This window comes from Bombus vosnesenskii, unplaced genomic scaffold (assembly GCF_011952255.1).
Source record: "Bombus vosnesenskii isolate JDL3184/JDL3185 unplaced genomic scaffold, Bvos_JDL3184-5_v1.1 scf7180000013305, whole genome shotgun sequence".
In the NCBI taxonomy this organism is placed as follows: domain Eukaryota; kingdom Metazoa; phylum Arthropoda; class Insecta; order Hymenoptera; family Apidae; genus Bombus; species Bombus vosnesenskii.
In genome coordinates, this window is record NW_022882954.1 from 35 (window position 1) to 51,469 (window position 51,435).

At 34.6% G+C, this 51,435-nt stretch overlaps 4 protein-coding genes and 1 long non-coding RNA gene across 14 annotated transcripts; 3 read left to right on the forward strand and 2 right to left on the reverse strand.

Moving 5' to 3' along the window:
- Positions 1–15,433: 15,433 nt before the first annotated feature.
- LOC117234507 lies at positions 15,434–16,196 on the reverse strand. Its single transcript, XR_004493533.1, has 2 exons — positions 15,870–16,196; positions 15,434–15,751 (listed from the first exon to the last, which is right to left on the reverse strand). It is a non-coding gene; the product is annotated as an uncharacterized LOC117234507 (long non-coding RNA).
- A 3,414-nt stretch (positions 16,197–19,610) lies between these two features.
- On the forward strand, positions 19,611–23,330 carry LOC117234655 (methionine-R-sulfoxide reductase B1). 2 transcript variants are annotated; one of them, XM_033496076.1, is made up of 3 exons: positions 19,611–19,860; positions 20,480–20,652; positions 22,361–23,330. In XM_033496076.1, exons 1-3 carry the CDS (start codon positions 19,739–19,741, stop codon positions 22,549–22,551), a joined length of 486 nt encoding a protein of 161 aa, XP_033351967.1. In that variant the 5' UTR covers positions 19,611–19,738; the 3' UTR covers positions 22,552–23,330. The 2 variants fall into 2 exon arrangements, with proteins under 2 accessions (XP_033351967.1, XP_033351968.1); XM_033496077.1 differs by having other exon boundaries at positions 19,615–19,860; positions 22,397–23,330.
- Positions 23,331–26,568: 3,238 nt separating this feature from the next.
- Positions 26,569–31,662, reverse strand: LOC117234652 (serine/threonine-protein kinase PAK 3). Of its 2 annotated transcripts, XM_033496065.1 has the most exons (11): positions 31,339–31,662; positions 30,978–31,166; positions 30,038–30,233; positions 29,238–29,249; positions 28,618–28,786; positions 28,375–28,513; positions 28,187–28,304; positions 27,804–28,087; positions 27,217–27,712; positions 26,891–27,109; positions 26,569–26,773 (listed from the first exon to the last, which is right to left on the reverse strand). In XM_033496065.1, exons 2-11 carry the CDS (start codon positions 31,031–31,033, stop codon positions 26,690–26,692), a joined length of 1,773 nt encoding a protein of 590 aa, XP_033351956.1. In that variant the 5' UTR covers positions 31,034–31,166; positions 31,339–31,662; the 3' UTR covers positions 26,569–26,689. The 2 variants fall into 2 exon arrangements, with proteins under 2 accessions (XP_033351956.1, XP_033351957.1); XM_033496066.1 differs by lacking the exon at positions 29,238–29,249 and having other exon boundaries at positions 30,978–31,662.
- A 44-nt stretch (positions 31,663–31,706) lies between these two features.
- LOC117234653 (ras-related GTP-binding protein A) lies at positions 31,707–36,781 on the forward strand. Of its 7 annotated transcripts, none has more exons than XM_033496069.1 (8): positions 32,461–32,636; positions 33,238–33,433; positions 34,477–34,558; positions 34,689–34,788; positions 34,872–35,256; positions 35,326–35,541; positions 35,611–35,726; positions 35,792–36,116. In XM_033496069.1, the coding sequence occupies exons 3-8, from the start codon at positions 34,547–34,549 to the stop codon at positions 35,881–35,883; spliced, it is 921 nt and encodes a 306-aa protein (XP_033351960.1). In that variant the 5' UTR covers positions 32,461–32,636; positions 33,238–33,433; positions 34,477–34,546; the 3' UTR covers positions 35,884–36,116. The 7 variants fall into 7 exon arrangements, 6 of the variants coding, with proteins under 6 accessions (XP_033351962.1, XP_033351960.1, XP_033351961.1 ...); XM_033496068.1 differs by lacking the exons at positions 32,461–32,636; positions 33,238–33,433 and adding exons at positions 34,125–34,143; positions 34,313–34,389; XR_004493557.1 differs by lacking the exons at positions 32,461–32,636; positions 33,238–33,433 and adding exons at positions 34,150–34,389; positions 36,672–36,781 and having other exon boundaries at positions 35,792–35,979.
- A 93-nt stretch (positions 36,782–36,874) lies between these two features.
- On the forward strand, positions 36,875–40,005 carry LOC117234654 (beta carbonic anhydrase 1). Of its 2 annotated transcripts, none has more exons than XM_033496074.1 (5): positions 36,875–37,066; positions 37,754–37,838; positions 38,120–38,307; positions 38,377–38,568; positions 39,346–40,002. In XM_033496074.1, exons 1-5 carry the CDS (start codon positions 36,974–36,976, stop codon positions 39,553–39,555), a joined length of 768 nt encoding a protein of 255 aa, XP_033351965.1. In that variant the 5' UTR covers positions 36,875–36,973; the 3' UTR covers positions 39,556–40,002. The 2 variants fall into 2 exon arrangements, with proteins under 2 accessions (XP_033351965.1, XP_033351966.1); XM_033496075.1 differs by lacking the exon at positions 36,875–37,066 and adding an exon at positions 37,334–37,373 and having other exon boundaries at positions 37,753–37,838; positions 39,346–40,005.
- Positions 40,006–51,435: the final 11,430 nt, after the last annotated feature.

The window sequence follows — 51,435 nt, forward strand, 5'->3', positions numbered from 1 at the left end:
AAATTCTGTTGGAGGCTTTTGGAGACCCAAACTGGACCGACGATATCCCACGGTGTCCCACGTTGCAGTCCAGTCTAGATCATCCAAAATTCTGTGGGAGGCTTTTGGAGACCCAAACTGGGCCGACGGTATCCCACGGTGTCCCACGTTGCAGTCCAGTCTAGATCATCCAAAATTCTGTTGGAGGCTTTTGGAGACCCAAACTGGACCGACGGTATCCCACGGTGTCCCACGTTGCAGTCCAGTCTAGATCATCCAAAATTCTGTTGGAGGCTTTTGGAGACCCAAACTGGACCGACGGTATCCCACGATGTCCCACGGTGCAGTCCAGTCTAGATCATCCAAAATTCTTTTGGCGGCATTTGGAGATCCAAACTGGACTGACGGTATCCCACGGTGTCCCACGTTTGCGTCCCGTCTAGGTCGTCAAAATTCATTGGAGAGCTTTTGAGTCAAACTGGATGGAAACGGTATACACGGTATCCACGTTGCAGTCCAGTCTAGATCATAGAAATTCTGTTGGGAAGGGCTTTGGAGACTAAACTGGACCGACAGTATCCCACGGTGTCCCACGGTGCAATCCAGTCACAGTCATCCAAAAATTCTTTTGGCGGCATTTGGAGATCCAAACTGGACTGACGGTATCCCGGTGTCCCCACGTTGCAGTCAGTCTAGATCATCAGAAAAATTCTGTTGGAGGAGGCTTTTGGAGACCCAAACTGGACCGACGGTACATCAAATTGTCCACGTTGCAGTCCAGTCTAGATCATCCAAAATTCTGTTGGAGGCTTTTGGAGACCCAAACTGGACCGACGGTATCCCACGGTGTCCCACGTTGCAGTCCAGTCTAGATCATCCAAAATTCTGTTGGAGGCTTTTGGAGACCCAAACTGGACCGACGGTATCCCACGGTGTCCCACGTTGCAGTCCAGTCTAGATCATCCAAAATTCTGTTGGAGGCTTTTGGAGACCCAAACTGGACCGACGGTATCCCACGGTGTCCCACGTTGCAGTCCAGTCTAGATCATCCAAAATTCTGTTGGAGGCTTTTGGAGACCCAAACTGGACCGACGGTATCCCACGGTGTCCCACGTTGCAGTCCAGTCTAGATCATCCAAAATTCTGTTGGAGGCTTTTGGAGACCCAAACTGGACCGACGGTATCCCACGATGTCCCACGGTGCAGTCCAGTCTAGATCATCCAAAATTCTTTTGGCGGCATTTGGAGATCCAAACTGGACTGACGGTATCCCACGGTGTCCCACGATGTCCCACGGCGTCCAACGGTGTCCCACGGTGTTCAACGGTGTCCAGCGATGTCCAACGACGTCCAACGGTGTCCAACGCTGTCCAACGCTGTCCAACGATGTCCCACGTTGCAGTCCAGTCTAGATCATCCAAAATTCTGTTGGTGGCTTTTGGAGACCCAGACTGGACCGACGGTATCCCACGGTGTCCCACGTTGCAGTCCAGTCTAGATCATCCAAAATTCTGTTGGAGGCTTTTGGAGACCCAAACTGGACCGACGGTATCCCACGGTGTCCCACGTTGCAGTCCAGTCTAGATCATCCAAAATTCTGTTGGAGGCTTTTGGAGACCCAAACTGGACCGACGTTATCCCACGGTGTCCCACGTTGCAGTCCAGTCTAGATCATCCAAAATTCTGTTGGAGGCTTTTGGAGACCCAAACTGGACCGATGGTATCCCACGGCGTCCAACGGTGTCCAACGGCGTCCAACGGCGTCCCACGTTGCAGTCCAGTTTAAATTATCCAAAATTCTCTTCGTGGCTTTTCGTAATCCAAACTGGACTGTATTAGCGTGGTTCTTAGCTTGGTATTGAATTATTGTGCAATGCTTGTATTTATGGATGTTGTGGTTTTCCAAACGTTAATCAACTGATTAATCTGCGAAAACGATTACATCTATCAGCACAAACATTGTACAATAATTCGGTACCATACTGGCAACATTCTGTATCAAAGATACATTTGTCTAACTTGGAACGAAAGAATGAAAATGAAAATATTGACACTGCATATACAATTTAGAGTCTTGCAGAAGAGACATACGACTCGTTGTACTAAACTTATGAAAATATCGAAAAGTTATATACTCCAACGTTACTGCAATATGCTTTTTTTAAAAATGGGGAAACGGGAAGAAGCCTTAACAATCAGACAATGGAAGAAAAATCATTTCGGTATCTAGCATACATATTTAATATGCTATGAAATGTTCATGTATGTAATTGAAATCTACTTTCTGCTAGTTGATAAATTTGAAACAAACTCATTTACTTGATGTGGTATATGAAAGAAACAGGTATCTTTAAAACGAGAATATTTTATACATGAAAAATAAAATACTAATAATGGTTAATTATAGATCAAATTACTATTGATTAAAGTTTAGCAGATATAGAGAATCATTTGTATCTTTTTAATCGAAACTAGGGTTACGTTGAAAACAAGTATTTTAAGTAATTGAATTTAATCTGAATTAAAAATGGAAAAGTTCATTTGGAATAACTAAGATGAGGGAAACCCCGATTATTTTAAAATCACCTGCCTTATCTTTTAACTTTTAACTTTTAAGAATATGTCTTATAGCAGTATTTTCAGTAATAAACGTAGTAATAAGGGGCGCATTAATAAGGGGCGCTGAAAAAGAAACATAGCAGTAGCCGGAAGGGCTACTAAAATTCGATCGTGTTCCACTCTATATAAACCCGATCAACAAGCCGAGAGTGGAACTGAATATTCTTGTTTCGCAACGCTAATTTACTACTAATATTTATGAAGCAGAAAATTCTCAAAATCAAACACGACGAGTGCTTTGTTATATCTGCAATATCAATTAATCTACCATTAAAAAAAAAAGAAAGAAATTCTGAAAATACCCGAAATTTGATACGCAACGCTAATAAGTATAAATCTATGCACTCGTATTTAAGCAATACGCAACACTAATAGCGAGAGATCGAAGTGCAACCATTTAGGAGGTTGCCGATGAACGATCACACTTGTACAGCTCTTGTAACTGTACGTGTGATCCAGGAACAGTGTCCGACAAATACAGTCGGAGGGTTTGGGCATTTTGTAAACGCAACTCTACTTAAGAAGACGCGATCATTCATTATCGCAACGCTACCTCTTAAAGTGAATTTAATGAAAATTATTATTTACTATATGAAAAAGGTACTTTAAGTATTCTGCTATTGCTGCTTGCAATACTATAAAACTAATTGAAAACTAACATTTTTATAATCCAATTTTAAACAATAGAAAACAGGAAAAATTCTAAAAATTGCAAAAGACAATCGCGATATCGTAATTCGCAACTCTAAAGCAAACGCGATTATCATTTTATCGCAACTCTAATTCAAACCGTAATCATTCTCTCGCCACACTAATGAAAAACCGCGATGTTATTTCGCAACTCTAATACAACCCGTAATTAATTCATCGCAACACTAATAAGAAAAATCGCGAGTGGAGGGCTGACATATCGAAGTGCAACCATTTAGGAGGTTGCCGATGAACGATCACACTTGTACAGCTCTTGTAACTGTACGTGTGATCCAGGAACAGTGTCCGACAAATACAGTCGGAGGGTTTGGGCATTTTGTAAACGCAACTCTACTTAAGAAGACGCGATCATTCATTATCGCAACGCTAACTCTTAAAGTGAATTTAATGAAAATTACTATTTGCTATATGAAAAAGTTACTTTAAATATTCTGGTATTGCTACTTACAATACTATAAAATTAATTGAAAACTAACTCTTTTACGATCTAATTTTAAACAATAGAAAATAGGATAAATTCTAATATGTATAGTTCTATAAGAAATTCAAAAAATTCATAATAAAATTTGCAAAAGACAATCGCGATATCGTAATTCGCAACTCTGAAACAAACGCGATTATCATTTTATCGCAACTCTAATTCAAACCGTAATCATTCTCTCGCGACACTAATGAAAAGCCGCGATATTATGTCGCAACGCTAATTCAACCCGTAATTAATTTATCGCAACACTAATAAGAAAAATCGCGATTTGCCCAATGGGACGATGGACCGATATATACATCGGTCAAAAAAGCAAACTACTACTACTGCTACTACTACTACTACAAGTACTAAAATCGAACATAGTGACAAAGTAGTAACAATAATGACTTCCCATGCTCTGGATGACCCAGAGGATGGGGAGCCATTAGTAGTTGCCCTCTTGAGTGGCAGTTTGCCGGGCCTCTTCGGCTTATAGCCTCTTCTTTCTTCGGGCGCAATGCCCGCTGAAACTTAAATCTAAGCTCGAGACTTCTAAATCGCAAACAAAAAAAAAACTTACCAAGGTAAAATAAAAATATAAACCGCGGAAGCTGATTGAAGTGCACATGGACTGACCAACGATCACAGCAGTAATCGTTGCTCACTCGCATGTGCGTGCTCGAGAAATAAACGTTCGTTTCGACCCATTCGCGACCGCGACCGCGAAATTCGAAAAATCGAAAGGCAAAACCAGAGACGAGTGCATGCTCTACTCGTGCCAGTTTCACCGTCGATTTTCCAAATATGTCCAGAAACAGGTTGGCTACACGAAAACGCGCCTACCCGACCAGAGACTGTGCCAACCTGCCCGGTCCTACCTACTTATAATTAACAGACATACCAGAAAGTATACTACCTATCCTACCTAGCGCTATATTTAAAAATGGCAAAACAGGCACACCAACACACTCGCTCCACGGTTCTCACACAAACGCTCGGGCGCAAAGGTCCTACACTAGAGAGGACGTCCCGGGACGCCTCCGACACCCGAGCTTAACACACACCATGCACACTCTAAGGTACCTACCGTTTTCCTGAAATCGACTGACGAAGGCTAGTGACCATTGCGTAAAACGTAATAAAACACGTGTGAGGAAATGATATCGTTAAAATAAATGTAAGTAAACTTGTTATTATAAATGCAATTGATAGCAATATCTAAAGCGTGATTGCACTTAATCGTGTGCATGACATTATCAGAAATTGTGATTCTATCGAGACGTAAATTGAATCGATATATGTCTCGACATTTTTAATATTTGAAGTTTTAACGAATGAGAAAAAGCGACGCAGTTCCACGGCCTAACAACACACACACATAACGTGGAAAATACGTCGTGCACGATACACTAACACATCGTCAGTCGCTGACAAATTATTACATTACTTAATTCTAGATCATCGTGCCCAATGTCTTTCTCCCATTCAAGTAGCACCTGGGCACGTGAATGAGATCCTGACAATGGGCACGGAAAGGGTTAAATCTGAAAATCCTGATCTAAAAAGATGATTAGTTTGTGTAATTTTTATTTAACGGACTAACGTTCTTTGATTTTATATTTTACTACTTCGTATCTGATTAAATCTACTTTATTAATTTAATAGCAACTAAGTAACTCTACTTTATTAATATAATAAATCAGAACAAAATTTTAATATTGCAAAAAAGGTAGCGTTAATTGAAAAAGACTGAGACTCGATCAAATGGAATAATTGACTGTAAATATATTAGTAAGAAAGAAATAATCTCAGGCGATCTCTTCATCAAAGCACATACTCGAAAATGCAGAAACAGTGTTCAATATTATTGCTTTGATTCAAAAATCTGCCTGCCACGAAGTGTCTTCTTGCACGTAAAATTTCACACATTCTTGTACGGGAAAAAATGAATTTTGACTCATATTTTAAATTCTAACCGAAATGAAATAAACGAACGTGACTTGATATTGTCACGATTAATTCATTGCTTAAAATCAAGTATGTTTATGTTAAACAGGTATATTCGTGTACATATTTGCCATTTGCAAATATTTATACGGAATATTAACATGCATATTTATAAATAACACGAATATATTCTCAAGTGTATGTCTTTAAACTAATTATTATAATCGCGCTGTGCAAGAAGACCTATCCTAAACTAATAAATTTAAAAAAAGAATGTTACTACTCACGGGTATAAGAAATACCCGCGGTCACTATGCTCGCAACAAAATTCTACGTAATACAACCGGTCACCCGTGCCGATTCGGACCTTTCATCCTACGACATGATTGAGTGACCGGAGGAACAAAAATGCATGCGACTCACCGTTCGATGCGGAGAAACAGAGGACGTACCATGGATGCTGCGCCACCCCAGCGAATATCATCAGGGAGACTAACATCAGGCAGGAACCGTGTAAAGTCCAGTGGTGTAAATGGTGGTTGTTTAAGGGCGGAGGGGGGGGGGTTGAGAGGAAAAAGCGAAACGTCGTTTCGACAATTTTCTTCTTTTTCCTATCGATCGTTTATTTAGAAAATACTGCTATTTTTGTACGCTTAAAAATTATTATTAAGAAATTGGAACAAGTTTGAAAAATATTATTTAGTTGAAAATTGTGAGATACTTTTCGATAGCAAACAAATGCTCATGAATAACGTGAATGCAATGCAATCGTTTGCAAGAATTATATTGTTCGCAATTAGAATATATACTGTGAATTTTCATTATTAGAATACGAAATATACATTCCAATAATACACTACAGTCGCGTGTTTTAAATAATGGAAAATATTTGCAAGAATTCAAAAGTCCGCCACTAAATATATTTAAAGAATACTGTGCAAACGCGCGCGAAACCTTGTCTCGAGGTATTTGAATCTACCTGTTACTAATTTGCAAGTTTATGACGTTATAACTCAATTTGAAACAATAAGATAATTCGTTAAAAATTGGTTTGAAATAAGAGAATGATTTCATACATCGGGATCTTTCAGAAGAATCAATGGACTCACGCGACGCACCCCTGTGCACAAAATAACCGCAAGATTCAGTGGGAAAAAAGAATAGATTTTTATATCTCGTTCCAAGTCAGATAAGTATCATTGTACAGAATGAGCTCAGAATGGATTCGACATAGCCAAGACATATCCCACCATGTCCCACGGTGTCCCACGGTGTCCCACGGTGTCCCACGGTGTCCCACGGTGTCCCACGGTGTCCCACGGTGTCCCACGGTGTCCCACGGTGTCCCACGGTGTCCCACGGCGTCCAACGTTGCAGTCCAGTGTAGATCATCCAAAATTCTTTTCGCGGCATTTGGTGACTCACACTGGATCGACGATGTCCCATGTGGCAGTCCAGTGTAGATCATCCAAAATTCTTTTCGCGGCATTTGGTGACCCACACTAGACCGACGATGTCCCACGTTGCAGTCCAGTGTAGATCATCCAAAATTCTTTTCGCGGCATTTGGTGACCCACACTGGACCGACGACGTCCCACGGTGTCCAACGATGTCCCACGGTGCAGTCCAGTGTAGATCATCCAAAATTCTTTTGGAGGCTTTTGGTGATCCAAACTGGACTGGTGCGTAGTTCTTAGCTTGGCATCGTTTTCCAAAGATTAATCAACTGATTAATTTCTGGAAAAGGATGCCAATTACCAGGTCTCACCACGAGGAGGTGACTACGCACGAGACCCGCCCATGAGTTATTTAACATTATGCATCGGTCTCGACATTCAACCTATTGGCAAGAATGTCGAGTTCTGACTCTACTTGATCATGGGCCTGCGTAAAGAGATAGTTATTTCGTAGCCTAACCGCGAAACACCTATCTCCTACGCAGCAGTTACACGAATCTTTACAAACGTAAAACAACATACATAACACACCATCTATCTCCCACACATCGATTACATCGATCAGTACAATAATTCGCAACCCTATTGGCCGCATTCGGTATCAAAGACACATTTGTCTAACTTGGAACGAAAGAAACAATATGAGGCTACTACGAAAACGGAGCCCCAACAATCAGACGATGGAAGAAAAACCGCGGCGCGCCCGGAACGAACGAAATCACGATCTCTCGAAAGAACTAACAAACCTACATAACGTACCCCCGTGCACCGGATAACCCTAAGGTTCAGCGGAAAGCCCAAACATTGACCTTCGCCCGATTCCTGTCACGTCGTCTGGATCTTATCACGGTCGATGGCACCGACCGATGATACTAGCGATCCAGCAAATAGGCCTGCGATTTAACACACTCCAACTGAACAAATGAAGGCCCGGGGAGGGACCGCTGAACAGGATTACGAAGGCAAGGCCCCAACTGAACAGTGGGGTCCACCCCCGCGGGTTCGTCACTTGAACAGGATTACGGAGGACGTGAAATGCAGGTCTCTGCCCGAGTACCGAAGTACCAATCGGACAGTATCGCGGATCGCAGGTATCACCAGTGCGATGACAACTCCCGTGATTCGAGGCAAACGACGAGCAGTCGTCGAGTAGTCATCAAGACAGAGGTGTGCTTGGGGCGACTTACGAATCCAAAGAGTTGCCCAGTGCACGTTGACCCGCACGTACCCGGAATACGCGCGAGCGAGTACGTCACGCTACGGTTTGAAAGAACTGAGCGACCGTGAACCGATAAATCGTGGGAACAATTTTTCCAATGTGGTAACCGAGGGCATCACGAGAGACGAGATTTTTATTTTTCGTTCCAAGATAGATAAGTATCTTTGTACAGAATGAGCTTACAATGCACATAACATAGGTATCTATCTTAAGATTAATTAAGACTAAAACGCTCGCATCCCACGGTGTCCCGCGATGTCCCACGGTGTCCCGCGATGTCCCACGATGTCCCACGGCGCCCCCGCGGGGGGGTCTTAGTCCGGTCTAGATCACCAAAACTATTTTGGATGATCAAGACCAGACTATATTGAAGTAGTTTTTAGCTTGATATCGTTTCTCAAATAATAATACTAATATTCAAAATAGTACTTGGTGTATTATTATTTGGGAAACGATACCAATTACCGGGACCCACCACGAGGAGGTAACTACGCTCGGGTCCCATTTACATAAACAGTTTTTAAGCATTGGAAGCAGAGATGTAAAATTATTTTATAATAAAGCGACATTGATAGCGGCAATATTGTTTTGCCCGGAGTTTATTTGTTCTTACATTACTTGCAATCTAACGGTCTTGATACTCCGAGGCAAAACAACAACATGATTTGAAATGTCCTCTGACTTATGTCCAGCTACAGAGAAGATGTGGTTGCCTTCGGTTAAATTGCACTCGCTTCCTTGATTCCATGAATATGGTGTTGTTTCCTTAGTTTCGAGCAGACATGGAAAATTACATCTTAAGATTACACTCTGTGTTAAGACAGGTTTTCTACGAAATAGTGAAATGAGAAATTAAATACTGTATTGAAAATTAAAAAATAATGCTACATAGAAATAAAATAGTACTTCAAAGAATTGATAGATTTCGTTAATAAAATGAAACAAAATAAATCATTAATTCACTCACTACGAATTGATGGTATTGATTTAAATCAATGAATGCAGAGCTACAATCGATTAACGGTACAACTGCTATAAATTAAGAGCATAACTACTTTGAATTAATGGGAGAATGTGGTTATAGATTATTGGTATAACTGTTAGGTATTAATGGAGTAATTGTTTTAGATTAATGGCTCAAATGTTATAAATTGATGGCTCAGATGATATAAATTGATGGTTTAAATGTTATAAATTAATGGCTAAATGTATAAAATAACAGTTTAGAAGTTACACATCAGTGGCCTAAACGTTATAAATTAATACCTTAAATGTTATAAATTAATAGCATAAATGTATACAATAAAGGTTTAAATGTTGTAAATTAATGGCCTAGACGTTATAAATTAATAGCTTAAATGTTATAATTAATAGTTTAATGTTGCAAATTAATAGCTTAAATGTTATAAATTAATAGCTTAAAAGTTACAAATTAATGGCTTAAATGTTATAAATTAATAGCATAAATGTATACAATAACAGTTTAAATGTTGTAAATTAATGGCCTAGACGTTATAAATTAATAGCTTAAATGTTATAAATTAATAGTTTAAATGTTGTAAATTAATAGCTTAAATGTTATAAATTAATAGTTTAAAAGTTACAAATTAATGGCTTAAATGTTATAAATTAATATCTTAAATGTTATAAATTAATAGCATAAATGTATACAATAACAGTTTAAATGTTGTAAATTAATGGCTTAAATATTATAAATTAATAGCTTAAATGTTATAAGTTAATACTTTAAATGTTGTAAATTGATATCTTAAATGTTATAAATTAATAGTTTAATAGTTACAAATTAATGGCTTAAATGTTATTAATTAATAGCTTAAATGTTATAAATTAATAGCATAAATGTATACAATAACAGTTTAAATGTTGTAAATTAATGGCCTAGACGTTATAAATTAATAGCTTAAATGTTATAAATTAATAGTTTAAAAATTACAAATTAATGGCTGAAATGTTATAAATTAATAGCTTAAATGTTATAAATTAATAGTTTAAATGTTGTAAATTAATAGCTTAAATGTTATAAATTAATAGTTTAAAAGTTACAAATTAATGGCTTAAATGTTATAAATTAATATCTTAAATTTTATAAATTAATAGCATAAATGTATACAATAACAGTTTAAATATTGTAAATTAATGGCTTAGATGTTGTAAATTAATAGCCTAAATGATATAAATTAATAGTTTAAATATTGTAAATTAGTAGCTTGGATGTTGTAGATTAATAGCTTAAATGTAATAAATTAATAGCATAAATGTTATAAATTAATAGTTTTGGCGTTATAAATTAATTCCTTAAATGTTATAAATTAATGGCTTAAATGTTATAAATTAATAACTTAAGTGTTATAAATTAATGGTTTAGACGTTGTAAATTGGTAGTTGCAATGTTGTTATTTGATATTTTTTGTTTTATTTACCTTATATTTAAATTCTTCTTCGATGTTCACTCTCCGGAATTTCAGGCATAAAGGAGCTCGCGCGCGACTTCCGTATTCCTTATATACCTTGACAAGATGCCGGTTTGTTAATCAAACGGTAACGATATTTTCACATAGCTGGGGACGGTTTTTCCATTATAACAAAATCAAATTGAACGATTTCTTAATTTTTATCTTAAATTGGCATCTTTAAAGATTTAATACGATATCCATTTTTATCATTTTAATAGTTTCTACAAACTAAGACTAAATTCATACCTCCTTGATACTAGTTTTCGACTATCAATTAGTTTGGACAAAAAGGAGAAACAAAGCCTAACGGCAATCGATAACGTTACTGTGAAATAAGTTAAGCTATTAAATAATCAGACGGATAAAATTCATATTAAGCGTTATATTATATTGTCGATATTCGTTCATTTACTCGTGCTAATTAAAAAATAAAATGTTCTTGTTTCTTGAATAACACCTACATCACTGCTTGCGATATTTAAAATTCTTATTTAATGCTTATTTAAAAGTCATGTACCTTTTTAATTCCTCTCAAGCTAAACGAGTAAATTTACTCGTCATAGTTGTAACATAAAATGGCTTTATTTCTTCAATGCCGCCTGCATCGCCGTACGTGATACAGTTATTAATTATGTAGCGAATAATATGAACTCATTGGCTGTAATCGCGGTTAGGTATTTCTTCGTTAAATCTATCGATGTATTAGGCTATTAGTGGGAGACTTATTGATTCCTCGAAGAAATATCAAATTCTATGAAAGTTAACTAAATGATTTTATTCAATTAGTATTCGTCAATGTATGTCATATTCAGCAACCTTCTTTTATAATAGATTATGCCACTGTATACTATGTTTGCCTATAGCTCTTTTTTTCTAATTCATTGATTTTATCATTAGTCTCGTTGGTTTTTCCCGTGAGTATCTGTTGTACGTACATCTCCATTATGCTCAGGTTTTTAACATCATCGGATAACTATCTTCTTTATAAAATAGTTCGTACAACCGAAAACTCGTACTGTTTTTAAAATCATCCGGTAAGTAATCATTACAGGAGTGAACTTGTCGAAGATTTCATGGGTGTGAATTTTCGTTGGAAGGTATAAAATGATTCGATTTATTGTAACTGGTCTTTTTTTTAATAAAAATTTATTTCATGTTGTTCCTGGCAAATGACATGGCGCGATTAATAACTATGATACACGTTCAGTATGGACTCCAGCTTGCTGCGATTAGGCCATTGAGAAATTAAACGAAAGACGGAGAAAGAGTAACGATCATTCTCGAATCTGGCGAAAGTCTGACGAAAGTCATCTTTATCTTCATCTCAAATTGACTAGTTTCCATTCTCATTCTAAGACGAGTATCGCAGAGAGGTTCGAAAAATGATTTTTCGTTGGAAAGTCAGATTTTATTCAATTTTCATTTCTCCAATTTCTACGGAGATTTTCGTTCTTTCAGAATTTTCTTCTCATTTAACGAGTGCCTTGACGAAGGATTTCTACAGTACCAGCCATAATAGAGAGAACTCGTTTGAAACAGTTTATCGCTAGAAAGCAAACACATCATTGGGCTTTTGCACGCTTAGACTTGATATAACAGATTTTAGCTTATTTTTTTGTAATAATAAGTTACAGGTGCTTGGATAGATCTCTTTCTCAATCGAAGTCCTTTAATGTCTCGATGAAAGAAATTTTATATTTTAACGTTTCAATATTTTAATGATGCAATAGTATAATATTTTAATAAGAAGGGAGAAATGGTTCGTATACGATTCTATATTTTTAATCGGCAAAAATGAAGTTGAAAGGGTAGAAAAGCTATTGAAAAAAATTTGGATATCATCGAAGCATCTGCAGGTCGATCTTAATTCGATCTATCGAACGATGGCCCGCGGTCGGTTCGATCGTAACGTCGATTAACATTTATGAACGGCTGGACCCGCTAGTAACTTCAAAATACAATTTCTTTTGCCAAGAGGAAACATTGAATTATAGGCTCGCCCTACCAACTCAAGATCAAGTTCAATTGACGACTAATTAGACTCTTTGAAAAGTTTCACATCCCTCACGATCACGACAGACATTGCGCGCGACGATTAATTCGTTTCGAAGTTTTTCTTTATACAGAACCAAACACGCGACCGATGAATTCACGGTAGGAAACGGTAACAAGGAGGGCTCGCCGCAGGAAATCCCCGACTCTAAACCCGCGAGCAAAGAGGTTGGAGCGGAGGAAGCGATGGAAGCCATGAACTTAGGGGATTAAGAAGATGCTCATCCTCCAGACCAATCTGGGACGGTTAAGACGGGCACAAGACCTGCTCTTTCAAACCATCCTGGAGAGCACGATGGCCCTAGCGGTGGTGGCCGAGCCATACAGAGTCCTGGACGCTCCGGACTGGGCCGGAGATACGGATGGCTGTCACCTGGACATCAGCGCCGGGGGCGTCCGCCCACGGGGATCCACTGGAACGCGGCAACGGATACGTAGCGGTCGAATGGGCAGGAATGGTGGTAATGGACGTGTATGTGTCGCCCAACAGCGTATCGATTATTAATTTAATTTTCATGGAAATTTGATAACGTTTAATTTATGTTAACTAAGACAGCCGTGTATAAACGATTCTATCGTTCTTTCTACTCGAACATGGATAACATTTGATATACGATTTATATGTCGGGTTTACATTAGAATTAGGGTTAGGGGCGTGAAACGAATCTTCGTTTGGATTAAACGTTGTCGTTATGCAATAGAGAAGACTTCGACTAATGCAAATACGATTATCATAGAACTGGACAAGTAACCGTGGTAATTAGATACTCGAGAAACTAATGACAATGATCCTAGGTTCAATCACGAATCCGAAGAATGACTTTCCGTCCCGACGATGCCACAGAGGAAAACTATGATGGGATGTGTCTAAGGACACGAGATCATCGGATTCGTCGGGGATAGCCTTCGTTCGGAAAGTAAGGGAAATTGACGTTGCTGCTAATCGGTCAATCTCCATATGGGTAGTTAGAAAAAGAAAGCCGCCCTCGAGGGAAAGTTGCTAATGGGAGACACCGCTCGTTGAAAAATAGGTCTCCCCTATTTTCCCGTAGTTGGGACAAAGACTGTTTGTCTGTTTGAAGGACTTTAGGTAACTAGATCTTAGTGTTTATAACGGCCCTCGGGCTAGCTGATCGCGTACTGTGGAGACGCGTCGGCATCTGGTAACCATCATACCCGAAGAATAGGATCTGCGTGTGGCGAGCGACGGGACAGAAACCGTTGGAATGTTTACTGTCGCGTGCCGCTACAAATATTTCTTTTAAGGAGAGCGTCTCCGCAGTACATGTTCAGTTAGCCTGAGGGCCCGTCATAAATCTTAGGATTTAGTTGACTAAAGTCCTTCAAACAAACAGTCTTTGTCCCAGCTACGGGAAAATAGGAGAGACCTATTTTTCAACGAACGGCGTCTCCCACTAGCAACTTTCCCTCGAGGACGGCTAGCATCTTTTTCTAACCACCGATATGGAGATTGACCAATTAGCAGCAACGCCAAATTCCCTCACCTTCTGAACGATGGCTATCCTCGACGAATCCGATGATCTCGTGTCCTCAGACACACCCCATATAGTTTCCCTTTGTGGCATCATCGGGACGGGAAATTCATTCTCTCTCGCGATCTCATCGACGAAAAGAGTAACCCCTTACGACCAGTGAATATTACGAGTCCGACTTAGATTTTCTGAGCACGTTCATCTATCATCCCGTCGACCGCGGTTTCGTTATTGAACCTAAGATCATTGTCATTAGTTTCTCGAGTATCTAATTACCACGGTTACTTGTCCAGTTCTATGATAATCGTATTTGCATTAGTCGAAGTCTTCTCTATTGCATAACGACACGTGTAATCCAAACGAAGATTCGTTTCACGCCCCTAACCCTGATTCTAATGTAAACCCGACATATAATTAATCCTTTTTTCCGCAATCACGGCTCTTTTTTTCTTCTATCTTTTCATCAAAAAAATATTTTAGACACATCCTATTATCCTACACTGTTATTTCCATTCACCAGCCATTTTCCACTTAATGAATTACATTTCATTCTTCTTCAGCCCCAACTTTCCTTTCTCAAATAACATTAAGCTTTTCAATAATTTCCTTTTTCCATTCCCTCCCGCTCAACCTTCTTCCAACGGATACATTTTTCTTCCCTGTCTCTGTCTGTAATGCGTCAATTCTCATCCACCCTTATAACTCACCATAGAATGATATTATTAAAGCTAGTAATTATATAGAATTATATAGAATTACTAGCTTTAATAATACCATTCCATATTATTACTAATAAGTTTCATACCTTTAAATAGAATTCATTTAATCACTTTCCACATAGCATCCATGTAATTAGAAGATTCCAACGGTGTTCTTCCGTACTAATATATTTCCAGATCATAATTACTACCTTTCATAATGGTGTTCCATTACCCAATTCTATTCTATCTGTCATCTATATTTTTCAAGCCTAATTTCACAATTTATGGTCAATGGACAAATAAACAACGCACACATGTATCTCCTAAATGTATCTTTATTTGTTCTTTAGTCTCCTAGAATTCAAACAAATCTATTCTTCTACTATCCACAAAATTATATTGCCTTACGTATTACCTATTATCTATTCTATTTGCATTTCGCAAACAAACCTCAATTTCTTCTCTCTTTTTGTTCCTTTCTTACTTGTTTCAAATTTCACGCGTCTAACCTACAACAATGGTTTTACATATCTGACATATTCACGTGCTTCTTCTTCCTTATTCACCCTTTCTTCTTTATTTCACCCTTCTGCTACTGCTTGTTGTTATTCGTCACAGTTCATTTCGCCTGTGCTGCACCACATTTTTTTACAATTTTTATTTATTTTACAATTTATACAAAGGAAAACAAATCGGTATAGCCTATAACCGTATATATGACAACTAGAATTACCCTTAGCGTAATATTTACCTGAATTTTCGATCAATATACCTTTATGTTGGAAACTTCCGAATACAAAAATATCTTACACAGATTCGACCACGTGACGTCCGTCTGCAACTATGGAACATGCGCTCGTCAGATGGCCGAATCACCGCGGACAAGATGTCCGGTCATGAACTACATAGAGTTCAGATCAACCACTCCGTCCAATAAATTATTCTAGTACTTTCGAATAAATTTAACCCGTATGAAAGACCCAATCAACCTTATTGCCTTTGTTACGTTATCGTGTCGACGTTATTAATCTTATTTCTTTGTCTTCCATGTTGTTTTAGTATCGTCTTACTTAGTCTAACTCCACTCATTATCCGTTTTTTTCCTTCTAGTTATTTTCTGTTTCTTCATTTTCCGTTCCCTTTGGTACAAAGTAACGAATATAAAATTATAAAATTGTTAAGTATAAACTATGTCATATATCTTGTGTGTTCGTCGTTACATTCTCCGTTAAAACACTAGCCTAATAAAACTACACTGATAATCATTTGCGTGTAGATTGGCAGCAGAGCGTAACAGGCTCTGCGTAGCATAATCAGACGGCAGAAAGGCAGCAGAAATCCAGCAGATCCTGCGCAACTTCGACAATTTAAAGCGCGCACATACTTTTATTTATTTAAATAAGGCCACTAAATTACTCTTATTACTATTATTGTAGTAGGCAAATGAATAATTTTCATATTACATTTTGTATTATTAATAAATACATATTTATTCTTTTATAGCATATAGTTTTATGTATAAATATAAATTAACGTTAAGCACCCAGTGCAATCCTCGATTTCCGGAATGTCCAAATACAGTATGTCCGTTTTAAATGTCCACGCATTAACATATCTCCAAGTATCAGAAATGCGAAAAGAATGTTTCGTATAAAAGTTGCTTGACACTTGACGGGGAAAAATTAATAAGATATTACCATTTCTTTCTACGTTCTTATCTAAAGAGATTTCAATGTCAATGTATAGCTTTTTCTAATGGTATTGTATATTTTTTTGTACACCGCTAGATACATATTTTTATTCTCTACGAAGAATGTATGAAGATATTGGGGCTGAGAAACGGTTGATTTAAAAAATATTGCAACTTTAATCTTCCAAAGTTTATCGTATGAAAGACAAAGAAAGACAACGCAATGTCTTACATTTCCGCAACAGTAAGGCGACCAAGGTACTAACGCGTGCGCTGCACGTCACATGAACGCACAACATATATATAGACAGAATACACTGTCATAGTGTACACACTGAATAGACAGAATACATACAGGGAAAAGTTGTTCAAAATGTCCTATATTCGAAATATCGAGCGTATCCAAAATTCATTGAAATCTAAGAATAAGTAACTTTACTTATAATTAATACTATATTTATAATTAATTTGTTATTATTTTATAGTCAAGGGTCGTCGGTCGCCGGATTGAAAAAACTTATCTCGAAACACAAATCCAATACACTGATGATATTCGTTTCTAATTGAATTATAACAGATGTTTCTTACAATCTTGCATACGTAGTTATGATCGGATTTTGGTAATTATTTATATTAAGGAACACCAACGCCGATGACGTTGATTCTCACGTATGTCGTTAAGTACTTGATTCTGAGTAAATTTTTGCTGATAACTTCATCGGTGGTCTAATTATTGCTTTATTAGCAATTTATTGCTTAATTATTATATTTGTAGAAAAAAAAACTGTTCCTCTTAGTACATTGAATTTTGCCTATACGCTTGTATGCTTATTTGCTGTTCCTAGATTCAAGTTTCTCTTCAAGATTCTTTTCTATTCCTGTAGAGACTGCCGATGGATGTTAGACGTGAAAAAGGATAATGCGAGTGAAAAAGAAAGAGGGACTAGGTGTCGAAACGTTTGGCTTCCATATGAAATAATAGGAAGGAAATCTTTAACTGAAATATCAAACTTTTTTATTTTTCATTTGTGATGAATAGAACCTTTATCAACATGTTTTTTACGCGTTTCTGTTTGCTATAATTTGCGAACATATTCGCTTACTTCATAAATAATAATTAAATACATATCAGTAAGTAAATACAAAATTCAAGTTGTACCGTATTTGGTCTCATTTTAATTAAAATGTTCTTACAAATACGCTGACAAAGTTTCATTGAAAAAAAGCCAAAGATAAGAAAATTTCACTCTTCGATTAGTACTGACATACATACATACATCATCTGAACGATATCTGACACTGAATCGTGTTACACTACTCGACCGCGGCTGGCTCTGGAACTTACCGGCGCGTTATGTAGATTTCACATGATTGCCTACCTGTAATTTGATCCCCACCCTCCCATCCCTATGATGGGGATGACATCCGTGCGATTACCAAGAATAAGAGTAGATTCTTTTCCTGCAATTGTTATAGAAGTTTTCCTTTCCAGTATTCACTTCCATCCAGGTTCGTGCATGTCTCACGGTCAAAGAATCAGTGACATGCTACATATATGTATGTACTTTAAGCGAAAAGTGAAAAGGAAAAGTTCCAAAGGAGAAATAAGCAACTAAATAACTAAAGCGAAAAGATGGAAAAAGAATAATATCTTCGACAAAGTCAGATTTTAAATTGGATCTGAGGGTTCAACGAAGTCAGAGAAAGCGTTCCGTTGATCAACGCGTTACTAATTTTTGTTCTTATTGCGTTTATTGACAAAGGTTATTAAATATTACAACGAATCCAATGTTGGTTCTTATTTTAGGGCATTCGCAGATTATAATTTTTATCGTTTTTGAATAGCGATCACGACATTTGCTTTTTTTTTTTGTTTTGTAATTTAATTACGATCAAGTTATTAGATATTATATGCCTTGTCATGCCACATTGAAATAAATAGTTGAAATAATAAAATAGTGAATAAAACGGATAATAAATAAAGTAGGCCACAATAAGAAGAGAGTACAACTAATGGAAACTGAGTAATGTACATATGTACATTAGTACAACATTAGTACATACATGTACAGACTGTATATAACTAATAAATTTAGGAAGTGTACTTTTTAAACTTGTATTACAGGCTCAGATGAAGAAGTTGTAAGAAGTGTAGCCTTTACTGTTTTTTTCGCGATTGCGATCAACTGCAATTTATTATGTAGTAAACTAATCCTCCTAATTTGTTTTAAATAAATTCAAATCGTTTGGCCTGATTTTAAAAAAGTTATTCTGTTTTAAAGAGTGTACCAACACTTTTGTTCGTGACTACATATGTTTAAACACTTGAACGTTATTAATTCATAACGCTACTTAATTCTGAATATGAATGTTTCCTGTTCTTTCCAAAACATTATAGTATCGATCGCAAACTGCGTGAAGGATAAAAACTGACTGATTTGTATTTTTTCCAAATATGAAATATGCGTTGCATTTCTCACTGTCAATGTATTACAATAGCTAATTTTAATAGAAAATTATAATTTTCATTTATATTATACGTGAAGTATAGAATTTATTTCGTCTATTGTAAATAATTGAAATTTCATTAACTTTTATATATATATAGCGCACACTGAATACGTACATATTTTTTACATTTTTTGTATGTATAATTTAAACAGTGATAATGAAAAACAATCGTACGGCCTGGTCACATCATATAGCTTTTCTTTATAAAAGCCACGTGTTACTGCGAAAGCGTGATTATCAAATCTATTTGCCAGAGAAGCTGATTGGTTAACTCAAGGTCACGAAATCTGATCGTCCATGCTTCAAAGGAGCAGGCAGCAGTGCCGCTTCTGTTCTCTCGGTGTATAGTTGTGAAGTTCTGAGGAAAGCGCGGCAACCAGACTGCGTTCTTTTTTTATTGTTAAAGTTGCTATTATTGCATGCTTCTTAACTTGTTCCAAAGGTTAATTAGGAGAATGACTGTGGAAATCGATAAAGAAGAATTAAAAAAACGTTTGACACCGCTACAGTGGCACGTCACGCAGGAGAAGGGTACAGAGAGGTACGTATATCGGGAATTTAATTCACTTGCTATGAAATTAAAAATTGAATCGTGTCGATCTTTATATCGGTATATGTTATTTCTCGATTTCATTAGAAAATTAGTTGTAGCTGTAGTAAAGTTTCGTGTAAAATATAAATGTACGCCGCTATATCGTTACATACGAGTCTATACATGTAAACAATATTTTACAAAATTCTGAATTTTTTTATACAAACTTGAATAACGATGCTTTTAAATCCTGCAACGTGTAACCTATTAATAATGTACGTTTTATACATCTTGTAATTTCCCAAGGATTAATGTTATAATCGACGAGTTCGATTTTTTGTTACGTATAATTATCAACTAACAATGTCGCATTATTGAACCTTTAGTCACTTAGGTTTAAGTAAATTGCAACAGTCGCATGATACAATTTTCCAAAAATATTGTCGTACGATCGAAACTGGTTTGCTTTTAGGTGATGTGAGACTAAAATAACTTTTTCAAGAGCATGTATTGGCTTGACTTTGCGTCATGACCGAGTGGTTTAAAAATAAAGTATAGGTCCTCACAATTAACTTCCTAGTGTACATGCATCTTCATGCTTCTAATTGTTCTTTGTTTCTCCATGCAGACCTTTTTCTGGTTGCTACAATAAATTCTATGAGAAAGGCACGTACACCTGCATAATCTGTGATCAAGAATTATTTTCTTCTGACACAAAGTACGATAGTGGTTGTGGTTGGCCTGCATTCAATGAAGTATTGGAACAGGGACGAGTCAAGTTAACCAAAGATACTTCACATGGTAAGCGGATATATGAATTTTGATTTACTGACAACACTTTTAGAATTATGCTCGGATTCTTAATACAATAACATAGTATTCATCATGCGTATCATTTTACATTAATTACATATATCTATTTAAATGGTACATAGATAAACTCCTTATTATCAAATTTGACTTATATGACAGATTGAGATATAACACAATATCATATCATATCACAAACATTAGAGTTTTATCTGTTTACCATTCTTGTACATTCTTCATTTTTTCTTACAATTACTCTATCACAAAACCTTTCCTAAACTTTTAGTTCTGCTACTGTCTCGTAGTCTCCTAAGTCTTCTGTAATTTGTTTATCATTTTATTTGGTCAAATCTTTGCAATATTTTACATATAGTACAGACATACATACACAAAGTATTATAATATCAATTAGTAAAATATATTGGTACAGTATATTATATGCTTTATGCGTGATAAGTTTATCAACATAATTCAATTTTTGTCACAGATATATACATGTTTTTAATGTATAAGAACAAAATGACTTGTACACATTTATACTATTTGTATAATTTATTTATATTAAAATTATAATACTTGGGAGGCAATATTCCTTGTATCCTTTACCTCGCATGTTAATGCTTAGAGTGTGATTTGTGTTAGACTTACATCGCCTATTGTACAAACTAAGGTCATAATTATCCATTAAAAATAATCCTTTCTATATCTTATTTCTGTATATATGAAAAATATAGAATTAATCTTTTTTTTTTTTTTTTTTTTTTTTGGTATTTAATCATGTAATAATTCTTTACATATAGCTTTGCTTTATGTAACATTAAGATTTTAATAAAATTATTATAATTATTAAATACTTTGCTTATATGAAGACTAAATAATAAAATTACAAGTTTAAGTTTGCATTAGAAGAGAGTATGCGTTTTATAATTTTTGTTATATCGATTACTAAATAATTCATACGTTTGTTGGTACTAGTTACGTTGAATCTTATTTATACATGTAGAAATACATTGGCAAATAATGATGTATAACATGTAATATTAACCAGGTTGTGACTAGAATATTTGATTAGTTATTTGAATGTTACTCTATATGCCACTTACAGATAACAATATTGTAGTAATTTATTCATAAAAGTAGGTTTGGCAATATGTTTAAATCATGTTAATTAAATGAAGATGTTTCTTTCAAATAGTACCATAAAAATATTTGACTAAAGAGGCAAATATTGCTCTGAACTATTTTAATATATCTTTTAATTTTGTCATACAATATCAAGACAATTAGATATCAAAGGGAAATTTGGACAGAGCTTCGATGGATGAGTAAAGCAAGGGACAAGATTACGGGTATTGATTAGAATGTGTAGCTATTTCTTACTTTACGCATTATTTTAAGGATATAATTAATAATCACAGATATATCTTTATTTTTACTTAAAACTTCTATTTCTTGTGAATACTTATTTAGGTAATTGATTTTAATTTTCGTTACTATCAGTCTATAGCTTTTATTAATATTAGTTTACTGTTTTTGGTGCTGCTATAACTGGAAAATATTTAGAGTGAACAAACAAAGGTGTTGGTCTGCGTTTAATCACACTCTATTATTCTATTTCCTTTGTCTTCCTATTGCTCCGCTACCACCACTTCACTTTCACCATTGACACACGAAAACTGCGTCGACAATTGACGTACAGTTGGTGGAAATCTACTACTGCTGATCGCAAACCCAGATATGGTGCGGACCGAGGTGACCTGTTCAAAGTGTGGTGCACATTTGGGACATGTATTTAATGACGGGCCAAAACCTACAAGGAAGCGATTTTGCATCAACTCGGCATCCATAAACTTTCATTCAGCGGGAGAAGAGAAAAAGATGACATCATAAAACTAAGGAGAGCATAAGTTTTTAATAAAATTTTTGAAAATGTTTAAAATATCTAACTTATCTTATTGACAGAAAGAATTTATATTTCTTAATAAAATGTGACTCTATTTGATATTTTGTAATTTGCTGTTACTGTTTTGTTACTCTTCGGAATTATAAAGTTCCTTTAATGACAAAAGCAATCATGTTATTAAGAAACAATAAATATTTTTATGTTAAATCTTAGCATACATATTCCATAGTTGCTATGAATATATGTCTTGTCTATGCGTCGTAAACTCTGAGATTAATAACATTTATTAGAAAGCATAGATTATAATACACAGATGTACATCCATAGCGACAAATCTATTAATGGGATACTAGTGAATAATAGTGAATATCTGCATTATTATAATCTTAGAATAAATTCGATTCTGTACATACACTCTAAATGACTGTAAAATAATACATTTAGTGTGTATAAAATATAAAAAATTAATGTAAAACACTTATCAACTAACTTATAAAAACATTCTATTATTTTTTCATGTTACACATTTCATGGACAGAACGTGTAAATAATAAGTACTATTTATTTGTCTGAATATATATGCTAATAATACAAAAAGTTTGTTATACTTTGTAATTATTTGTGGTGCACAGTCTTTTATATCCAAAAAGAAAATCTGACTACATTTGAGTTTCATAAATTTACTCTACTCTTACTGTATCTATAGAAGAAATACTTTATCGTTCAATATTATAAAATAGAAGGAAGGATGATTTCATTCAAAGAACTAGGACGTTTTGTTATAAAATGTTTCCTTATATTTTAACGTTTCAAAACAAACTAAAAGATGTTACAGTACAATATATACGCAAATTCTAGGCATAATTTTTACAATAATTCATTATCCATTTGCTGCTTTCTTTCATTTTTAAATTCGACACTGTTAAGTATTAGTTTTCCTGAGAAACCAGAATTTTACCAAATATTTTCATTAGATAATAAAAGCCAATTTTATACAAATAGAGGTACAGTTGAAGTGGGAAATTTTATTAAAAATTTGAAGCCAAAACGTTTACTGTGACATGTATAAATGAACTAGCGGCTTCAGTATCAGTAGGCCTGATTTATTTTATAATTGAGATCTCGAAGCATTTTCAAAAACATCATAAAAAAAGGTATTGAAAACATGCATATACATACTTAACTTGATTTGTGTATAGGAACCTATTTCATAGTTCTAAACTGACAATAATACATTCCTTATGAGGATACATAAATGCACTTGTAACGGTAATCAAGATGAAGATGCAAAAACATTTACACTTGTCCACATTTTTATTATGTGTTTTATACGTAATTTTGTATTGTTCATCAATATTAAAATAATGACGATTGCTTGCTAATTTTATAAATAATGTTTACTTTTATTACAGTAAGGCATATTAATACAACTTTTGTACTTTTGTTTATTCTCTATACATAAGCAACAGGATTCATTCAAAATATTCATATTTCTAATTATTATTTGCATACGTTTCTATACAAATTTTTCAAAATATGGACAAGTAAAATTTTGCATCTAACTTGCCTCGATTTACGAATAAAAATGAATCTTATAGATAGCTACTACTTGTAGCTGAAATATGCTTAATAACTGTCGCAGTAATATAATAGACATAAAATGGACGTTACTTCTTTTTTCTAAAGATATTTGTGAAAATGCAGGACCTCGTTCAGTATTTCTGATCGAGTTATTAACGTCAATTTTGACCCTGAATCTCATTTTCTTTTCTTCTTTTTTTCTTTTTTTTTTTTTTACAGAAATGTATATTTATTAATACTAGACGTGCACAATTATTTCGTTTTCTATACCTCCTATAATTGCTTACAATTCCTAGAAAATTTGAAGTTGATGCTGAAACAAAATAATGCAAGAGCTCGTTCTTACAGAATACTGAAACAAATTCCATGCGATTATATATTATAATCCCTGATTCTTTACAGGTAAGTAGATTTACCCTTCAGCATACAACTCCAAATTTAGGCGTAAGCGCACAATACAAACTGAGCTGCTTCGTCTGTCAAGTATAATTAGACATTATCGATTATTATAAAAAACTAATCAGGCTTTTTAATATTACGAAAGTAATAAACTCAGTAAATAATGAATATATTATTACATATACGATTGTTCATTACCAAATAACGTATGCATTTTCCTTTTTTTTTCCTTTTTTTTCTTTTTCTTTTTTTGTTTCATATGTAATATGTTAATTTCTTCAATATCTATTATAATTTTACGTGGCGTTCTTTAGCTTTAGTTTACGATAAACTCCTATACGTAACGAAGATGCAAAGAATAAAAGTAACAAATTCGAAAGTTCGTATTCCTTAAACTAAAAGTATCCAAGGTTTCATTCTCAGTAATATAGTATGTTTAAGATATAATATAATTAGGAAAGACATTAATCATTACGTTTAATGTAGTACAACCATACGTAGAAACCTTGTCTTATATAATCATCGTCAACATAAATTTATATATTTTTTCTCAATCTGTATCTGTATTAAACAAAATATGAAATTATTCTGTTGATGGTTCAAGATCATAAGGAATCTAGCGCGAGTTTTTCACGTCTCTAAACATGACAAGACAGGCACTTTATAGTGTCACAAAATGTTCCTATATCTGAACCTTGTTTTAAAATTTCGTCCATCATCCGTTCACTTCTTAATAAGACACGTTAAAGACAACTTATGTTTGACCTGTATCGAAGAACACACGTAACTAGACATTCGTCTATAGAAAGATGTTCTGACATCATAATATACTTTAGCAACAGGGTCGATATTTTAACGTGTCCCGTCAGCGATGCAAATGAGAAAAAGTACTTATATTTTATCCTACAACTATAAATGAACAGCTTTAAATAAGAATCGCGTGTATGAAATTCATCATAAATTTCATTATGTATGAAATTAATTGCCTATACTATATACAAATTAACATAATAAAGCAAAAGTTGCAGTGTCCAAATACTTAAAAGATTCATTAAAACTTCAGTTTAATATAATAACATAATGAAGTTTACTAACATCCAATTGACAAGAACGTGATTCTTGAGAACGTTTAAAACAAGTTAGGCTATCGCTTATACATCTACGTCATACTGACAGACCAAAGACTGAAAACATATTGCTCTGCTCTCCATATCTTCATTCAAAAAATATAAGTCTGACACGAAGATCAATTTTCTTCTTCTACGATTTTTTTTTTTGTTAAACCATAATAATATATTAGAATAGGTCCTATGTACTTGTTCACATTTGTTTTGTGGTATTATCTAATAAGGTTTTTGCTATAAATAATGTATGTTTGTAGCTAACTCTGATCTTCAATTTTAGAGTCAGTAATACTAGCTTTATATTTTTAGAAAATAACTGACAGTCGCTTGAGAATCCTCGATGACAGTTCGGTATTAGTACAAGAGCTCTTCAGGCAACAACCCACTCGTACAGTTTATCTTTTACTTTGAAGACTATTTAAATAAAATGTTGAACTCTTAGTAACTAATATATACCCATCGAGGAATACAAGATTTCTGCCGTCAGATCGTTCACAGTTCTTCTGATTTAACTTGATTTCCTCGCAACATGCGAGAATCGAGCAATTTAAAAACTTTGAAACCATTTCTCGATACTTTTCAAGGTATCGGATAAGTTCTATCTATCTATCTATGACCTATATATATATATATATATATATATACATATATATGTATATATGTTTATAAATATATATATATATATATATATATATATATATAGAGAGATATATATATATATATATATATATGATATATATAGTATATATATATATATATATATATATATATATATATATATATATATATATATATATATATATATATATATATATATATATTTATATACGTACGTACATACATACATACATACATACATACATACATACATACATATATATATATTTATTTATTTATTTATATATGTTTATTCATTATTTATTATATATTATTGAATTATTGTGCCGTTCCATTTTGGGAGGGTGATTCATTATTTTTCTGCAAAATTATATTTTTATGATCATATCATAATACCACTCTTCTAATTACCTTTAGCAGCTTCCTTCGCTGCCATTATTAAAGGTGTTAGGGAAGCAAGTGGCCTTGCTAATTTCAGAAAAGGATGCTGCAATTTGCCATAAAAGTACAAATTTTATTAAAAGTTTATTCCATTTACGTAAATTTAAATATAAAACACATATTAATTGTACTTTAGGTTAGTATAAAGTATTGTTAGAATTACCTTGAGTAATTCTGAAGCTGCTGATCGTTTCTCCACTTCGACCTCCAAACACTGATCCAAAAAGTCTTGAAAAATTCCTGACAGTTTATCCTTTTCTTTGATTTCAGGTTTACCATTTGTTGCGATCAAATATAATGCTCTTAATGGATTTTCATTTAAATATGGTGGTTCTCCTTCTATCATTTCAATAGCCATTATACCCAACGACCAGATATCAACCTATAAGATTTAAATAATTTATAAATATTATAGTACAATAGTTATATAGTAATTACTATATAGACATTGCAATGTAATAGTTGTAGAGTGTCATTCTTTTCATTCACCTTTGGACCATACTGTTTTCTTGTAACTACTTCTGGCGCCATCCAATATGGTGTACCAACCATTGTAGTTCGTTTGCTTTGCTCTGGTGAAATTTGTGCACAAAATCCAAAATCTGTTAATTTTACTCCACCGTCTAGTCCAAGCAGGATATTATCAGACTTAATATCCCTGTGTATAACTTGATTACAATGAAGGAACTCCAAAGCTTGTAGGACCTCTCTACACACTGCTGCTATTTGACCCTCATCCATACAAGTCTCAGTTACAACATCTGTCAAACTACCACCAGGCAAATATTCCATAACTACCCATAATTCTTCTCCTACGAGGTAACTATCCAAGTAATTTACAACATTTGGGTGCTTATTCTCCCGCATAACCAATATTTCATTTATTATTAACTCCTTCTTTGGTTGTTGTGAAAGATTCATTTGTTTTATTGCAACTTCCATACCTGTTGATGTTTCAATTGCTGTGTACACCGTTCCCGAAGCACTGGAAGATAACGTTAAAAATATATAAAAATGCAAAAAAATTCCATAAGAGAATATTTACATTTTATATTATTTTATATTATATAACTTACCCCTGCCCTATTTTTTCCATTTTCGTATATTTCCTATTTGGGTCACCTACACTTACAATTGTTCTTAATTTTTCTAATATTTCATCATCTGACATTTTTTTCTTTCTAGCTTTATCACTTTGCGCTGGTCTTGTTTGATCGGTTGTCGTTGATGTAGGAGTCGCTTGATTTTTATTTCTATCCAGTTGTGATTGATGTGGCTGTTGCGGCGTTCCGTTTCGTTGGGGTGATCCTAACGTGGTAGTTAATGGAGGCGGTGGTTCTTCTTCTATTGGCTTTGTATACTATTGCAAAGTATTTAATTTTTTAGTTTAGTACTTACAACACTCAAATATAGGAAAATAATTCTAATTTTTGACAATTTGCAGACAGTTATTACTTACGATCGATTTCGTACGTTCGGGCCTAGCAGAAATCGGTGGTGGTGGCGGTTCATCTTCCTGTTCGGAACTAGTCGCGCAAGCATCCGTTGGTGTACTACTTGGACTACTGCTACTTACTCTATAATTTTATATACAGAATAAGTACAAAAATAGGAAGAGAAAGAGATTTGGAAGCATATGAGGCTTACCTGCTGAGCGAATGTTGAGAATGAGAACTTCCAGAAGCTTGTGACATTGCTTGACCACGAATATTTCCTCCTCCTCCTCCTCCTGTCCCAACACCTATACCCACCATGCTTCTAGGACTACTGGCTCTCTCAATAGGAGCTGCACATAAAATTTCCTGTGCTTCATTCGTTAATGTATATATAACTGGCATATGATAATAAGAACATTATAGATTAATCTTTATGTAAATGTTATTAACTTACCAACCACCCCAACCATTTTTGTAGTTGTCATGTATTTGGAACCTTTTGTTTCTTTACTGCTACTGTCATACCAATTCAGAACATCCAATACAGCCTGTGGATTTTTCTTCTGTTCTTGTTTACTAATATTACTAGACATAAGCAACCTTGCCCATGCTTCTGGCATCCCCTAAGAACAAAAGTTATATTTCAAAGTAATCATTAATAGTCTTACATGTACAAAACTTTAAAGAAGATGTAACTGATAGGTTAGGATATAATATTTACAAAAGTATAATTCTCAAAGTTCTGAAAACTAAGAGAACACCGTGCAAATATAAAATATTTAAGACTCCAATTGTTACAGTTGTTGAATAAATAGTAAGATTGTAAGCACTCAAACCAATGTTAAAATTCATTCTGCAAGAAAGCAATAATATTAAATGCAACGTTGACTAAAGCATCTATAAATCTACTAAAGCAGCTATATGCTTCTAATCTATGATAAACTCTAAATTTTGAAATAAAATATAACAACTTAATCCTGTTAATTGCAACAAAAACAAACAGTTAAATTAAGTGTATGTATAATAAGAAGGATTATAAACAAACTACTTTTGTGGTCATTTTAAATTACTTACTTTTAATGGCAGCTTGAAAGAAATACGTGTCTAGTTAGTTTTTCATGTGAAAAAATAATAGGTATAAGAAGCATCAGACAAATTACCAAATTACTTTTCCACAATGTCCATACACATGTGAACAAGTGATGAAAATTTATTTTTTTTTTTTTTTTTCGGTACGAAAGATCCATTTGAGATATACTTTTTAGACAAAGAAAATTGTTTGCATTAATATTTAATAATACATTACTAGTTGCTCTTACGATGACACACGTTTCACAAATGAATTATTCTTCACATACATATATATATTCATTTATCACAAACACACTCGCACACGCACACATACATACACGCACGCACGCACGTACGCACAATTTTAATTTATTGAAATATAATAAAAATTGCACTACAAAGTAAATTAAATTCTATCCAGGTTGTAGTACTGTAACTTACTTTATTTCCACATATTTTTATTATCATTTATTATGCAATATATTAATACATGAATAAGCCAATGAAAATTGCAAAGCGATTGCTAAATATTACCTATTAATAAATATCAATTTAATAATGTTCCATTGGTGAAAGCAACAAATAAAAATTCAATCAGAGATGTTTCATATCTAAGAATTAGTTCTGTTTTTCTTGCATTGTCAGAAGGGATCTTGGAGAATTTATGTAACCAGTAATGTAATGCAATAAAGAATTACTATGTAATGTCTATTTGGATACTCCGTACCATTGTATAGTAGCAAAGCGGAAAGCGAGTGCATCTTGAACAATAGTAACAAATTGCAAATAGTGAATTGACTTACCGTAAATTCACCAGTAACAGCGTCAAATCCAACATGTACAGTATGTTCAAAGTTGGTGGGATAACTGATGTTGGGTTTATCCTTATTTTCTTTTACCTTCATTTTGCTTTTCAATGTTTTCTTCTTACGTTCATCAGAATCAGGTTCCTTAGGTAGTGGACGCATATCCACTGGTAAATTAGGTGTTGATTCACCTCTGAAACATGTTTAATCTATCATTATCTAACTAGTGACATCAAATGAGACAAAATAATCTTACAGTTATACATTCACTTCTATATACATAAATTATACATAAATAGAATTTGTAGATTAAATGTTATATTGGATACTTTAATATATATTTTATTATTTATATATTTAAGTAGTAAGCTATTATTTATAGAACATACAAATATATAACTAACTTTTACATTCGTTATAACAGCTTTTATGTCTAATACATTCAAAATATGTACAAAATTAATATAAAAATTATAATACATATAATACATATATATGTATAATACATATATATATATATATATATACACACACACACGTTTGTTAGTAAGACTGGATATAAAGACTTAAAAGGATGGTCTCCCACATCAGAATGTCATCGTGTCTGAACTGTAGGATTTTATTTTTAGCAACCACTAGATTAGTGTCTGTTATCCTATTTTTGGAAGATGTAGACATTTACTTATTGTAAAGAAAATAATAAAAATGTAATGTGTAACAAACTTATCAGCTTTTAGTGTTACAGAACAGTGTTCTGATATTACATCTATTATATTACATAGAAATGTATAGAACTAGAGAATGAAACATTAGACATATCTGTTACTGAATATATATTAAAATATCTAATATTAAATGATATATTCTTTCATTGAGAAATTTTTCGGTACTAGTAAATTATAACAACATAATAATGTAGCATAGAATATATAGTTACCTATTTGATGTAAGTCGTACAGGAGGTGCAGGGGGTTTGTCTTCTTCATCTGACATGTTGTTTCTACTTTTGTCCCTTTGTTGCCAATCTACCTTACGTTGCTGCGTTTCTATAATTTTGTTCAAAGATTTGTTTAATACTATTAGCCCCTGCCTCAGAGATCCTAGTCGTTCTTACGTTATATAAATCCTAAAAGACTAAAGGTTTGAATCACAGTATACAGAGAATTCTTTATGTTGACAAAAACACCAAGTTGTTTGTTGAAAACATGAGACTTGAAGATCCATTCACTTTCGTTATAGATAAAAGAATTTGCTTTCTTGAATTTAGCAGACGTTATCGAAATGATGTTTGAAATTACCGGCTCTATATCACAGATATGGATATAGTCTTGGTGACCGGTAAAGAACAGGAGACAAAACGAAAGAAAAATGCCTCTCCTCGTGAGTGACAGTTTCGGGTACTTGTGAAAGGTGTTCGATTTTGAAGAATAGCGGCGTCTTCGAACGGGTCAATGTCGTGAGTATAGGGTGTGCTCGAAGACGAGGGATAGACAGGCACCTCCAAAGCGTGATTCACGCACGCACGGGAGCAGACACCGCGCCGCATCCACGGATCTCTAGTTCTCTCTCCCTCTCGCCCTCCCTCTTCCTCTGTCTCTCTCTCTCTCACTCTCTATCTATCTCTCTCTCTCTCTCCCTCCCTCCCTCCTTCTCTTGTTCTCACTTTCCACCGTTCTCCGTGTCTGGGATGTTCTTTAGTGTCGCGATTGCTCTTTCGTTCTCGGAGTGTTTTCACTCCTCCCTTTTTCTGTCGTCTCGCACTCGCGAAAGAAAAAATACGATTGTATATCGTGTATATATGGCGCCGCTTTATCCACACGTCCGTGATGTGCCGTGTTTGGGCACGGCGGAGGCGGAACCACGCGGCGCTCTGAGTCTTATCAATGGTATCTCATTTCGTACGTATAATCGACGCCCAATGACGACGAATCTCTTCCTGTTCTTCTCCACACTTTTTTCAAGGTTGATAAGAAGTCTGAATCACCACCGCTGCCACAGTCCTCTACCACTGTACAGCGCCTCTACTACTGGAACACCGTTCACTCCCTCTCTTTCTGTACCTCCCTCCTTTCCTTTCCCTTTCTTTCCCTCTTTTCCACTTTTTCATTTGCTTCTTTCTCTCTCCTTTTCACCATGTATTCCTCTGTTCATACACTTACAAGGTTTGATCATTAGTACTTAGTATGTACACGCATATACTTACTTTCACCCGCAACCTATTGTCGATTAACACGAGTAAGTCCGTATATGTACATATATGTATATATGCGTGCGTGCGGGTGCCTGTATATATATATATATATATGTATATGTATATGATTTAAAAAGAAATTTAGAACAATATAGGTTGGAACGGTGGTAAGACTGCAAGTGAATCAATTACAGGTTAGCCAACATGGAAACAAATACATATTGTTGTAAACTTCAATATGGTTTTACTCGCTAAAATGAAAGCTTTCAGTGGATTATTATATACTTTTTAAAGATAAATTAGAAATTTGTATATTCAAAGAGAGTGTGCTGAAATATCTTAAGATTTCGTATGCGTATAAATCGTAGTTTAGTAATTATAAAACTGCATATTTGCTATTTTCGTGTAGGTACCTATTCATATTTTTATTTTTATTTATACTAGAGGTTGTACATAATGAATTAAATATGCTTTTACAAATTAATTTTATATTCGTATTCGAAACTATTCAATCTTTACCTTTCGAAAATAGATGTAATATATATTTTTATAATTTATGTATCATAATTACATGTTTAAATCTCTTCAAAATATTTGTCACTAAAAAGTGTGCTTGTTAAAAATGTATTATCTCGGTTTATATTTCTGACAAATGAGTATCTTACTTATCTGGAAGAAGCATATATGGGGGTTAACTATATACTATAAATAAAGTAAATAATAATTTAAAAAATATGAACTTAAATTCTTAAGACATGGAGTATAATAATAATAACAATAATAAATACATATATATATATATATATATATATATACACACAGGACTATTTATAATTATATGCATAACAAAGACTATATAAAGAATATAATGTTCAGATATCATAAGCATTATTAATATGTATGAAATTGCATCTTAATAACTTGTATATTTCTAAGTCCATAATAAAATTAACTGATTTTTTTTCTTTTTTTGGCAAATATAAATATTTATCGTTATCCATTACAGGTAGTTTGTTAACGTGTGTCCAGAAATGAATCCTTTGATTATATTATACCTGTCTATGTAAAATATTTTTGTAACTTAAGAAAAGAAGGAACAAATATATAAAAAATCATATTATGACATATTTGAGGAAGTTCTTACATGTTTTACATTCCAAAACATTTGTAAGAACATTGCTCTATCATATGTAAATTTATATGTAAGTTTTGTTTTGTAATATAAAATGCTTGTTTGAAAATCAAAATTCTCTTAAAAGTACTTTTTATTATTTTCTCTGTTATTCTTGATACTTTGAATACATAATACTATGACATTTTAATCTTGCAGATTTTTATCGTTTGACATATTCATATTTATAAGAATTATCATTCTGTATTTATGCATAGAATCATCATTTAGTATGGTTATAAGCCTTCCGCATGATTAAGTTGTATTTATAATGTATATTAATATAAGTAAAATGATACCAATTCTTTTATAAATGATTTTTTACCGCAATTATATTAAAGAAAATAATAGTTTCAGAAGTGTATAATGTTAGATTAATTACATTTCTATTCGATATAAGTGCTTTCCAGTGCTGCATAGTCTAAAAGCTTAAAAATTTAGAATTTATTTATTTGTGTGTGTGTGCGCGTGTGTGTATATATGTACATGTAACATCAAAATAATTTAGAAACTTAGAAAAGATAAAGATTGGTTAAATTTGCGAAATGTTACAGAAATATTAAGTAATACTTGATAATATTAAAGGTATTAATATGCATTAATGATAAATACATTGTTTGTCATACATTTTATTAAGTACAGTTGGCTCAATTATCTTATCTTTCAATGATACGTGAATAATGACAACATGTGTGAAGTTAGCTACATACTTAGCTTAAAAGTTAATCACATTGGAAGAAGGTAGAGAGTAATCACAATTATTATAATTCATAACATAAGACTGTATACTATTAAGGAGATCGTTATTTTCATTCTGAACAACCCATGTTTTTGATATTATGAAGTATCTGTAAATGATATTTAATGCCATTTGTTAACTGACAAGAGAATTGGTGTGCGTTTATTATAGGTTATAGAGTTGTACTATGTGATTCATCGAACAGTGTGAAATAACCTATGAATTTAACATCTGACCACGTATTTGACGTATGTTCGGAATGTACTGCTGTCATAAGTGTAATGGAAACTGTTTAACTGTGTAACTGTATCATACTATTCAATAATTTGTTGCAGGACACAACAATTGATCAACTGTCGCATACGATTTTTAACTAATTCTTAGATATAACATTATCAATTCAAGATGAAGAAGAAGGTATTCAAATTTTGTACTTATCTAAAATCATAACCGCTTAAATTAATTTGTACCGTTTATTAATAGATGTTCGTGCGTGCGCGCGCGTGTGTGTAAGTTTTACATATAATGAATATTCTATATTTTTTAGGTTCTGTTGATGGGTAAGAGCGGTTCAGGAAAGACTAGTATGCGCAGCATAATTTTTGCCAATTATATTGCTCGTGATACACGTCGTTTGGGAGCAACAAGTGTGTAATACTTGGCTTATACCAGTTTTATCAAATATTTGTACCTTATGCATTATTTATTAATTTACTGGTATGTTTAATAGTTGATGTAGAACATAGTCATGTTCGATTCCTTGGTAATTTGGTGTTAAATCTTTGGGATTGCGGTGGTCAAGAAGCATTCATGGAAAATTATTTTGCATCGCAACGTGACAATATATTTAGGAACGTAGAGGTTTTGATCTATGTTTTCGACGTAGAATCCAGAGAATTAGATAAAGACATGCATTATTATCAAAGTTGCTTAGAAGCAATATTACAAAATAGTCCAGAAGCAAAGATATTCTGTTTAGTACATAAGATGGATTTAGTACAAGAGGATCAGCGAGATTTGATATTTAGAGAAAGAGAAGAAGATCTGAAAAGACTTAGTTTGCCACTCGAATGTACTTGTTTTAGAACTAGCATATGGGATGAAACATTATATAGGTATATCTTTGTAACTGTACAATGATTTCAATCTTTATTTTATAATTTCATGCAAGCTATTATGTTTAGGGCATGGTCTTCGATCGTATATATGTTGATTCCAAATGTGAAAGAGCTTGAACAGAGTTTGAAACAATTTACAAATATTATTGATGCCGATGAAGTACTCTTATTTGAAAGGGCAACATTTTTAGTAATTAGTTATTGTCAAAGGCAGCATCATAGAGATATACATCGATTTGAAAAAGTTTCTAATATAATAAAACAGTTCAAACTTAGTTGCAGGTAACTTGCTTATAAAAAGTATATATATAAGCTAGTTTGAACATATATTTATAAATTACATATTTTTAGCAAACTGGCGGCACAATTTCAAAGTATGGAAGTTAGAAATACAAATTTTGCAGCTTTTATTGATGTGTTTACATCAAATACATATGTAATGGTTATTATGTCGGATCCTGCTATCCGTAAGTATTTAGTATCTTAATTCGTTTTTTAATAAATACTGAAATAATTATTCCTACTGTTTCAGCATCAGCAGCAACATTAATCAATATTCGTAATGCACGAAAACATTTTGAGAAATTAGAGCGTGCTAGTCAGAGCTCGGCATTAAGTAGATAGAAATCAGCTCGACCCAGGCGCGTTGTCACCCGGGTCCAGGCTGTTAATCGCTATTGAATCTAAGAGTCACTTTAAAAGAGAATCATCACAATGAAGGTGCATGAGAACTTTCCTCTTTTATTAATTAAAGTAAATCGATAATTTTGCTAATGAATGAATAATTTCAATATGTAATTTGTGACAAAACTATTATTAATACTGTCATTTTCAAAGAATTATATTGTATTTCAGAATTTTTAGTTTCTTCTATACAAAATTTGAAAGAATATTTAAAAATTTTGCTACGCATGTACGTGTTAATAAATGAATACAACATATATATATATATATATATATACAAAATATATATATATATATATATATATATTTATACTTGTTAGTATGAAATTGTACGCTATTAGTATCATGTTAAGTGGACATATATATCGTTGTTCGCTTATAGTAAATACTGTCTTGGCTCTTAGAGATAATACATGGTTTTCTGGGTTAAGCTTTTTCCTGGTTCTATGATGTTACGTATTTTATTTCTGTATAGCAATTATTCTCTCTGGCCTGTTACAAAGATATATATATTTTCTTAAATTATATTTACTTGATATAATAGTGTACATATATACTTATTATATAAACCGTGCTATTGCAACAATCAAGCTAACCGTAATTGTATCTTTCGATTTAGATAACGATAATGTTAAATTATACGTTATATTTTGTATAAAATTTTGATTGGTACCTTTCGACATACGGAAAGAAGAACAAATATTAAACATGTATGAATTTATTTACAGCTGTATTTACGAAGAAGTAATAAAAGGAACATGGAATAATAAAAGCTTATGCTTTCACGTGTATCACTAGACTGTATTTTTTAATTATGCGAATAAATAAAGTCATCGAATTGAATCTAAATTTAATGTCGTATTTAAATGAAAAGTAGAATAAGTTAAGTAATCTTTAAACTAATCTTTATACTCATTTTTTAGTTGTGTGATACATTTAAAATTGCCGCCTTCTGCTCGGCTATGGCGAAATCGTGTGTTGTCACCATTTTAGGTTGATAGAACGTGACAAAGTGTGTATTGTATCCACCATGGATAGAATAATCAAAGGAATTACGAAATATAGGAATTGCCATAGGGAAGAAATGGTGAAACAGTTTCAAAGAGTTCGAGATCATCCCGAAGTACGTTACAATTTTTTTTCTCTAAGTCACTGTTGATAACTTGTGGACATATTTCTCTTTTTATGACGTTTCACGTTTCGTCTGATATTAATATTTAAATTGCGAAAGACGGTGGTAATTATTTTTGATATTCGTGATAAAAGGTATACATGTTGAGAAAGTATAATCAAATTTAAGTAAAATATCTATTTATTTCATATATGTTTTTATTAGATTTGGAAAAGAACAAGTTTGTTTTCATATGTCCTTGAACTAAAGAATCATCCATAGGAATCATACATACATGCATGTGGATAAAATTTTATCTCTGTAAGCATGCGTCAGACATTAGTTTGATATAACGCGACCTATAAAGATTAATTTAATAATAGATTGAAATATTTGAAAGTTGAAGTTATTAAATCAAATATTAAAATCCGCGTTGTTATTAATATGCTTTATTGTTGTTTTAAATGTTTATTGCATTTATTCTTTCTCAAACTGTTGCTATGCATGAAAACTATATACATATACGTAAGATATGTATGTACGTATGTGTATATAATTTAACGTGTAAAAAAGCTATTAGAATATGAAAGTATAAAAAGTATTATAAATAATATACTGCATAAATTACATAACTAATGTAAGGTGGGATATTAACATTTATTGGCATGACTGATTTTTGTCGTTACTTATCTTACACAGCCAAAGGCAGTATTCTTTACTTGCATGGACTCCCGGATGATTCCAACTAGATTTACGGAAACAAACGTTGGAGACATGTTTGTCGGTACGAGACCTTATCATGACATTGATCTTCTCGAATATGAAACTTGTTGCTTCTTTTTTTTTCCGGACAATTTCACGTTTCAGTTTAATACAATGGAACATTACTGTAACGTTTCTAATGTTTTTAATGTATTAATTTGAAAGATATTTTTTCTTTGAATGTGTCGTTGATTTTGCTAAAGAAACATGGTGTGAAATATTCCAAAGAACAAGTATTTGACAAATTTTTTTTTTTAAGTTTTTGAAGAATTTAAAGTTTTGTCAAATTTTATGTTTTTTCAGTAAGAAATGCCGGTAATCTTATTCCTCATTCTCAGCATTTCGTAGACGAGTTAACAATGTGTGAGCCAGCGGCCTTAGAACTTGGTTGTGTAGTAAACAATATAAAACACATTATAGTTTGTGGCCATAGCGATTGCAAAGCTATGAATTTGCTGTATGCTTTGCGGGACGAAGAATTCGCATCGAAAGTGTGTACTTTGTTAGTTTTACTATTTTTACACATATTTATTTAATCTATAATAATTGTTACCTCTTAGGTGAACAGAAGGATATCACCGTTAAGAGCATGGTTGTGTGCACACGCTAGCAACAGTTTAGCGAAATTTCAACAGCTTGAAGTTGCTGGCTTCCACGAGCCGATATTATTTCAAGCTGAAACGCCTTTACGGAAGTTTGTGGCCTATATCGACTCAGACAATAAATTTGCTATAGAGGATAAGTTATCTCAAGTTAGTATAGATGCATTTATTATCGCATAATTGGCCAAACACCTTTTAAAACAGAATAAATCGGATAAAATTTTCAGTGTATATACAGGGTGGTTGGTAACTGCTGGTACAAGCGGAAAGGGGGTGATTCTACGCGAAAAAGAAGTCGAAAATATAGAATAAAAATTTTCTTTTTAATTTTTTTTTTTTCTAATTTTTCCATCGAAACAACGATCTACAGTTTTTTTTATTATTTATTTATTTACATTTTACAATTTGTCCAGTAGGACATTTGGTAAAATATTATAGCTTAGTGATGTAGCAATATAGCATGTGAATGGCTACCCTCAGTGGGATACCATCTTCGAGCGATCTACAGTGAGATCCGTTATAACGTACCGCACGCGTACCGAGCGAAAATTCAAAGTCGATTTTTTCGAAAACAAAGCCTCAAACGAAAAATTTTTATTCTATATTTTCGACTTCTTTTTTCGCGTAAAATCACCCCCTTTCCGCTTGTACCACCAGTTACCAACCACCCTGTATATATATATATATATATATATATATAATATATTTTTATTAATTCCCTTAACTTGAAAAAAAAAGAAAAAAGAGAAGAAGAAGAAGAAAGAAAGATAGAAAGAAAAGAAACGCAAGTTGTTTGGTCCAATTTGGTTATACTATAATAAAGTGTATATATATATATATATATATATAGTCGGTTACGATCATCTCTGTAATTAATAAATTTAAATTGAAGTCTATTTTAAAGAAATACGTGTATTTTAATTTCAGATAAATACTCTACAGCAGTTACAAAACATAGCTTCTTATGGGTTTTTAAAGAAACGGCTTGAGAGGCATGATTTGCACATTCATGCTTTGTGGTTTGATATTTACACTGGTGATATTTATTACTTTAGTAGGGCAAATAAAAGATTCGTAGAAATAAACGAATCGACCGAAGCGTCTTTGCTTGCAGAAATTAAGAAATATTATTCTTAAATTGCTTAATGCTAAAACGGTAACTTTTACTTATATAGGTGGGAAATCGTTTCGTCGTTGAGATTGAATAATTACGATTCGTTGAACCTCCCTAGAATGTTTAAACGTGGAGTGGGTGCGAGTTAGATACTCGCTCAATCGAAGACCGTGTAATGTACCTGAATGTGAAAGTAGTGAATTCTCTTCTATTTTTTTCTGTTTTTTTTTTCTTATTAAGATTCATATTACAAACTCGTTTGCACAAAATAGATCGCCATGACAGTGTTGAAGGAATTTATAATAAGGATATTTGATATAGATTTATTTCTAATAATTCGCGGGGCATAGTTTAATTGTATATTATTATTAGTTTCACTGTATATTATAGGGAGATTTTTTTTTATGTAGCACGTATTCGTTAACATGTAAGGTGTAAAGGAAAAATTATTTATTTATCGATGAGATCTGCACTCAGCAGAAAAATGAAACGTTATTTTTGGAATAAATGATATAATATTTTTGAAATGGTTATACGATATATACAAGGTTTTTCCACTGTGTATTTATAACAATTTATACATGTGATAGTAAATATTTCTACAATTTATGTAACTTGATATAATTACTTGTAATTTGATATAATCACTGTGATAGGTATACAAAATATAATTATTGTTTTCGATATGTTCGGTTTGATTCATTTAACGATCCGCTTGACTTGTCACCGATTTGGTTCAGTATACTTTGCGCTTGAATCACGTGAAATAAAATTGAAGTCGAGCAATAAGAGCTGGAGGACGTACCGTATTGACGGATGGACGATTTCGTGGCCAGGCGAACTAGAGCATGCCACTCCCGAAAGAGAAAGCAAAACAACGAACCAAGGTGTAGAATTAGGATGATTATAAGTATCAATATCAGATGTTCGAGTCTTATTAACGCAATGTACAATAGTTATTTGCACTTACCGCAAATATTTAAAAATCGTTGTTTACTTTTATTATTTTCGTAAATTTAAAAACGTAAAACGTGCAAATTTACATGGAAATGTTTATACGTAGTAACGAATGGTATCACAGTGCTCTGCAATATTATAGGCATCTTCTGTTAACGAACGTTTGTTAACGACGAAACGTCGTCGCTTCATAGACAGGTATTAGACGCGTCGATGCCAACAATATATATATATAATATATATATATATAATATATAATATATATAATATAATATATTATAATATATAATATATATAATATATATATATAATATATATAGCCCAAGGTCTAGTCTAAAGACTCGTAACAAAGTTCTAGACTTTTCTCGCCTTCTGACTTGCCGTTGTTACAATCATCATTAGAAAAGTAAAGTGTTAAGCGTCGTACCTCGACGCTTTCCCCATTTATGCTCGAAAATATTTCCTTGGTCATAGAGCAATTTAGTAGCGCTTATAAAACAGCTATATTAAGACAAGTAATTTAGTATGTACAGTTGGTTGGAAGTTGTCGAACATTTCGTTGTGCTGTTTGGTTACGGCTACATCGTCGACACAGCTATTTTCCAACTAGCTGTGCAGTTGTCGGAGTTACCGGGGTTACGTCGGAATCGTAAGAAGGTTTTTAAAGCGTGCACACTACCGAACTTCCGTGAAGGGTGACACCTTTAAATTAGACTCGGTTACGAAATTCAGGTGCACCGGTAGTTTCGTGGTTCGTTTACCTGGCCTTACCTGGATAGTCGAAGAATACATATTGTTTATTGCCACTGCGCTACGCTGGACAGTTTGCGTAGTTTTAGTTTTGTGGCGAGGGACAGAATTGCGGGGCTAACCGAATCTACCCGAGCTACGGGGGTTCTTCTTGAACCAGGAAGTCAAAGAAGGAACGATTGACGGCCTTTCAACCCTCTGTTGATCGCAATTGTTCGATGCGCTGCTTCCGCGTTCGCCTCGGTCTTTGTTCCGCAATTAGCGGAACGAGTTTCACCGAAATATCGCTCGACAGTTTCTTTGTAAAGATTGGAAGATGCTCTGAGAGGTGCTTCGGCAATTTAATCCCGCAGATTGAACGACTAGCACGATTTGTTACAAGAAATTTACAATAAGAAATTTTCTAAAATTTCTTGTTAAGCTAAATTTATTTCATCGATACGCAATCGATATACAATATTTAACATATTTTACAAAACTCATAGTTTACAAAACTCGCGTTTTAGAAATTTCTTCAACGTCACGAAGCACAGAAACGTTTGTTTTTCAACGTTGAACTTGTACTACTGTATCTAAGTAGTTTAAATAGCCAAATACCTGTAGTTAACCTATAGTTCTATATATATATATATAGAGAGAGAGAGTATGAGATTTTGATAAAGACGGGATTCATCTATACGTGCATCCAATCCTATAGAGAATGCTTTAGACATTTATTTTGAATTCACTTTTTTCTTATCAATCGCGTGTCTATTTATATGAACAATATGTCTATACGAGCTTTTTGTCTCGCCCCAAACCCAAATCGTTTAAAACCAACTGTATAGGATTTTCACAGCATCTGCAAACGGGGCGAAAGAGCGGCAAAAGAGCGGCAAAAGAGCGGCAAAAGAGCGGCGAAAAATCGGCGAAAGAGTAAAAGAACGTTCATACCTTTTGTTTCGTCTTGCCAGAATGCATTCGTCATATCGTTTTTTTTTTTTTTAGGCGGGATTGGATAACGTCCCTTGCACAAATTTACTCGGTACGTTAATTAATTACGCGGATACGACATTGTTAATTTTTCTACGGTCGACGAGCGTTCCTCACCGCGAGCCAACAACGCTCCTACAAGAATAAGGTTTCGGAAAAATACACGAGCGGAACGGAATAGTAAATGTATTGTAGTAATGCTACCGGGGACTGCAGTGTGTTATGCCTCGGCACACACCACTGGCCACGCGCTCTTTTTCTTCGGCCAGTCTAAAGCGAAAGAAAGAAAAAAAGGAGATCGTGCGAAATCGTGACATCGTTACTATCTCCTATGCTTCAATGGCGAATCTATTCGACTTTTCGACTCGCTGAGTTATACTCGAAGCTGGTCAACTATAACGTTTCGACATTCTCGTTATTTACTCGAACGAGATAGAAAGTCAACGTGGAAATAAAAGATGAAATATACTCGGCCAAAAGTTTGGGTACGGTTGTTTCATTTGAAGATTAGGAAGGACCGAAGAAAGGAAGGTTGAGAAGGAACGGAAGAACTTACTAAGTACATCGTTGTTCATTTCTTCCTTTTAAAATATGACTTTACTACTGCAAACGAGTATATTATTTTAATATGACATATTTGAAAGAAGAGGGGGTTTTCTGGAACGGAGAGGAGAGGAGAGGAACAAGTGAGATTTTCAAAAGTAGCAAAAGTAAGGAAATAGCCATAGTATAACTATGGATTTAAGGAAGTAATATTTTAATTTACTAATTATCATATGACAGTCAATATCTTTAAAATCACAGCAGGCAACGGGAAAATACATGTATAATTTTGAAACCAAGGATTCAATTCCAATAGGAAGAATTTTATAAGTGGAGTTTAAAGCTTGCCGCTGCTAAAATGGTAAATGTGATATATTACGTTTCTCCATAGTTATAATACAAACGGTAAACGGTATGTAGGTTTATTAACGTCGCATCTCGATTCTTTTGTGCATATCTTTCGTCTGATTTTACATAGTTTCACCTTAACCGCAGATTGGTAGTACATTAGAGGTTCAGTTTTCCCTTTGTTGATTATAGTTTGCCAATGATTGTATATAAATATAGAAAAATGATAACTGTAATCGAGGGAAAGGTTCCTCGGTCTTTTTTCTTTTTTAGATAGGTTTCAACGCCTATATCATTTATAGGAAACCTTTATGAATATGTTACGCGAGTTGTACGAAGCTTCGTTGGCGCTGTAATAAGATGCAATTCTCGCGATTACGTTTGATACGGATCGGGAAATAATAATATTCGGCATATGTGATAATATAACTGTACAAGTTGCGACTGATTTATCGCAAATATTTACATACCTAGTTACAACAAATTCGTAAAGTATGCTATTGTAGTTTTACATATTTGCGTGTTCGAGTTGAGTGTGCTTCCGTAATGATTTACGTTTGTAATCTATGTAAAACCAATTTCAATTTCTAGACCATCGGGCTGAAACGAATTTTAATATTATCGCTAGAAATATGATGAAGATTTTGGAAAGGATAAAAAAACATATGTTTGGCTGCGAAAGTAAGTAAAAAGGCAATCTTCCTAACATTGGATTGCATTTCGACAACGTGTTAAATTTAAAAATTGCCTGTAAAAAGTACAAAAATCCGCTTTATGCGTTCTTGGCCTGTAACCTTCGTACACGCACATACGTATGTACGCACGTATGTAGCGTGAAAAGTGGACTTGCGCTGTTTTGGAATTCATGACTCAATCGTTTCGTGTACAATAACCGCTATCAACTTTTCATTTCTCGCTTCGTTCGGAGCTTACTAATCGGCCGTCGTTGGATTTAGGTCGAGGAAGTGACGAGTGGTGCGAGTTTGACACAATTTTCTCTATGAGTCGGCCGAATGTCAAGGTGTAAAAGTTTTGAGTGTGACGCGTGCGTGTCTATTCGCCGTCTCGAAATGCCCGAAATTCTAAGCACGACCGTTAGCCTAACGTTTAACTGTATAATCGTGGCGCAACCCGTACGAAAAACCTCTCTCTTTCTCTTGCCCTCTCACTTCTCGCCCTTTCTCTGACGCTTCGTGAATTAATGCGCGCAGGTTCATCCAGCCGTAATGTCAGATGTTGCTGTACTCCTTACGAATGCGCCGTACCGCTACGGACAATAGACCTCGTTAATGAGATCTATGTTGACGAGGATGTCTCCTCTATGGGTACCAGGTATCGAAGATAGTATTTTGTATAGATGGAAAGGCAATAAAATACATGGTACATGTTATGATCGGGGTCAACGTCTCGGATTTGAACTCTTAATTGGTAGTTGTAGGTAGGATACCGATGGCTTGCCAAGGTATTCGAACACTCTTAGAAACTCGTACGATGAGCTAGTATCCACGACGATGGCGAAAGTCGTTTATCGATTCTCAAGTCTTCTCTCGTATATTGACTCCTGGTTGGCAAACTGGTTCCCTAACGCTTTACCCGAATCTATATAATCTATATAATCGTTCTTCATTGAAATCGACCAACAAGACAACACGCGCTGTCTCGTTTACCTGTTTCCTAGTACGATCGTTTCTTCTTCTTCTTCCGCGAGATAACACGATTTTCAATCGACATTGAAACATTGAAACATTGAAACATTGAAACTGACATCGTAGCATCTTTATCATCACGATAGAAGAGAATCACGTAGAACGCCCTTGATAAATGTGCAAGTCCTTGCAGTGCGGCACGTTGCAAGTTGCGAGTCGTTTCGCATCGGTTCGCAGCGAGAAAAATGATCGTGTTTGCGCAGATCGACGATTGGCCAATTCTCGGCAGCACAGTGTGTCGAATGTCCCCCAATGGTATCGTCTATTTTTGCCAGGTACTTACTCGCAGAACGGTAACGCTGGCGTAGCTACGGCGTAATTATAAAATGTTGCAACAACAGCCTAGCCGGTGCAATGAACTCACGAATGTACTGTGCCATGACTCTCCGCCGGCCAACAGTCCAATTGTTATGAAACATCTTTCCATACGTTTCGTGAACGGCTACCTCGTCCAGCAATGTTGTACTTCGCCCCAAAACGAGCGCGTGCCTTACGCCTACGTTTATCTTTATCCTCTGCGGATTTCCTAATAAAATTGTTGCATACAAAACGACGCGGATCTTGACAGAGTAGTACAAAATTCGTTCCAGTGGTTCTTATCGTGTTTCTTAACGTTTTTTAATGGTGCAGCAAAAATACCCGCTGCATAATCCTCCATCCCTCCTCCATTCCACCTGCCCACCACGTAAATTCAATATCTGTATTGGCTTGTATAACAATTTACCGATTAATTATACCGATTATAGTATAGGCTTTCGTCGCGATATACGTACATGATACGTATTTAGATATTAGCCAATTTTGCATCTCGTTCATACATTCAGTATTATATTACCGTATCAAATATAGATTCCGTGAAACTGAATTTGAATTATAGAATATAATTCCGTCTTATACTAAAGGTAAATATCGTTAAATTGTATATCTTATTATAATATTTTTATAATCTTATTATAATACCTGCATAATGTCAATTGTATTTTTAATGTCAATTATATGTTTTATATCAGTGTGAAATTTTACTGTATCAAGTAGATATAGTAAAATATAGTGGATTAATTAACTAAATTATCGTTTAATTTAAAACGCGACATTTGTTATATCTACAGTAAACAGGCGGCCGACTGTCTTGAGATTTGGAAAATAACAGCACCTCACTGTTATCAATCTTCGAAATATCTAGCCTTCGTACAATTCCAGTACACGAGAAAGCGATAAACTCGTATATTAGTTAGTAGGCTCGTATTAGTTCTTTATTATTCGTTACTGATTAACTATATGTAACTATATAACAACTGATATAGTTATATTTCGGAATATTTATATATGGAATTCTTCTTCTAGTCGGATATACACGTTTCTCAATAGCATTTTCTGGCATAATGAAATATCGCGTATAAATAATTTTTAGAAAGTTTTCCGTCCCGTTCAGCTTGATGGAGAACTACGATAAAATACAACACCGAAACCGACTTTAGATATTGCGAACGTTTAATCCTTCAAGTACCAAGGTCATTTTGACAATATTTTTCATTCGATAATATTTTAGATGACAAATCTAGTATACCGCTATAGTAGTAGACAAAGTATAGTAGTAGACAAAGCAAGTATATAGAATTCTAATAAACGACACATCCTATTTTGCATTACTTTGGGCACGTTGAAATTACTTTAACTAGACTCCTGCGATATCAGAGTAACGTCCGATACAAATGACGAATACCTACGTAGAAAGGATTTTTCTGTTACTTGGAAATGCACAAAGCAAAGAGTTAGCGATTCTTTTTTTATTTCTATAAAGATTCAATTTCTTAAATTCTCCGTGATGTATTATATAATTTTTCGTTAGAAAATGAAGGATATTACTTTCTCTCTGTCTCTCTCTTTCTCTCTTTTTGTATCTCTCTCTCTCTCTCTCTCTCTGTTTGTATTTATCTTTTTGTATGCATATCATCTATTGGAAATAGCAATAATTCATAAAATAAAGATAAAAATAAAGATAATAAAGACAGCATAAAAATAAAGATAATTCATTTTATATGCTGTTCTATTTCGTCCTGTAAATTTATTCGTTTATTATATTTTTTATTCCTTATTTATATTACATTGTGATATTTCGTTAATGACTGCTAAATGCAAAGGATACCTAGTCGTGACGATCGCTTTATCATTTTCATTTTCATCCGATTGAAACTTTACGTTTCAACCTGAGTTTCCCTAAAGAAACTTACGTTTCCTAGAAAAGTATGAAATTTTCCACCGATACAATTGGGGTTTATTCAAGTAAAATGAGAGTAAAATATATATTTTATCTATTTATTAGCTAATAACATTAGCGAATTGACAAGCGATAGATTATTAGATAGATTGTTAGACAATGTTCACTTTTAGAAAACTTGGAAGCGTTTTTTATTATGTTCCGTGTATGTTATATTTGCGTACGTCCGCGGTATTTATTATAAATTTGAAAAATTGAAAGAAAAAATTGAAATTTATTGTAGCAGAGTCCGATCGATTAATAATACAAGTACGATAATAAACGCAGCGACGTAGAAATACTTTTTGTAACCACTGTAAATGTAGCATAGGCAGGTGAATAAATAAAAACGGTACGGTCACAGAGCGAGAGTATTTTACGCAGGGCCATGGCGCAACGCGCGGCGGCCACGGGAACGATGTTATGTAAAATCGAAGCAAAAATTTCAGCCACGTAGAAAAACCGCGTTCTACAGTTGCTGGGAACCTCGAGGATACCTACTTGCCTACGCTACCGAGGAATTGGCCACCACGACCTGGCCGATTGGTCACGATCGTTGGTGTTGGTTCGTACCTTTTCGAATCGTCGCTTCTTTTTTCCATCCTCGATTTATTTTTCCGATATCGCGACATTGGCGTTGTACGTTAATTGATTAATCGATTAAATTAATTTCGAAATTGTCCTCTCTCGGTGCTATTTGATTTTTGCTTAGGCTGTTAATTCGGCTCGACCACGCTCTCCTCTTAGCAGACAAAAAGATATTTAATATTTTTGCAAAATCTGTGGGAAAGAGTCGATTCTGTCTCTACAAAGTCAATCTCACGCGTCAAGAATAATCATCTCGTTTCGTTCTTCGAGCTTAACAAATTTGGTAACCATCGAAAAATACGATTGGATGGGAAAATAAGTCAAAGCCTTAAGTCGATCTATTTAGCTTGTGAAAGGCTGATATCGCAAAGTTATCGTATCGTTATAACTTGTAACCCCAGCCTTTCTTGTTAGGGAACGATATTCATTCGGTAAATCTAAAATTTCATCGATACTTGAATTTAGTAACGTTTAGTTTAGTTTAGTTTAGTTTAGTTTAATTTAGTCTAGTCTGGTTTAGCTTAGTTTAGTTTAGTAGAGCCTGGGATCGCGACGAATCAGCTAAAATATGTAAGATCGTAGAAGCGTAAGGGCGCAGCGTAAATCATTGGTCAGGATTAGTAGCGATCGATCACGAGTACGACAAAAAAAAAAAGAGAAAAAGAGGGCGGTTGCAGAAGTTGTAATAGGGCCAATTTCACCTTATGAAGGATCGCTGCGGTTTTCTCCGTGCAGCTGTCGCGTCTGTGAGTATAGGTATAAGTAGTATAAAACGTACATCGCGGTCGGTGGACGCGTGGCGGTGCGTAGGTCGCCGGTGCGTGAGCGTGCAAGTTCAAGAACAATGGCGCTTCACGATCTGTATAATGTAGGTACAATAGGATTTTGCGAGGCGGCGGTGCCGGCTGATTGTGATTGTGATGGTGCGGCGGTGGCGGTGGCGGTGGCGGTGGCGGTGGCGGTGGCGGTGGCGGTGACGCTGGCGGTGGCGGTGGCGCTGGCGGTGGCGGTGGCGGTGGCGGTGGCAGCGACCAGCTCTCGTGCCACTGACCCACAAACACACTTACCTATGTTATAGGTACTATGCCGCTATATACACTGTTGTGCTATGCCGTGCCGCGCCATTGTCGCTATACCTTAATGCCCGTACACACCGCGTTTCCGTCTCTCGGAACGTGTTTGTGTATGTCGTCCTTGGAAGATTTACTCGCGGACCTGATCGTACTGTCGATGCCGAGCTTCTTGAATTTTTCATCGGAACCTGCACTACCGTGAACCGAAAGTAACTTCGTATCGAGCAACCAGGGCAGTAATTTTACGGTAAACGTTTCACAATCAGAATATGTATCGTTATTCGTTTCTATAAGGACATGCATAACCGGTAAAATCAGTCTCGCTGTTTTTTCCTTTTCGCACTTTGAGCACTTGCGCTTAAAAGTCTTCGCACACCTCCTACTGTCGATAAATCTTTGCTACTTTGTATAAATCGTGTATCTGAAATTGTATAAACGACAAATTGATCTTTCAATCATATCGTATAACTGTATATATTCATTATCGTATAAGCCATCGAACGACTATCAAACGAATAATTCAGTCTTGTTGTCTTGTAATTTTTCAGTCTTGTAGAATATGTAATAGCGATGCCGAGAGTGCTTTTCCCCTTTAGAGGGCCTTTGTCTACGTTGACAAATATGACAATCGCTATAAGTTGGTAAGACGATAGAACGACTATTCGACTTTTATCGAATGCCTGATTAAAGTTACACGTAATACAAAGATATTAAAAATTCAAACTTTTTTACTACCGATGATAATACCGATCTCGTAACGTTCTTCGTTCTTTCTCTTGAAATTCGAATTCAGATGGAGCGAAATTAGCGCGAAAAACACGAATCCGCGCAACTGTGTCTGCAGGAACGTAGCCTCGTGTAATCCGCCGCGTCTACGTACTCCCGCGTTTTACTCTCCATCTCGATTGTCCCACTTGGTAAACAGGACAAAACTGGAAGAGCAAGGCTGGGGTCCTGTCGGTGGCGGAGAGCGGCAAAAGCGGAAAGAGGTGGTCGATCCGCTCGACTTTTTACCATCGCATCGTCACGAATCCGAGACGAGAGTCGCCGCGTTTGGAAGGAGGCAGTAAAGTAAGCAACAGGACGGAAGAGGAAACCGAACCAGCCGCGTTAAGATCGCGAACAGTTCGTTATCGCCGTTACAACTTTGAACGCCTCGACCCACTCTTGGTTTCCGATGCCAAACAAAATGGAAACAATCTGATCCCCCCTCCTCCTGCTTGGTTGTTTCCTGCTTCTTCTTCGTTCTCTAACTCTTTCATACCTCTTTGACCAGATTTGACTTTGCGCTGCGATCGATTCGACCGTGGAGTCGCCAAATATACATATGTATTAGGTTGTCGGAAAAGTTTCTTTCGTTTTATGATGTTTTCCGTCTATTATACGATAGACGCACAACGTTTTTTCTTTTATATTATTTTGTCGTATTACGTGCGATCCATTTTGTTACGTGGAGATAAACACCGCGACGTTTCACAGACTTGGTTTCGCCTGGTTTGTATGAAGGCACCGTTACTGTTGTAAATAAGAAACACGTTTGCGAAAGAAAGACACTTTTCGGACAACCTAACATATCGTCGATTATATATGGTCGATTTAGCGAAGCAGAGGTGCAGTTAGAAAAACTAAATTTCGATGAAAGTCGATTTCAGATAGGATAATTATATTAAATTATAGAATAATTATAAAAAATTACGAATAACCCGTTGATTCATAACCCGATGAGACATGTTCTTTTTTCTAATTTAGATAACTCTGAGTTTTCAGGCTATTTGGTAATTATTGTAGTTAAAATTAGTTAGTTTAGTAGTAGTAGTAGTAGTAGTAGTAGTAGTAGTAGTAGTAGTAGTAGTAGTAGTAATTCCTTACGGGATAACGTCGCGTTAACGAGGAAACATTTTACAATTAATTATTTACAATTCTTCTTCCTCTTTTAGTTCATTTACGCTATCGAGTTCCATTGTTGAACACCGTGATCGAGAGAGGAAGCTTAAAGAATATTTTAAAATATCTTTTTGTCGCTATTTCTTGCTTCGCTTAATTAGTTAGATTTTGTCATATAACAGCGTAACCCTAAGCCTAACGTCTCTTATAATACGATCGTTGTACGCAATTTACGATTATACACAACGAACACAATGGCCATGTATTCGATGATACGTACGTACGTTTAAATGGTTCGTAACTATATTTCGAAGAATCTATCGCCGTCTATTATATACTCTTCATAATGGAAAACTCTCGATTCTCGTCAATTGTTAATTCTCCTTCGAACGAGTCGTTCCACTTCCAGTTAGGATTATAATTAATGAAGAATGGCCTCCTGGTAGTTTCCTTCTTTTATCTTGGAATTTAGGACATTTTTTGCCGGTTCTTGATAAAAAGATTTTACGAGAAGCCGCGATCTGTTATTTTTATGAGATCGGGCTTATTTTTACGATCGTGCCGACCAACCGCGCATACCAGAACCAACACAACCTAGCCATCGATTCCTTTCTACGCTTCTTTTTTCTTTCTTTTCGTTCGTCCGACGAATCGAACCGGGTCACATTTCCTTCGCGATGCCACGACAATAGATAGCGAGCAACCTTTACCTAGCTACGCTTAACGCAGAATTCGGATGACACCGGAGTTCCGTTGCCCAAATTTCTCCCTCTCTCGTTGATTCTGCATACCCAAATCCGGAACCTGGTTTAGTCGTACAGGGGA

Coding starts and splice junctions, on each gene's coding strand:
- LOC117234653 (XM_033496071.1), top strand. Junction 35,257..35,325: donor TGGGATGAAACATTATATAG/GTATATCTTTGT, acceptor TATTATGTTTAG/GGCATGGTCTTCGATCGTAT. Junction 35,542..35,610: donor CAGTTCAAACTTAGTTGCAG/GTAACTTGCTTA, acceptor ACATATTTTTAG/CAAACTGGCGGCACAATTTC.
- LOC117234652 (XM_033496065.1), bottom strand. CDS start 31,033: ATGTCAGATGAAGAAGACAAACCCCCTGCACCTCCTGTACGACTTACA. Junction 27,713..27,803: donor ATGGAAAAAATAGGGCAGGG/GTAAGTTATATA, acceptor GTTATCTTCCAG/TGCTTCGGGAACGGTGTACA. Junction 27,110..27,216: donor GAAAACAGTATGGTCCAAAG/GTGAATGAAAAG, acceptor TAAATCTTATAG/GTTGATATCTGGTCGTTGGG.
- LOC117234655 (XM_033496076.1), top strand. CDS start 19,739: ATGCTTCTTAACTTGTTCCAAAGGTTAATTAGGAGAATGACTGTGGAA. Junction 19,861..20,479: donor CAGGAGAAGGGTACAGAGAG/GTACGTATATCG, acceptor TTCTCCATGCAG/ACCTTTTTCTGGTTGCTACA. Junction 20,653..22,360: donor AACCAAAGATACTTCACATG/GTAAGCGGATAT, acceptor ATTGACGTACAG/TTGGTGGAAATCTACTACTG.
- LOC117234654 (XM_033496074.1), top strand. CDS start 36,974: ATGGATAGAATAATCAAAGGAATTACGAAATATAGGAATTGCCATAGG. Junction 37,839..38,119: donor CGTTGGAGACATGTTTGTCG/GTACGAGACCTT, acceptor ATGTTTTTTCAG/TAAGAAATGCCGGTAATCTT. Junction 38,308..38,376: donor ACGAAGAATTCGCATCGAAA/GTGTGTACTTTG, acceptor GTTACCTCTTAG/GTGAACAGAAGGATATCACC.